Source organism: Macaca fascicularis, chromosome 1, assembly GCF_037993035.2.
Source record: "Macaca fascicularis isolate 582-1 chromosome 1, T2T-MFA8v1.1".
NCBI lineage: Eukaryota > Metazoa > Chordata > Mammalia > Primates > Cercopithecidae > Macaca > Macaca fascicularis.
The window spans coordinates 61,069,874-61,140,968 of NC_088375.1; the positions used below are offsets into that span (position 1 = coordinate 61,069,874).

Sequence of the window (71,095 nt, forward strand, 5' to 3'; positions counted from 1 at the left end):
TAAAAAGAGGGTATAACACGTTCCCTAGCTGGAATTCCCCATAGATGTTTGCCTTTGGACTGCAAACAAAACTGCTCTTTCATTCTTAATCATCAAATAAGTAATTCAGTACCATTGGGACAATTGTAGATTCAGATCTTTAGGTAGAAGACTGGAAAAATATGGGTAATATCATAACAATCTGTTTTAAGCTGATTTAACAACTTAGCTTCAATTGCATCTAAAACTCTGGTTCTTTACATCTCAACCCACCACACCTTTATGTTACTGATGACTCAAATTACCTTTTTTATATTGCATATCCATTACCATAGACTTATAATTACTTTCTATGCTTTTGTTTTTTGAATTCTATATCAGATTTAGAAGAGATTTACACACATTACAATAATACAAGATTCTATATTTATCTATATATTTACCAGAGAATTTAATATTTTCTTTTTTTTTTTTTTTTGGAATTGCATTTTATCCCTTTACCTCAACGTCAAGGACTCCCTTCAGCATTTCTTGTAGGTCAGGACTAGTGGTGATAGACTCCCTCAAATTTTATTTATCTGGGAAAGTTGTAATTTCATCTTTGTTTTTGAAGGACAGTTTTGTTGGATCTAGCATTCTTGGTTGGCAGGTTTTTTCTTCCAGCACAGGCATATCTCATTTTATTGCACTTTGTTTTATTGTGCTTCACAGATGTTACATTTTATACAAATTGAAGGTGTGTGGCAACCCTGTGTCAAGCAAATCTTTTGGCACCATTTTTCTAACAGCACATGCTTACTTTGTGTCTCTGCGTCACATTTTGATAATTCTTAAAACATTTCAAACTTTATTATTAGTAGTAGCATATCTGTTATTGTGATCTGTGATCAGTGATCTTTGATGTTACTATTGTAATTGTTTTGGGGTGCCATGAAAAGACAGCAAACTTAATTGATCCATCTTGTGTGTGTTCTAATTCCTCCACCAACTGGCTGTTCCCCATTTCTCTTTTCCTCGGGCCTCCTTATTCCCTGAGACATGAAAACATTGAAATTAGGTCAATTGATAATCTTACAATAGTAGCCTCTAAGTGTTCTAGTGAAAGGAAGAGTCATATGTCTCTTGCTTTAAATAAAATGCTAGAAATGATTAAGTTTAGTGAGGAAGACATGTCAAAGGCTGAGATGGGCTAAAAGCTGGTCCTCTTGTACCAAACAGTCAAGTTTTAAATGCAGAGAAAAATTTCTCGAAGAAAATTAAAAGTGCTACTCCAGTGAACACACAAATATGAAAGCAAAATCACTTTATTGCTGATATGGAGAAAGTTTGAGTGGTCTGAACAGATGCTCAAACCAGCCATGACATTCCCAAAGCCAAAGCCTAATTCAGAACAAGGCTAACTCTCTTCTTACTATGGAGGAAGGCTAAGAGAGGTCAGGAAGCTGCAGAAGAAGAGTTTGAAGCTAGCAGAAGTTGGTTCATGAGGTTTAGGGGAAGAAGCCATCTCCATAACATAAAAGTGCAAGGTGCAACAGCAAGTGTTGATGTAGAAGCTGCAGCAAGTTATCCAGAACATCTAGCTAAGATCATTGATGAAGGTGGCTACACTAAACAACAACTTTTCAATGTAGATAAAACAGGCTTCTATTGAAAGGAGATGCCATCTGGGACTTTCATAGTTAGAGAGGAGAAGTCAATGCCTGGCTTCAAAGCTTCAAAAGACAGGGTGACTCTCTTGTTAAGGGCTAATGCAGCTGGTGGCTTTAAGTTGAAGCCAATGCTCATTTACCATTTTGGAAATTCTAGAGTCTTTAAGAATTACGCTAAATCTGCTCCAGATGTGCTCTATAAATAGAACAACAAAGCCCGAACGACAGGACATCTACTTACAGCACAGTTTACTGAATATTTTAAGCCCACTCTTGAGACATGCTACTCAGAAAAAAAGATGCATTTCAAAATATTATTGCTCATTGACAATAAGCCTGGTCACCCAAGAGTTCCGATGGAGATGTACAAGGAGATGAATGTTCTTTTCATGCCCACTAGCACAACATCCATTCTGCAGCTCATGGATCAAGAAATAATTTCAATTTTCAAGTCTTATTATTTAAGAAATAAATTTTTTTAGGCTATAGCTGCCATAGATAATGATTCTTCTGATGAACCCGGGCAAAGTAAATGCAAATCTTCTGGAAAGGATTCACCATTCTTGATGCCATTAAGAACATTTGTGATTCATGAGAGCTTAGAATATCAACATTAACAGGAGTTTGGAAAACGTTGTTTTCAACCTCATGAATGACTGTGAGGAACTTAAGACTTCATTGGAGGAAGTGACTTCATATGTGGAAATAGCAAGATAACTGGAATTAGAAGTGGATCCTGAAGATCTAACTGAACTACTGTAAACTCATTTTAAAACCTGAATGTGGACATGAGTTCCCTATGGCTCCAGAGCTATCTTTTTGGTTGTGAAGTGAGGGTCAACCACGATTATCACTTTAAGGTGGATAATGATGAAAATGAGCACCAGCTATCTTTAATAAAGGTCAGTTTAGGGGCTGGTGCAAAGGATGAATTGCACATTTTTGAAGCAGAGGCAATGAATTATGAAGGCAGTCCAGTTAAAGTGACACTGTCACTTTGAAAATGTCTATACAGCCAATGGTTTCCTTTGGGGGCTTTGAAATCACACCAACAGTGGTCTTATGGCTGAAGTGTGATTCAGGGCCAGTGCATATTAGTGGACAACACTTAGGAGTAAGATGCGGAGTCAGAAGATGAAGAGGAGGAGGATGTGAAACTCTTAAGCATATCTGGAAAGCAGTCTGCCCCTGGAGGTGGTAGCAAGTTTCCACAGAAAAAAGTAAAACTTGCTGCTGATGCAAATGATGATGATGATGAAGATGATGATGATTATTTTGATGATAAGGAAACTGAAGAAAAAGTGCCAGTGAAGAAATCTATATGAGATACTCCAACCAAAAATGCACAGAAGTTAAATCAGAATGGAAAGGACTCAAAACCATCATCAACACCAAGATCAAAAGGAAAAGAATCCTTCAAAAAACAGAAAAAAAACTCCTAAAACACCAAAAGGGCCTAGTTCTGTAGAAGACATTAAAGCAAAAATATGGGTCCCCATTCCAAGATGGCTGAATAGGAACAGCTCTGGTCTGCAGCTCCCAGCGGGATCAATGCAGAAGATGGTGATTTCTGCGTTTTCAACTGAGGTACCTGGTTCATCTCATTGGGACTGGTTGGACAGTGGGTGCAGCCCACGGAGGGTGAACGAAAGCAGGGCGAGGCATTGCCTCACTCAGGAAGTGCAAGGGGTCAGGGGATTTCCCTTTCCTAGCTGAGGGAAGCCGTGACAGACTGTACCTGGAAAATCGGGACACTCCCGCCCAATTACTGTGCTTTTCCAATGGTCTTAGCAAATGGCACACCAGGAGATTATATCCCATGCCTGGCTCAGTGAGTCCCACACCCATGGAGCCTTGCTCACTGCTAGCACAGCATTCTGAAATTGGCCTGTGAGTCAGCAGCCTGGCAGGGGGAGGGGCATCCACCATTGCTGAGGCTTGGGTAGGTAGACAAAGTGGCCAGGGAAGCTGGTACTGGGCAGAGCCCACCACAGCTCTGCAAGGCCTGCTGCCTCTGTAGAGCCCATCCCTGGGGGCAAGGCATAGCTGAACAAAAGGCAGCAGAAACTTCTGCAGACTTAAATGTCCCTATCTGACAGCTCTGAAGAGAGCAGTGGTTCTCCCAGCATGGTGTTTGAGCTCTGAGAATGGACAGACTGCCTCCTGAAGTGGGTCCCTGACCCCCATGTAGCCTAACTGGGAGACACCTCCCTGTAGGGGCCAACTGACACCTCATACAGGAGGGTGCCCCTCTGGAATGAAGCTTCCAGGGGAAGGATCAGGCAGCAATAATTGCTGTTCTGCAATATGCTGTTCCACAGCCTCCACTGGTGATACCCAGGCAAACAGGGTCTGGAGTGGATCCCCAGCAAACTCCAACAGACCTGCAGCTGAGGGACCTGACTCTTAGAAGGAAAACTAACAAACAGAAAGGAATAGCATCAACATCAACAGAAAAGACTTCCACATCAAAACCCCATCTGTAGGTCACCAGCATCAAAGACCAAAGGTAGATAAAACCACAAAGATGGGGAGAAACCAGAGCAGAAAAGCTGAAAATTCTACAAACCAGAGCACCTCTTCTCCAAAGGATCACAGCTCCTCACCAGCAACAGAAAAAGGCTGGGTGGAGAATGACTTTGATGAGCTGACAGAAGTAGGTTTCAGAAGGTCGGCAATAACAAACTTCTCTGAGCTAAAGGGGGATATTCAGAGCCATTGGAAGGAAGCTAAAAACATTGAAAAAAGATTAGACAAATGGCTAACTAGAATAAACAGTGTAGAGAAGAGCTTAAAAGACCTGATGGAGCTGAAAACCATGGCACGAGAACTACATGATGCATGCAAAAGCTTCAATAGCCGGTTTGATCAAGTGGAAGAAAGGGTATCAGTGATTGAAGATCAAATTAATGAAATTAAGTGAGAGGAGAAGTTTAGAGAAAAAAGAGTAAAAAGAAATGAACAAAGCCTCCAAGAAACGTGGGACTATGTGAAAAGGCCAAATCTATGTTTGATCGGTGTTTCTGAAAGTGATGGGGAGAATGGAACCAAGTTGGAAAACACTCTTCAGGGTATTATCCAGGAGAACTTCCCCAACCTAGCAAGGCAAGCCAACATTCAAATTCAGGAAATACAAAGAATACCACAAAGATACTCCTCTAGAAGAGCAACCCCAAGACACAAAATTGTCAGATTCACCAAGGTTGAAATGAAGGAAAAAGTGTTAAGCACAGCCAGAGAGAAAGGTTGGGTTACCCACAAATGGAAGCCCATCAGACTAACAGCAGATCTCTTGGCAGAAACTCTACAAGCCAGAAGAGAGTGGGGGCCAATATTCAGCATTGATAAAGAAAAGAATTTTCAACCCAGAATTTCATATCCAGCCAAACTAAGTTTCATAAATGAAGGAGAAATAAAATCCTTTACGGAAAAGCAAATGCTGAGAGATTTTGTCACCACCAGGCCTGCCTTACAAGAGCTCCTGAAAGAAGCACTAAAGATAGAAAGGAACAACCAGGACCAGCGACTGCAAAAACATGCCAAATTGTAAAGACCATCCTTGTTAGCAAGAAACTGCATCAACTAACAGGCAAAATAACCAGCTAACGTCATAATGACAGGATCAGATTCACACATAAGAGTATTAACTTTAAATGTAAATGGGCTAAATGCTCCCATTAAAAGACACAGACTGGCAAACTGGATAAAGAGTCAAGACCTGTTAGTGTGCAGTATTCAGGAGACCCATCTCATGAGCAGAGACACACATAGGCTCAAAATAAAGGGATGGAGGAAGATCTACCAAGCAAATGGAAAGCAAAAAAAAAAAGCAGGGGTTGCAATCCTAGTCTCTGGTAAAACAGACTTTAAACCAACAAAGGTCAAAAGAGACAAAGAAGGCTGTTACGTAATGGTAAAGGGATCAATTCAACAAGAAGAGCTAACTATCCTAAATACATATGCACTCAATACAGGAGCACAGAGATTCATAAAGCAAGTTCTTAGAGACCTACAAAGAGACTTAGACTCCCACACAATAATAATGGGAGACTTTAACACCCCACTGTCAACATTAGACAGATCAATGAGACAGAAGGTTAACAAGGATATGCAGGACTTGAACTCAGCTCTGTACCAAGCATACCTCATAGACATCTACAGAACTCTCCACCCCAAATCAAGAGAATATACATTCTTCTCAACACCACATTGCACTTAAATGGACCACATAGTTGGAAGTAAAGCACTTCTCAGCAAATGTAAAAGAATAGAAATCACAACAAACTGTCTCTCAAACCACAGTGCAATCAAATTAGAACTTAGGATTAAGAAACTCACTCAAAACTGCACAACTAAATGGGAAATGAACAACTTGCTCCTGAATGACTACTGGGTAAATAACAAAATGAAGGCAGAAATAAAGATATTCTTTGAAACCAATGAGAACAAAGACACAACGTACCATAATCTCTGGGACACATTTAAAGCAGTGTGTAGAGGGAAATTTATAGCACTAAAAGCCAACAAGAGAAAGCAGGAAAAATCTAAAATCAATACCCTAACATCACAATTAAAAGAACTAGAGAAACAAGAGCAAACAAATTCAAAAGCTAGCAGAAGGCAAGAAATAACTAAGATCAGAGCAGAACTGAAGGAGATAGAGACACAAAAAATCCTTCAAAAAATCAATGAATCCAGGAGCTGATTTACTGAAAAGATCAACAAAATTGATAGACTGCTAGCAAGACTAATAAAGAAGAAAAGAGAGAAGAATCAAATAGATACAATAAAAAATGATAAAGGGGATACCACCACTTATCCCACAGAAATACAAACTACCATCAGAGAATACTATAAACACCTTTATGCAAATAAACTGGAAAATCTAGAAGAAGTGGATAAATTCCTGGACACATACACCCTCCCAAGACTAAACCAGGAAGAAGTTGAACCTCTGAATAGACCAATAACAGGCTCTGAAATTGAGGCAATAATTAATAGCCTACCAACCAAAAAAAGTCTAGGACTTGGACGGATTCACAGCCGAATTCTACCAGAGGAGTTGATACCATTTCTTCTGAAACTATTCCAATCAATAGAAAAAGAGGGAATCCTCCCTAACTCATTTTATGAGTCCAGCGTCATCCTGATACCAAAGCCTGGCAGAGACACAACAAAAAAAAGAGAGCTTTAGACCAATATCCCTGATCAACATTGGTGCAAAAATCCTCAATAAAACACTGGCAAACCGAATCCAGCAGCACATCAAAAAGCTTATCCACCATGATCAAGTCAGCTTCATCCCTGGGATGCAAGGCTGGTTCAACATACTCAAATCTGTAAACATAATCCACCACATAAAGAGAACCAAGGACAAAAACCACATGATTATCTCAATAGATGCAGAAAAGGCCTTTGACAAAATTCAACAGCTCTTCATGCTAAAAATTCTCAATAAACTAGGTATTGATGTAACATATCTCAAAATAATAAGAGCTATTTATGACAAACCCACAGCCAATATCATACTGAATGGGCAAAAACTGGAAGCACTCCCTTTGAAAACTGGCACAAGACAGGGATGCCCTCTCTCACCACTCCTGTTCAAGATGGTGTTGGACGTTCTGGCCAGGGCAATCAGGCAAGAGAAAGAAATAAAGGGTATTCATTTAGGAAAAGAGGAAGTCAAATTGTCCCTGTTTGCAGATGACATGATTGCATATTTAGAAAACCCCATTATCTCAGCCCAAAATCTCCTTAAGCTGATAAGCAACTTCAGCAATATCTCAGGATACAAAATCAATATGCAAAAATCACAAGCATTCCTATACACCAATAAGAGACAGCAAGCCAAGTCATGAGTGAACTCCCATTCACAATTGCTTCAAAGAGAATAAAATACCTAGGAATCCAACTTACAAGGGATGTGAAGGACCTCTTCAAGGAGAAACACAAACCACTGCTCAATGAAATAAAAGAGGACACAAACAAATGGAAGAACATTCCATGCTCATGGATAGGAAGAATCAATATAGTGAAAATGGCCATACTGCCCAAGGTAATTTATAGATTCAATGACATCCCCATCAAGCTACCAATGACTTTCTTCACAGAATTGGAAAAACCTACTTTAAAGTTCATATGGAACCAAAAAGTACCCACATTGCCAAGACAATTCTAAGCAAAAAGAACAAAGCTGGAGGCATCACACTACCTGACTTCAAACTATGCTACAAGGCTACAGTAACAAAAACAGCATGGTATTGGTACCAAAACAGAGAGATAGACCAATGGAACGGAACGGAGCCCTCAGAAATAACACCACACAGCTACAACCATCTTTGACAAACCTGACAAAAACAAGCAATGGGAAAGGATTCCCCCATTTAATAAATGGTGCTGAGAAAACTGGCTAGCCATAGGTACAAAGCTGAAACTGGATCCCTTCCTTGCTCCTTATACAAAAATTAATTCAAGATTGATTAAAGACTGCCAAGACCAGCTAGGCTGGGGAGACCCTAACCCAGTGGCACTAGAGGAATTAAAGACACACACATAGAAATATAGAGGTGTGGAGTGGGAAATCAGGGGTCCCACAGCCTTCAGAGCTGAGAGCCTTGAATAGAGATTTACCCATGTATTTATTAACAGTAAACCCATGATAAGCATTGTTTGTATAGATTATAGATTAACTAAAAGTATTCCTTACAGGAAACAAAGGGATAGGCCAAAATAAAGGGATGGGTTTGGCTAGTTATCTGCAGCAGCAGCATGTCCTTAAGGCACAGATTGCTCATGCTATTGTTTGTGGTTTAAGAATGCCTTTAAGCGATTTTCTGCCCTGGATGGGTCAAGTGTTCCTTGCCCTCATTCTGGTAAACCCACAACCTTCCAGCTTGGGTGTCATAACCATCATGAACATGTCAGAGAGCTGCAGAGATTTTGTTTATGGCCAGTTTTGGGGCCAGTTTATGGCCAGATTTTGAGGGGGTCTGTTCCCAACATGTCCCCCTTCTTTGATTTGCAAAGTGATAAAAGAAAAGGCAACTTTGTCACGGTGAGCTACTTCTTGCAGGAGTCAGGATCTGCATCTGCAGACTATACAAAGACAAACAACACAGATTAAAAGCACAATTATTATTGAAACCACAGAGCTTCCAAGTGTTTCTATCCATTTTAATGGATTACTAGCTGCTAATCTGTCTGCAGCTTCCTCAAGCACTCCAGTTCCTGGCATTAATGTCAGGTGTTCCTGGGATGTTTTAAATATTTGTTCTTTAATTTTGCAATATCCAAAAACAAGCTTGTAGAGTGTCCTTCTAGATGCTTTTTTATTCTTTCCCAAATTTGGTCTTATTAAGAGTTATTAACAGTTTCCACAAATCCTTACGTTTAGCTCCTATGAAGGGTCATATCATTTGAGGCTGAGGTGCCACTATACTGCCATGGTTCCAGATAATAGGAACTTTTGCCGTACTTATTATTTCTACCATCTGACCATTTTGTTCAGACCAGCTGAACCTAGTGTGGCCATGGCAGGCAGACTAAGAGGTGCAATTCAAGCTAAACATCCCCTTAGGGGTCCAATCAATAATGATTCCATAGGAATCGTTGAGCAGCACCTCTGCCTATTCTGCAATGCAATCTTCCTAAAGAAGTATGTTCATTTTTTCTAACTGGGTCCAATCCTGTTTACAAACAGGTTTTTGAGGGCAGTATACCTCAATTATAGGAGCAGATTTATTATGGCAAATACTGAGATCGGAAAGCATGTGTAACTGTGTCATAGGGTGATTACAGCCCGGGATTGTTGCCAGCCAAGATTGATAAATATGCCCAATAAGTATAATTCTTCTCTGTGTCAGCCCTTGTTGAAGGAATACTCACTGCAGTGGTGATCATCGCTATCATAGCTACCATTAAATTACTCATTGTGACTGGTTGTCCTGCTTTCCCTAGGTTTTCTTCCGCCATCAGTGACAGCATCTTGATCTGTCCCCAGGTGGGTGGCTGTGTTCAACAAGTGTTGCTTGTGACAGTTGGGGTCCTCATCAGCATCAATCTCGACATGGCTGCAACTGAGGGGTCCTTGCAATCCTCCTGGAATCTCTTCCTCAGCATTTGGCTCATGATAAGGTTTCAGGTGTCTTGATGGTATCCAAATCACCTGTTGATTCAGTCCTGGAAAAACACAAGCATAACCTCTACCCCAAGTTATTATTTTACCTATTTCCTAACTTTTTGTCATTGGATCTTTCCACCAAATCAGTTGTTCTGCTTCTGTCTTTGCAGTTGGTTTCTGTAGATACTGTTCAGCTGCTGATAACATCTGGCCTTTGGGCAGGCTTGAAAAATTTAAAGTTAATAATGCTAGATTCAATTGTGTATCTGCTGTCCCATAATCCCTGCTTCTCCCCTTTTTTTGTTTTTGTTGCCAGTTATTCATCTGTATGAAATGACAACTGAGCATTTTTAATTAACTGTGTGGAATGAACCACGTATGAAGAATCAGAAATCACATTAATAGGCATATTAAAAGCAGTCAATAGTTCAATTACAGCTACAAGCTCCGCTTTTCAACTGAAGTAGAGGGCGTCTGGAAAACTTTATCTTTTGATCCAGAATAAGAAGCTTTACCATTACTAGACCCATCTGTGAAACAATGAAAATGCTTAGCAGGCTGCAGGTTGTTTACTGCAGGAATTGTAAGTGCAAACCATTCTCAGTCTTGATCAGCTAAAGGGATAGTAAAGAAACAGTCTTTTACATCTATGACTAGTAAAGGCCAATTTTTTGGAATTATAGCAGGAGAAGGCAATCCTGGCTGTAATGCTCCCACAGGTTGTATAACTGAATTGATGATTCTTAAGTCAGTTAACATTCTCCATTTACCTGACTTTTTCTTAATTACGAAAACTGGAGGATTCCAAGGGGAAAATGTTGGAGCTACATGCCCATTTTCTAATTGTTCTGTAACTAATTCCTCTAAAGCCTTCAGTTTCTCTTTACTTAGCGGCCATTGTTCTATCCAAATTGGCTTATCTGTTAACCATTTTAAAGGTATAGATTCTGGAGACTTAACAATGGCCACCATCAAAAATGATATCCTAAACCTTGGCATGAACTTTGTCTCTCCCCTTGAAGCAGTTCCTTTAAACCTTGCAAATTTTTTCCTAGTCCCATACCAGGGACATACCCCATTTCATGCATCATATGTTGACTTTGAGGGCTATATAATTGTTCTGGAATTAGAACTTGTGCTCCCCATTGTTGTAATAAATCTCTCCCCCATAAATTTATAGTTACAGATGTTATAATTGGTTGAATAGTCCCAGGTTGTCTATTGGGCCCTTCACAATGCAAAATATAACTACTTTGATATACTTCAGGGGCTTTACCAACTCCAACTATGTTAAATTGAGTGGGTTGAATTGGCCATGTGGACAGCCAGTGTAGTAGAGAAATGACTTAAATGTCCACTCCTGTATCTACCAAACCTTTAAATTTCTTTCCCTGAATAGTTATTTCACAGGTAGGATGTTTATCAGTAATTTGATTCACCCAATAAGCTGCTTTACCTTGTTTATTTGTGCTTCCAAATCTTCCTGTTCATTTAATTTCACTTTTCCCCTTTCCCACATATGACACAATCAGGAGTTGTGCTGTGCGCTTTCCTGGCTCTGCTTTCCAGGGAACAGAAATAGACATAATAATGTCAATTTCCCAACTGTAATCTGAATCAATGACTCCTGTATGTATCTGTACCCCTTTTACGTTTAAACTAGACCTTCCTGGAAGTAATACTATCATCCCTGCTGGCAAGGGTCCACAGATTCCTGTTGGTGTTGGGAACAGGCCCCCCAAAATCTGCTCATAAACTGACCCCAAAACTGGCCATAAACAAAATCTCTGCAGCATTGTGACATGTTCGTGATGGCCGTAACGCCCGCTGAAGGGTTGTGGGTTTACCAGAATGAGGGCAAGGAACACCTGCACCGCCCAGGGTGGAAAACCACTTAAAGGCATTCTTAAGCCACAAACAATAGCATGAGCGATCTGTGCCTTAAGGACATGCTCCTGCTGCAGTTAACTAGCCCAACCTATTCCTTTAATTTGGCCCATCTCTTCATTTCCTATAAGGGATACTTCTAGTTGATTTAATATCTAGAGAAACAATGCTAATGACTGGCTTGCTGTTAATAAATACATGGGTAAATCTCTGTTTGGGGCTTTCAGCTCTGAAGGCTGTGAGACCCCTGATTTCCCACTTCACACCTCTATATTTCTGTGTGTGTCTCTTTAATTCCTCTAGCGCCACTGGGTTAGGGTCTCCCTGACCAAGCTAGACTCGGCATGTTGGGACCTTTTGCGGGAGTTCCCCAGGCAGAAGGCTCACAGCTTTTGTGCAGCATAAATTTACTGCAGCACTACCGGCTGTGGTGGGCGACAGATATTGTACAGGGGTGAAGGAATCGCCTGAGCCGGAAATGCCCCAGTTTGGAATGGGGCCTGACACAGGCCCCTCATGGCATTTCCCGAAATTGGGATCCCTTCTTTATCAAACTTAGAGTGACACTGGTTAGCCCAATGTTTTCCTTTTTTACATATTGGACATATTTCAGACTCAGCAGTTTTCTTTTCTCCCCTATCTGGCAGCCTGACTCTCTGATTTTTTCCACATTCTTTTTTAGTATGAATAGCTTGTTTAAATTCTTTGAGTAATTTAAAAGGAAAAGGCTCAAATGTAGCTCTAATAGTTCCCCGTTGATCTTGGGGGTGTACCCTAACAGGGAACTGACAAGCCTCTAAATCACCCTCTCGTCTAGCTTGCTGAATTCCTGCCTTCTTCAAAAGAAGACATTTATGCAGCCAATAGACACATGAAACAATGCTCATCATCACTGGTCATCAGAGAAATGTATATCAAAACCACAATGAGATACCATCTCACACCAGTTAGAATGGTAATCATTAAAAAGTCAGGAAACAACAGATGCTGGAGAGGTTGTGGAGAAATAGGAACGCTTTTACACTGTTAGTGGGAGTGTAAACTAGTTCAACCATTGTGGGAGACAGTGTGGTGATTCCTCAAGGATCTAGAACTAGAAATACCATTTGACCCAGTGATCCCATTACTGGGTATATACCCAAAAGATTAGAAATCATGCTATTATAAAGACACATGCACACGTATGTTTATTGTGGCACTATTCACAATAGCAAAGACTTGGAACCAACCAAATGTCCATCAATGATAGACTGGATTAAGAAAATGTGGCACATATACACCGTGGAATACTATGCAGCCATAAAAAGGATGAGTTCATGTCCTTTGCAGGGACATGGAGGAAGCTGGAAACCATCATTCTGAGCAAACAATCACAAGGACAGAAAACCAAACACTGTATGTTCTCACTCATAGGTGGGAATTGAGCAATGAGAACACCTGGACAAAGGGTGGGGGAACATCACACACGGGGGCCTGTTGTGGGATGGGGGGCTGGGGGAGGGATAGCATTCAGAGAAATACCTAATGTAAATGGCAAGTTAATGGGTGCAGCAAACCAACATGGCACATGTGTACCTATGTAACAAACCTGCACATTGTGCACATGTACCTTAGAACTTAAAGTATAATAATAAAAAAAAAAAGCAAAAATGCAAGCAGGTATAGAAAAAGGTGGTTCTCTTCCCAAAGTGGAAGCCAAGCTCATCAATTATGTGAAGAATTGCTTCTGGATGACTGACCAGGATGTTATTTAAGATCTCTGGCAGTGGAGGAAGTCTCTTTAAGAAAATAGTTTAAACAATTTGTTAAAAAATTTTCACCTTATTTCATTTCTGTGACAGTTGATATCTGACTATCCTTTTTATAATGTAAAGTGAGAACACTCCCTCCTGTGTTTGATAACTGTTGTCCAGATTCCATTGCCAAGAATGTGTTGTCCAAAATGCCCGTTCAGTTTTTAAAGATGGAACTCCACCCTTTGCTTGGTTTTAAGGATACTTCATCCATTCAGGTTTTTGTTTTTTTTTTAATACTGAGTTTTATTTCACGTGTATATTTTTGTATTCCCACCATTTCCATATCTGACCAATGCTATTCTATGTCCTATCATAACATTCCATACATACTTAAAACCACCACCCTGATCAGTCAGCAACCATAAACATCAGTGCAAAACTCATCAGCAAAAAGATTACAACTTGCTGAAGACTCAGACAATCATTAGCATTTTTAGCGATAAAGTATTTTAAATTAAGTTAAGGTATATACATTGATGTTTTCGACATACTGCTATGGTACACTCAATAGACTACAGTATAGTGTAAACACAACTTTTATATGCACTGGGAAACCAGAAAATTTGTGTGTCTTACTTTACTGTGATATTTGCTACATTGTGGTGATCTGGAACCAAATCTGCACTATCTTCAAGATATGCTTGTATTTTATTTTGCTTTTTATTATTCAGTTTGATATATTTTAAAATGTCTCCTGTCATTGGTTTTTGGACCTGTGTTTTATTTAGTACTGTGTTGTTTAATTTCCAAATACCTAGAAATTTTTTAGCTACATTGCTATTGGTTTCTATTTAATTATGTCACTGCATGAGAACATACTCTGTATGATTTCAGTCATTTGAAACTTATTGATTCTTATTTTATGAACCAGTACATAGTCTATTTTGATTAATGCTCCATGTGTACTTGAGGAAAAAATGGTATTCTGTAATTGTTCTATAAATGAAAACTAGGTCAGTGGGCTTATAGTATTGCTTAAGTCTTCTGTGTCATACTGATTTTCTGTTAACTTGTTTTGTTAACTACAGACAGCCAGATCCTGAAAATTTCTCCACTTATGATTGTAGCAGTTTCTATATATCTTTTTGCTTTATCTATTTTTTTATTCAGGTATTTTGAAGCTTTATTATGAGGTGTATAAACATTTAAGATTGTTAAAAGTTCTCAAAAACTTTGGCCTTTTTATTATTACAGAACATACTGTTAGGGACTAAATCTGTCCACCCCAAATTCATATATTGAAACCCTAACCCCCATTATGATGGTATCAGGAGGTGGGGTCTGCAGGATGTAATTAGGTCATGAGGGTGGAGCCTTCATGAATGGAATTAGTGCCCTTATAAAGAAGACCCCAGAACACACACCCACTCCCTTTTTGCCATGTGAGGATACTAGGAGAAGATAGCTGTCTATGAACCAGGAAGCAGGCCCTCACAAGACACTGAACCATCCTGGACTTCCCAGCCTTCAAAACTGTGACAATGATTGTTATTTAAGCCACCCAGTCTATGCTATTTTAGTTGTTATAGCCTAAGTACACTAAGACATATGCCTCTTTGTCTCTGATGAAACTCTTTGGCTTAAAGTCTATTTTATCTGGTGTTAATGTTGCTACACTGCCTTTTAACACATTTAGGATGTGCATGGTATTTCTATTTCCACTCTTTTAACCTGTCTGTGTCTTTATGCTTAATGTGTGTTTCTATCAGCAGCATATAGTTAGATCTTGATTTGTCATCCAGTCTTACAATCACTGCTTTTTATTTGGAGCATTAGTTCATTTACATTTAATATATTTACTGATATGTTTATATCTATGTTTATTTTCTTTCTTTCTCTCTCTCTTTCTTTCTTTCTTTCTTTTCTTTTCTTTTCTTTTTTTTTTTTTTTTTTTTTTGATGGAGTCTTGCTCTGTCACCCAGGCTGGAGTGCAGGGGCACCATCTCAACTCACTGCAACCTCCACCTCCCAGGTTCAAGTGATTCTCCCACCTCAGTCTCTTGAGTAGCTGGAATTGCAGGTGCCCACCCCCATGGCCTGGCTAATTTTTGTATTTTTAGTAGGGACAGGGTTTCACTATGTTGGCCAGGCTGTTCTCAAACTCCTGGCCTCAAATGATCCACACACCTCGGCCTCCTCAGGTGCTGTTATTACAAGCGTGAGCCACTGCACCCAGCCTCTATGTTTGTTTTCTATTTGTTCTCTTCTTTTGTTCTTTCTTCTTTCCACTTTCGATTGATGTGGCTATTTCTTTGTATTCCCTTTTATCTCATCTATTAACTTTTTTAGTGTCTCTTCATCTTTTAGTAGTTGCTTGAGAGATTATGATATGCATATTAAGTTACAATAGTCCATCATCAAAAAATGTTCCTCTACTTTGTGAATGGCATAAGAACCTTGTGACACTGTGTTTACATTCAACCCCTCCCACCCTTTATGGTCTTGTCATATATTTTATATTTTATTTCTGGATGTAAATCACAAAATCTAGTGTTACTATTTTTACTTTAAATGGTTGATTGTCTCATAAAGAGATATTTTAGATGGTGGCAGGTACCTGTAAACCCAGCTGCTTAGGAGGCTGAGGTGGGAAGATCACTTGAGGCCAGGAGTATTTGAGCTCACAGGGCATTAGTATTGTGCCTGTGAAGAGCCACTGCATGCCAGCCTGGGCAACATGGCGAGATCTCTTCTTTAAAAAAATAAATAAATAGACAGATATGCTAGAGATAAGGTAGTCCTTTATATTTACCAATATATTTATCCTTTATTTCTTTTTAAAGATTCATACTTGTATCAGGCATTATAGTCCTTCAGTTTGAAGAATTTTTCTTAGCAAATCTTACAGCGTAGATTTGTTTGATATAAATATTCCAATGTTTGTATGTATGAAATATCTTTATGTCATTTTTATTTTGAAGGATATTGTCACTGAATATCGAATCCTAGGTCGAGAGTTTCTGTTTTCTTTCAGAATTTTAAGATGTCATTCCATTTGTCTCCTGGCTTCCATTGTTTCTAAAGAGAACTCAGTCATTTTTCTTAAAGTGTTTCCCCTATACGAAATGTGTCTTTTTTCTCTGACTGCTTTAAGTTTTGTTCTTTATATTTTATTTTCAACAGTATAACTATTATGAGCCTATGCTTATGGTAGTTTTCTTTTCTTTTCCTTTTTCTTTTTTGTGAGACACAGTCTTGCTCTGTTGCCCAAGCTGGAGTGTAGTGGCATGATCTTGGCTCACTGCAACCTCTACCTCCCGGGTTCAAATGATTCTTGAACTGTGGTACGCCCAGCTAATTTTTGTATTTTTAGGAGTGACAGGGTTTTACCATGTTGGCCAGGCCAGTCTCGAACTCCTGGCCTCAAGTGATTCACCCACCTCGGCCTCCCAAAGTGCTGGGATTACAAGCAGGAGCCATGTGCCTGGCCCTGAGCCTATGATAGTTTTCTTTGTATTTATTTTGCTTGGGATTTGCTGAACTTCTTAGATCTATAGGTTGATGGGTTTCATCAATTTAGAAAAATTTTCAGCTATTACCTCTTCAGATATTTCTTCTGCTCATTCTGTCTCTCCTCTCTTTTGTTATGCGATGTATGTATGTAGTATGTAATGTGATACATTTGTTAGATCACTTAATAATATCCCAGACCTTGAGCACACTTTTCCATTTCTTAACAAAGATAACAAAGGTAAAAGTTTTTTCATCTTTGTAATTTAGTTTGGACTTCCATGGACCTACCTTCAAATTCACATGTTTTCAGTCTGCTGATAAGCCCATCAAATGATTTATCTCTGATACAATATTTATAATTTCTAGCATTTTTCTTTATGCTGTATTTTAAATTTTTATTTAAAAAACTTCTCAACTTTTAATTTTTTAGAGATGGGGTCTTACTCTGTCACCAAGGCTGGAGTGCAGTGATGATCATAGCTTGCTACAGCCTCAAATTCCTGGGTTCAAGCCATCCTCCTGCCTCAGCCTCCCAAGTATTTAAGTCTACAGGTGCATGCCCCCATGCCCCACTAATTTTTTTTTTATTTTTTATAGAAATGGGGGGGTCTCACTATGTTGCCCAGGCTGGTTTCGAACTCCTGGCCTCAATAATCCTCCCACATTGGCCTCCCAAAGCATTGGGATTATAGGTGTGAGCCACCAGGGCTGTGCTCTTTTTCACAGTTTTTATGCCTCCGTTGAAATTCCCCATATGTTTGTACATATTGCCTGCATTTTCTACTAGACCCTTTAACATGCTTATAATAGTTATTTCAATGTTGCCATCTCATAATTCCAACATCTTTGCCATCTTTGGGATCTGTTTCTATTGACTATTTTCTCTCCCAATGACAGGTTAATTTGCTTTCTTCTTTGATTGGCTTATAATTTTTTTATTAAATGCCAGACATTGTGTGTAAAAGAACAGTAGAGACTGAAGTAAATACGATATATACGTAGAAAAACACACATCCCTTCCTCTGTTAGGCTTTTAGAGTGGTGGACTGAGTCAATTTGATATTGAGCTCGGACTTGTCTTGTTGCAGCTTTAGTTTGATTCTGCTTACCAATGGTTTCAAATGATTTGAGGGCAGGATGAGAACCTTTCCTTCAGCAGGGAGCAGGGAGATTCTTTTCTTTTCTTTTTTTTTAGATGGAGTCTCACTCTGTCGTCCAGGCGGAAGTACAGTGGCATGATCTTAGCTCACTGCAACCTCCACCTCCCAAGTTCAAGCAATTCTCCTGCCTTAGCCTCCTGAGTAGCTGGGATTACAGGCATGCACTACCACGCCTGGCTAATTTTGTGTTTTTAATAGAGACGGGGTTTCACTATGTTGGTCAGGTTGGTCTCAAACTCCTGACCTTGTGATCCAACCGATTTGGCCTCCCAAAGTGCTGGGATTACAGACACGAGCCACCGTGCCTGGCCTCAGAAATTTCTTTATGCTGTACAGTCCAGCTGCTAGCTTTTTGAACTGTGGGAATATGCCACCTGACTCTAAAGATTGGCTGCTAGCTTTTGGATCTTCGGGAAGATTTTTTTTGCTATGCAATCCAACCCCTGACCTTCTGTGCTTTTGGGAGATCTCTCTCCTCCCTGATTCCTGGCCCTGGTGGTGGAGCACCAAGACAGTATATTCACTGAAAGACCAGTGTCTGTGAGCAGCTTGCTCAGTTCTCCTTTCCTGTTCCCACCTTGAGCAGACTCTGCGTGCCTTTCCCCAGAAAGGTCTTTCTCAGCTCTCCTGTCCTGTCCTTTCCCATCTCAGGCAGCCTCCGAGAGGGCCCTGTTTTTCAGAGGGTTTCTCTCAGTTCACGACCCTGTCCTCAGCAGGCCCTGTGTGTGTCCTCCTGAGGACAGAGTCTCTCGATCCTCTGCCCTCAGCCTTCACACCCTGGGAAGGTCTGTTGTGCAGCTTGGTGAGCAGGTGCAGACTCTCTTCGTGGCTGGGGCTCGTTGAGACCCTGGCCCATTATGCTAGCCCACACTGGTTTCTTTTCACCCTGATCAAGGGTGGCCTCCTTTCCCTCCTCTGAAAGTGGCTGTGGGACTCTTATCTCTTGGGAATGGCTTATTACTTTCTGGAATTTTAATTAACTTATTTTTGTTTTGCTTTGTTCTGTTTGCAGCCTCACTTCTGCTCTCTGATGGCTTCTAAAATCTATGCTGCTGTAGGTGTTCCAGCTGTCATGTGATGTTATAACGGGAGCCATGTTCTCGCAGGATTTTTTAAGTGGGAGCAGAACGCCCCCGGTTGTTTTTTTATTATGTTCGGGACATTGTGCTTGCAAAACTGTAGGAATAATTGACGCCTGGGATGATGTCATTTTCTTCCAGAGATTATTTTTATTTGCTTCTTCCAAGCCTAGCAAGCCTAGGAGTGCTGGCAGTTGGCAGTCTGGAGTAACGTTAATCCAGTTTTAAAAACTGAGGTTTTTCTGGGTCGCCCAGATGACTGGAAGCTGGACTGCAGCATGCAGGGAATAGATGACCTGTTCGTGGGATGCAGCTGTTTTGGGTTCCAATCCAAAGTATATGTCAGGGTGGGGTGTGGGGTGTTATCAGGGTCCCCACCTTGATGGGTTCTAGACTCCAATTTTTTTTTTTTTTTTTTTTTTGAGACAGAGTCTTGCTCTGTCACCCAGGCTGGAATGCAGTGGTGTGATCTTGGCTCACTGTAATCTCCGCCTCCCAGGTTCCAGCTGTTCTCCTGCCTCAGCCTCATGAGTAGCTGGGATTACAGGCATGTGCCACCACACCCGGCTAATTTTTGTATTTTTAGTAGAGACGGGGTTTCACCATGTTGGTCAGTCTGGTCTCCAACTCCTGACTAGTGATCCACCCGCCTCAGCCTCCTAAAGTGCTGGGATTACAGGCATGAGCCAACACGCAGGTGACACCAACTTTTATCCCCTAACCCCATGAGGCTCTCATGAGTAATGTTCAGCCTCTCAGCTGCCTTTTCTTGATTGGCAAATATCGTTAGGGCAAAAGTGGTACAAACGCAGACTCACCTGTCAGGACACTTGTTTTCTTCCAGATCTTGGCCCATGATTCTACTTTTATTTTTATTTTTATTTTTTTGAGACGGAATCTCGCTCTGTGGCCCAGGCTGGAGTGCAGTGGTGTGATCTTGGCTAACTGCAAGCTCCGCCTCCCGGGTTCACGCCATTCTCCTGCCTCAGCCTCCCAAGTAGCTGGGACTACAGGCACCCGCCACCACGCCCAGCTAATTTTCTGTAATTTTAGTAGAGACGGGGTTTCACCGTGTTAGCCAGGATGGTCTCGATCTCCTAACCTCGTGATCCACCCGCCTCGGCCTCCCACAGTGCTGGGATTACAGGCGTGAGCCACCGTGCCCGGCCTGCCCATGATTCTACACTATTCTGTCAGGCCTCCTATGCTTTCAAGCAAGCGTTCAACTCACCTCACTGTTGTTAGCAGGAGGGTTGGTCCAAATTAGCTAATTTGCTATTACCAGAAGCTGCCATCTCTGTATCTTAGTTGATTCTTTCAAAAACTCAATCTTCAACAGCTGAGAGCAGTATTTAAAATTTTCTCGTCTCTTATATGATTTGTGGTTTAGGCAACTTCTGAATTTTTGATATATTTCACATTATATCTTTTGAGGTAGCATTATTTAATGTCTTAAGGTTTATAATGGTTATAAACACATGGTGAATATTTTATGGCCTCTATTTCCCAGCCATTGCTTTTTTGCCTTAAATTTTACATTCTGTTTTTTGTGTAAATTTCATTTACTTTGTATATCTTTGCCTATATCACTATTTTGTAACCACTCAAAAACATTTTGCTTTAAGCCTGTGTTATAAAAACATTCACATTATCATTACTAGCATGATTTATCTACTGTAATTTTATGTTACACATTATATATATTTTATTCCTTTTTATTATTTTCTTGTCTTTTGCTATATTAATCCCTTTTTTCCTTACTCTTTCTCTCTAGGTTCTTGGGAATTTTCCATTCAGCTTTTATTCTACTAGTGGATGGATACCTTTTATTTATTTTTATCGTTTTATTTTTGAGACAGGTTCTTTCCCTGTTGCCCAGGCTGGAGTGCAGTGACTCAATTTTGGCTCACTGTAGCCTTGACTTCCTGGGCTTAAACCTCCAAGGAACCGGGACTACCAGCTTGGCACACACCACCTTGCCCGGCAAGTTATCTTTTTTGTAAAGATGAGGGGGGTAGAGGGTGGTTCTCAATATGTTGCCCAGGCTGGTCTTAAACTCCTGGGCTCAAGCAATCCTCCCACCTTGGCCTTCCAAAATGCTGGGATTACAGGGCTAAGCCACTGCACCTGGCTGATACCTTTATTTTTAAAATATCTTAACTTAAATTCCTTTTTTTTTTTTTTGAGACGGAGTCTCACTCTGTCGCCCAGGCTGGAGTGCAGTGGCGCAATTTCAGCTCACTGCAACCTTTGCCTCCCGGGTTCAAGTGATTCTCCTGTCTCAGCCTCCTGAGTAGCTGGGATTACAGGCGCACGCTGTCACGCCCGGCTACTTTTTTGTATTTTAGTAGAGACGGGGTTTCACGGTGTGGGGCAGGCTCGTCTCGAACTCCTGAGCTCAGGCAATCCGCCGCCTCGGCCTCCCAAAGTGCTGAGATTACAGGTTATGAACCACCGTGCTCCGCCTAAATTTCTTAACATCAACAATTAGACCATATCGACCAATATGTTCTAAGATATATGCATACTATTTTGCCACCTCTCATTTTTATAAATAGTATACTTTCTTTGATACCTCCCAGTTTTTGTCAAAGTAAATTGTGATAAAATAACCCCAATTTATAATCATGAAATATTTATTATATATAATTTTAATAATGATTAGCGTTGTTTCATATTATATTAATTATAATTATTTCGTTTATGTAGTTTCATTTGGTTTTATTGATTTTTTGCCTTTTATATTTTTTTCTGTTGAATTATTTATTTTGATTCGTTTCTTAGCTGGCAGGACTATGTCCTCAAGTACTATTTTTCAAAAAGGGTTTATGGAAGAGCTCTCCCACCCCCAATGGAGTTGGCTAACATCCTGTACCAGTTATCAATTTATTACCGTCTGGCTCCAAATCCACCCTTCACAGATGCCTGGAACGTTTCTCCCTTGCCTGCGGGCACAATGTTAAACTGTGTCAGTAGAGGGCGCTAGAGGACAGACAGAAGAAGAGACCTCTTGCGGTTTCTTTAAGCTTTCCTTCCTACTTGCTTTTGAGACTCTGAACCCCCGGGGGTTCTCAGCTCAGTTTCAGGGCACTTCCGCAGGCATCTTCACGGCTAGTTCTGTGGGTGTCCCACCTAGTTTCCCAGTGGTGAGTTCAGCCGCACCGTCTTGGGCGGATTGCTGGTGGGGCAAACGTCACCCAGCCAGTTTCCTGCGAAGTCCCACATGCGCACTCCCCCGGGGGCAGCTTCCCAGCAAGTTCTGCGTGAGTCCTAGGTGGCTTTGCCATGAGTTCAGCGCATCCCCTAAGAGCAACCTACGGGGGAATTTTGTGGGCACCCCAGCAGGAGGCTTCCAGCCCTCCAACCGTGGCCTGGGGTTCTCTTCCCCACAATGTTCCCTCTCTGTGGCCCGGTTCTCTCCAGGGACAACCCAGAGAACTTCACTTTCTCCAGTAAGGACTGAACCCAAGTCTCGGAGAGCCAGCCTTCTTCAAGTTCGTTCCTTCTTTTTGGATTCTCCCCCATCCCTGGGAGATCATCTGACATTCCTGTTTATTCCCACTACACCATTAATTTCTATCCTGACTGATTCACAACGCTGAGTTCTGAAGCAAGGGCAAGCTGTGGGGTGCTTCTTGCCGTCCCTACTCAAAACGGAAAAAGCTGGCCAGGCGTGGTGGCTCACGCCTGTAATCCCAGCACTTTGGGAGGCTGAGACAGGAGGATCGCTTGAGCCCAGGAGTTCAAGATCAGTCTGGACAACATAAGGAGACTCTGTCTCTACAAATATATATACACACACACATATATATATGTAAAATATATATAATATAAAATATATATATATATTTTAAATTAGCCAGGCATGGTGGTGCGTACCTATGGTCTCAGCTACTCAGGAGGCTGAGGCAGGAGGATCGCCTGAACCCTGGGGTGTTGAGGCTGTTGTGAGCCGTAATGGTGCCACTGCACTCCAGCCTGGGGCAGGGACTGAGACCCCGTCTCAAAAAATAAAAATAAAAAGAATGGAAAGAACCAATGAAATCTTGATGCTATTAACACCTCTGAATATTTTGCTGCTTTCTAGAATCCACACAAAACAGGAATCCCGCTTGCGGAGGACATGTTACAATGTCAGGGCAGTCAGACCAGTTGGAGAAGTGTGCTCTGTCCTATAAAAACGTGCTTCTTCCTGACTTCTACCCCATGTCGATGGGCCCATGATCTCCTCCTAGACCTCTCAGCTGAAATCAGTCCTGTCCCTGTCTTTGGTGTCCTTCATACCCTCTCTTGGCTGTCTCACTGCCACGGCCCTGGCTCAGGCCCTGGTCACCTTGCCTAGGGCAGTGGCTTCCCTGGGAATGCCATCTCCACTCAATACTCCTTCTGGTGCTTGAGTGCCCTGCTCAAGACCTCACCTCCCAGGAAGCTTCCTGAACAGCTTAACTCACTGTTTCTCCCTGTTCTGCCCTTTCCTATTATCTGTGCAAATCTGAAGGCACTTTCTGCTCTGTCATGTACCTGATCTTTCCTGCCAACCTAGACTGCTTTGATGAAAGCTGCATCAGATAGCAGAGGACAACACTTATTTGTATGGAAATGGCGTCCTCTGCTGATAGAAATATGGAATGACTGGAACTTTTCCCTAGCTGTGTACCGGCCCCTTACTGCCGAAAGCAGAGAGAACCAGTGATACCCAAGAAAACCCAACTGCCCTTCTCTCTGCCCACCCCAATCCCTAAGCATGTAAAATTCAATCCGCTGACTTACTTACCAGATTTCCACACCTCACTATTACACTAAGACGTTCCTGATGCTCCAGTCTCATGGATGATGGCAATCTCTGACATTAATTGGATATGCACTATATATGCCAGGCACTGGGCTAATTTCTTTATCTATATTATATTATTTAAGCCTCATAGCAACTTCGTAAAGCAGACGGTTGGGCCAGGTTCATTAAAAGCACAGCCTGGGACAGCCTGGACGGATAGTGCACAAATTCTCCTACTGGGGAAGAACCCTCAGAAGAAAGAAAAGGAAGGAGAGAGGGGTGGGGAAGGAGGGAGCCAGGCTGTGGTGTCAGCTGTGGCTGAGGCGTGGCCTGATTTCACGGGGAGCCCTGGAGCATGTGCTACCCCAGAGTTCATCTGGTCTTGAGGTCAGGGACTGGACTTTCCTGCCCCTGTATCAGACAAGCATCGGCTGCAAGCCCCAAGCAAGGCAGCCTCCATTCCCGGGGAAGTCTCTGCAGAGGGAATAACTGTGAACTGTTACCAGCCAAACCTCACAGCAGCCAGCGGGCATGGATGGAGGGTTGTACCAGACCAGTAAAGGGGGTTTGGTTGGGCACTAATAGCAACCATGGTACTGTTATTTCTACTGTACAAATGCAGAATTATAATCTTCCAGGTTTGTAGGTGCTTTATAGATTCTGAGTGTTTTCATATTCATTACCTCATTCAATGTTGCAGTAACCTTGAGAGGTAGTGATCATGATCCTCACTTTATGAACGAGAGTGGGAGGGTGGGAGACTTCCCCAGGATTGTCCGGTCGGTAAATATCTTCTCTGTTTGTAAATGGCATCTTCCCAGATACATAGCCAGCTGTCTTGGGTCCCAGTCCAGCCTCTTCCCTGTGACATTCACACTCTGGTCATTTACCAAGGCTCTTATAGCCCTTTTAACTCAGACTGAATCCAACACAGCCGTGAAGCTGGCAACCGTGAAGCTGAGACTAGGTACGAGGACACACCTCCTATCAGGTGGGGCCTTGCCTTGCCTGCCTGACACTTTGCTGGGCTCAGAATGCTTCTCCAAATTCCCCCATGGAAAGAGGACACCTGGGGCACTTCTCACCTGCTCCTGCTTCGACAGTTTCCCTTGGCAGTCTCCTTAGAGGTGTCCCAGCAAGCTAGAGTCTGTCAGAGGACATTGAGGGCCAGGCCAGAGAAGTTTAGAAAGAGTCCCAGGACTACCTGAGTGCTGCTTTCACCTGCCACAGGGGTAGCTATGCAGCCAGTCTTGTGGCAGAGGCTGGGGTTTCCTGGATCTTAGAAGTGTCACCTCTTCTACCCTCTCAGGACCCTGGGCTTTTGCACTCAAGCTGCCTCTGGATCTAGCAAAGGCCCGGAGCAATCTTTGGAATGGATGAGTTCGAAAAGCTGCATTAGAGTGGCTCCCCTCCTCCAACGCCACCTCATCAGAGTTCCAAGGGATGCGTCACACCTAAGAGCTGATGAGGTACAGCAGGAGCACACAGGGGACCCAGAAACCTCGCATTGTGTTGGGAAAGAGCTCACTGACTCAGGTGCGAATCCCCCACTCTATCACAGGGCATCTCAGTTAAGATGAGGTAGAAATGAGAGCAACAGAAAATTCACAACAGCAGCTATTGTGTTGTTATTGAGTGGCCCTTGCCCTCGTGGTTCAAGGTAGCACCTGCCTACCAAGCAGCAAAATAGAGGGAGGGACAAAGAAGAAGGAGCAGACAGCAGATGCACAACCTGTGTCTTAAGAAAAGTTCCCAGACACTGCTGCATGACGTGTCCACTTACTTCTCTTTGGCCAGAAGTCAGTCATGTGACCACACCTACCCACACAGGAGACTGGGAAATGCAGTCTTCATTCTGGGCAGCCATGTTTCCTGCCATAACTTTTCTTACCCTGATAAAACAGTAGCAAGTTATTGGAGACTAGCAGCTCCTACCAGACTAGATTGTGGCCTTGGGAAAGTCTCATGGCCTCTCTAGGCTTGGAGATAACGCTATCTTACCGCAAACAAGTTGTATTAACTGAAGTCTCCGATGCAAAGGATCTAGCACAGAGCCTGGAATATACTATACACAACCTCCCCTTCCCTGTTTCTGCCTCCAGATATTCTGGAATGTGTGGCAGTAGCTCGCATGCTCTCAAATGTGTCCACAGCACCTGCAACCTGTGTCTGAGTGCTTTGTCTCTGCAAACTCACAGGATCACGCTGAAACTTCTTACCAGAACTTCTGAACCAGACCTCAGGGTAGTAGAGTAACTCTCAGTGACATTTAAAGAAGAAATAATGCCACTATCACACAAACTATTTACCCCCTGGAGTCCATGCATTATCCCATTCCATTCCTGCACAACCCCAGGCCATAGGAACTATTATCCTGACTGACAGATTTGGAAACTGAGGTTCAGAGAGGTTAAGCAGCTTGCCCAAGGTGACATAGATAGTAACTGGCTGAACTAGGATCAGATCCCGTCTATTTGGCTCCAAGTCCTTGTCCTGTAATCATCATGGTACAGTAGTGAAGGATTTCCCTGTTTGAAGTGTCTACTCACTGCCCGTTGATGGAACCTATTGTTAAAAGATCTCAGGGAGGAGTGGGCCCATGAAGGAAGCCTTTTCCCAGGTGAGGAGAGTCAGCTGAGCTTTGGGGCCTGTGAGATGCTGATTACAGTTGTTACCAGGCAGGCAACCTAGGAAGATGCCTGGAGCCTGGAGACATGATGTGAGTCATAGCCTTGGACTTACCTGCACACTCCTCATATTGCCCCAGCCTCAAGGGCAGACCGCCAGGACCAGATGGGAGTGGGGACAGCCCTGGACCCTGGCCAACAGCTCTGAAAAGAAAAAGCTTCTTCGTAAGCTGCAGTAAATCCTTAGGGTTAATTGCAGCCTGAACGTTCATTTCAAAGACCTCACTTCCTGAATCCCAGGAGCATCCAGGAGAATGGGACCAAGGTGGCCCAGCCCAAAAAAAGCAAGACACGAACACTGTCTCAACCTGTACGTTCTCAAGGATAAAGAGGGCCCCTACTAGCAAGACAAATGGGTGGCCCCTATGATCCTGGAGGGGCTGAGTACAGGGGAAGGATGGCATAGGAGACTCCCACCAAGAAGGCAGTGATCCTGGGCTTGGGCGCCCACTCCCTGCCGGAGAACCCACCCTGGCCTGGCTTCAGGAGCCCTCCAACCTTCACTCTCAAGCCACTTGACCTCCACCTACATCCGGCACTGCTCCCTGGGGGAAGGCAGGGGTGTGACTTCTTGGTAGTCTCATCTGGCCTGTCTCCCCCAGGAGTGGGAGCTCCCCGAGGGGAGGGCTGTTGCAGGCCCCTTCTGGACCTCAGTTCCTGCAGTGGTCCCCCAGTTACGCTTCCCCACTAAGTGGCTGACAGAGCATTTGCCCAGCATCGCGATCCTTTAGCCCAGAACCCTCCCTGAGCAGGCCCAGGATATAGAAACGGTCCAGCGTTGGCCTTTGACCGGGGAGAACAGGGTGAGGGGGAGACCCAGGCGCGGACTCCTGCGGGGGTCTGGGTGGGCCCAGTGAGGTCAGTTCTGGTTCTCCAGTGAAGTAGACCAATTCCAGGGCGGCCCCCAACTTGCTGTGTGATCCTGGGACATTTGCTTAAACTCTCTGAGCCTCATCTTTCCTTCCACACGATAGGGAAACGATCTTACCTTTGGGAGAATGAGTTGAAGTAAATCACTCTGACCCCCTAGACGGAGAGGAAGGAGCGAGAGAATTTCTGCCATCCCACAGGACCCAGCACAGAGGAGGCGGCTCCCCCAGCTTATTAACCACAGACCGGGTGTGCGCGCCCAAGCTCACCGGCAGAGGGCGCCAGGCCTCCGCTTGGTGCTTGAGCCTCGAGGCCCAGAAAAGGTACCTGGTCCCCAGAGGTCTGAAATCGCCGATTGTGTTTATTCAAAGCCAGTCACCATTGCTCACCCGTCTGACTTCCTCTGGGTGTGTGTGGACGAGCGTGCGTGTGACCGCGTCTGTGCACCGGGGAAGGTGCTGTGGGTTTTGTGCTGAGCCAGGGGTGGGGCTTCTCCTGTCCGCCAGGTCCTGGGCTCCCGGCAGCGGCCGGCAGGGGCGGTGCCGATGCTGCAGGAGGGTCAGGAGCCACTGCCTCGTGCTCAGCCCTACGGGAGCCCCTCTGTGTGCCCTGCAGCGGGAAGGACCCACCAGGTAGACCACCTCCTTGGCCGATGACCCCTGCAACAGAGCCGTCTCTCCGGTGCTCCTGCTAGCCAAGTCAGTGTGAGGTCCGGACGGAGGAAGCCCTGCTTGTTTCTCTGTTCAGAGGAAAGGAGTCAGGGGATTGTAAAATAGGCCTTAGGTTCTTGGACAAGAAGACAAAACCAAACCAAACTTAGGTTCTTGGACAAGAAGACAAAACCAAACCAAACCAAAAGCCTGGTGAGATCACTGTCTTACCCAGACGCAGGTGATTGCTCAGGTCGGATCAGCCAGCCTGGGCTCTGATACCTGCCAGGCCAGGTGAGGCCCATGCACAGGGGAAGGGGGTTAGCATGGCCTCTGCCTGGGACTCCCAGCCTGAGGGGGCAATGCATCCTCACCCCAAGAGACAACTGTTTGCAGGATGATACTCCCCAGGATAGTCAGGCTGGTCTGGGAGGCAGCCTGTGGCCACACAGGGTGGAGAAAGCGAACTCAAATTGTGAAGTAGACAGGGCTAGCGGAGGCCCCTCCCATCTGCCCTGTCAGCATCCCCTTTTTGCTTCGCCACTTCCCAGAATCACCCTTTTCATAGACACTTACACATAGATGACCACCATGTGATCATCCTTCCCAGGCTGAGGATACAGACAGGAGCTGGCAGAGCAGGGAGGGTGCTGGGCAACTACTACAGGATCATGAACCCTGGGGAAGGCTCCAGATGGTGGTAGGTGGCCGAGGGGGCGGGGCACCAACAAAGGCTTCCAAGACCCTGAAGGAGGCGAGGCACTCTGAGTCTTAAGGAGCCAGAGGCGTCATCTTATCAGGTGACAGGAGTGAGGCCCCACGGCAATGCCTGCTGTGGAGGGGCCAGTGGGCTAGGCAGGCACCCACAGCAGCTGTGGTAACTTCGGGCAGACTAGAAGGCTGAGTTATTTTACAAACGCTTATTCTGTGAGGTTGGTAGAAAAATGAAGCTCAGAGAGGTTACGTAACTTGTCCCAGGACACACAGCCAGGACTTTTGCCTGTATATCCCAAGCTGTAGCCTGAACTGGCTCCTGAGGTAGCCTCTGCCCCTCCCACCACCCCAACTCCCTGAAGCAGAACCTCGGTTAGAGTGGCAGGGCCCGTCTTGTTTTGACAGTTCTAGAACTTGTCTTTGTTTTATTTTTCAGGTGACCAGAATTGGTTAACACCTACAGGTCTGGCTCACCCAACCAAACATACAGTAGGTGGGTGAATGGATAAACAGAACGCCACTGTGACCGCTTACAGTGAGCTCCAGTCCATTTAGAAGGCTGGTGTCAGGAACTGGCTCAAGTCATCCATTCCCTCCTGGTGATGCTGGGCAAATGCAGAACCAGAGCAAATGGAGCCAGCCTTTCTCGAAGGATTCCTCAATCTGTCAGACTGGGCTACAGAAATGCGTGACGTGCCGGGAAGTGTCAGGGAAAGTGTGGCTCAGGAGTGACCTGGATTGTAATCTTAGCTCTACCAGTTCTTAACAACATGTCCTTGGCAGGTCGCTTAAGCCCTGGCCTGTTCATCTGATACATGGAGATGATCATAGAACAATCCAGAGAGTTGCTGGGAGGAGCATACAGATGATGTGCTGTGCAATGACTAGGTCCAGGCAGATGCAACATAAACAGTAGCTCTTGCTATTACTGGGCAGCTGGGTGACTTCCCTGTCTACAGAAGGCATATTTACAATGGCCACTGTCTTCGTGCTCTTCTTCTTCACCCCGGTCAGCCCTGGGTCCTCTCACAAGCCCTTGCTATTGCTCAAGCCCTTCCCTTATCACAGTGTCTCTCCAGTCAGGCAGGTGCCAAATAATCCATTGGGCTACAATTTGATTCAGTGACATTCTTTTTTCTTTTCTTTTCTTTTTTTCTGAGATAGAGTCTAGCTCTGTCGCCCAAGCTGGAGTGCAGTGGCATGATCTTGACTCACTGCAACCTCCACCTCCTGGGACTACAGGCACACACCATCATTCGTGGCTAATTTTTGTATTTTTTGTAGAGACGAGGTCTCACTGTGTTGCCCAGGCTGGTTTCTCAAACTCCTGGGCTCAAGCGATCTACCCGCCTTGGCCTCTCAAAGTGCTGGGATTACAAGCGTGAACACCGTGCCCCGCCAACTGAGTGCCATTCTTACCCTAAGGGTGCAGAGCGCTCAACTCGAGGGAGATGTTTTCTGGTTCTTAGAGTGGATTTGAAAATACTATATCTCACTTCCCTCAGCCACATGCCTTCCCTGAGTGACACGTTTCCCAGGTGACACGTTTCCAAGTCTGGGGGACCTGGGACAACAGCCTGATACTGCCACTTGCCACAGTATGTGACCTTGGGCATGTTTTTTGCCCTTATGGAATCCCAGATTCCTTATGTGTCAATCGGGGCACATTCAGCCACAGAACTGGGAGAGGATCCCAGCGTTAAAGTGTCTAATGCCTGGCCCAGTGTGAGGAGGGACTCGGTAAATGATAATTGTCTCATAGTCATGACACTGATGCTGGGTTTTATACGTTTCAAATTTAGAGATTTTACTGAGCCCATGGGAGAGAAAGATCAACTTCACAAACAGGGCTATGGGGCAGGTTCCCCGCAGGCGTCTGAAGCAGGTTGGCTGAGTCCCTCCGCTCCTTGGCCTCAGCTCTGTCTCTGATCCTGCTAGTATGAACTGCCGGTGGAGAAGGGGGAGATGGAGGAGGACGCTCCCAGAGTGATCTGCTTCCCCCATTTCCTGCAGACTGGTTTCTTACCTGGAGACCTGAGGGACCAAGGAACTGAGGCCAGAGCTGCCCAGAGGAATCTGAAGATTTGGGGTTGGTGGGTGGAGAAGAGGGTGTGGGGTGCTGCTTGGGCCAGGAGGATGGAAGCCTTTTGGAAGAGCCTTTCTTCCCCCCAGATGGCCCCTTCCCAACCTCTACCCTGCCCACACTCTCTACACAAACCTCTGAAGGAGAGAGGCAGCCCCCAAACTGGTCTTCTTGAAGATACCCCAATTCAGGTTCACCCTCCAAGAAAGCACACTCCTAAGAAAGCCAACTCTATCCGTGCTCTGGTTGGAAGCCTGCTGTGGATGACATGAACACGAACCAGCCTTAGAACATCAGGATCCCCCAAACTGTGCTGCACACACAGCTCACGGATGTCCTTCACAGCTGCCATTTCCATCCCTGCTCATCACCATCCTGTGGGTTAGCAGAGCAAATGTTTCTATTACCATTTTACAGACCAGGGAACTGGGTCCCAGGAAGGAAGGGGCCTGCTGAGGTCACACGGCCTATCCTTCACACTAGAGTACATGGAGAACAGGACTTGTGTCTCCCAGGGTGGCCCCTGATGAGCCGAGGGCCCAGGAGGGTGTTTGGCTGACTCGAGTGCTCAGTTCAGCTGCCTGGTGAGATGTACCAAGTCCTAGTACTTTAGAAGGGTGGGAGACAGCCAGTGCCTGGAAACAGCACCCTGGCCGCCCCCAGCCAGGCCCTGACCTGCTGGATGGGGCTCAGACTCAGGAAGAGCTGCTGGAAACCCAAGTTCCCCCTTGGCTAGGAACGGAAGTGTTTGGAAGCACTTGGGGAAGAACCTGCCCTCAGTACTTACCTGTGGGAGTCTGGGGTTTCCCTCTGTTTCCTTGTCCCTCTGGGTTTTTGCGTTACTTTGTTTTTGGTTTTCTTTTTCTTTTTCTCCAGGGCTGACAATAAAAGGGGAGGCAGTGGTATGAATTTCTGAGCTGGAAATCTGGAAGGGGAACTGAGCTAGACTCTGATGTGTATCACATTAATCCTGTGTAACATTTCTCACAGATCTGCCCGTGCTGTGTCTTTGAAAATTGTCATGGCTAGCCAAGGTGGGTGGATCACCTGAGGTCAGGAGTTCAAGACCAGCCTGGCCAACATGGTGAAACCAAACCCCATCTCTACTAAAAATACAAAATTCAGCCAGGCATGGTGGCGTGTGCCTGTAATCCCAGCTACTCGGGAGGCTGAGGCAGGAGAATCGCTTGAACCTGGGAGGTGGAGTTTGCAGTGAGCCAAAATCGCATCACTGCACTCTAGCCTGGGCGACAGAGTGAGACTCTGTCTCAAAAAATAGAAAAAAAAAATTGTCATGGTTCGAACCCATACTTGGGGGCTCCATCTCTGTCTCTGACTGTCTATCTGCCTCTGCCTCCCTCTGTCTCTGCCCATTTCCTGTGTCTGTCTTTGTCTCTACGTGTGTGTGTACAAATACATATATGTGTATGTGTGTGTGTGTGTATATATACACACATATATATATATTCTGTCTTTCTCTGTTGCTATCTCTCCCCTGACCAATCTGATCTGAAGGATCACAGAGCTGGATGGGACAAGGGTCACCATCTCATCCATTCACAGCCTTTTATCAAGATGGTCTGTGAACCATTGGATGTGGGTTAGGTTTTGAAACAAACTTCCCCTTTCCGCCCCACTGGGGCATCAGTTCATGCTCAGCTTGGGTTTAACAGTCTCCAAATTTCCTCCTTGAGCCAAATTCTCACCCTTCCTGCTGCCGTTTGGACACTTGCTTTGGTGTCCTGTGGGGAGTAATGATAAGGCAGAGGTCACAGTCCTGGCCCCCACCCAGCCTTGCCTGCGGCCAGTGAAACTGGTGTTTGCCGGGGCGGTCCTGGCCAGGAGAGAGGAGGAGGGGCAGAGGCAGCTGGGCAGTGTGAGCAAGATGCCGTGGGGGCCCGGGGGAGACTGCAGCCAAGTGCTGTGTCTGAGGATATTTATAGACGGACACACAGAGAGACACGCACGCAGGGACGGAGTACGGTTTGTTTCCTGGAAACGTGGACTGTTCTCTCAGTCCTACCAGATTTCCGAGGGAGCGTCATGCTGAAATAGGGAAAACTGTGTCCGCTGTCTGGTGTCCACCCTCCACAGGAGAGATCTGATTGGCTCCACTCCCCCTTGGTAACTGCAACGACTGCCCCTGGCCTGGGGAAGCCCTTTCCAGGCATTCCTGACTGCCCTGCTCATTTCTCTGTCTCATCTCACCTCCCAGGCCTCCTCGAGCTGCTCCCGCAACAAGACACTGCACCAGTGCTTGCCCTTCTCGGGGCCTTGCCTCTGCCCCTCCTGGCCTTTGCACACACAGCTCCGTCTGCCAGGAATGCTTTTCCATCCATTCCTACCCTTCTGGCAAAGCCCTGCTCATCATCTGCCCACACGTCACCTCCTCTGAGGGGTCTTTTCTCACCTCTCCTCTGAGAGCTTAGGACTTTGCATGGTTATATCGCTGTTGTTATTTCTTTTTTTTTTTTTTTGAGACGGAGTCTCGCTCTGTCGCCCAGGCTGGAGTGCAGTGGCGCAATCTCGGCTCACTGCAAGCTCCGCCTCCCGGGTTCACGCCATTCTCCTGCCTCAGCCTCCCGAGTAGCTGGGACTACAGGCGCCCGCCCCTGCGCCTGGCTAATTTTTTCTATTTTTAGTAGAGACGGGGTTTCACCATGGTCTCGATCTCCTGACCTTGTGATCCGCCCACCTCGGCCTCCCAAAGTGCTGGGATTACAGGCGTGAGCCACCACGCCCGGCCCGCTGTTGTTATTTCTATTTACCTCTGTCTCCGCCTCCAAACCGTAAATTCCTCAAAGTCAAGGACTTTCTCTTACTCATCTTCGCATCCTCAACATGTAGACCAGTTCCTGAAGCAGAGCTGATGAGCAATGGAGAATTGTTCAATGAATAGATGAGATTTTTACAGCGTAGCTGCTAAGAGTTCAAGGTCCGTGTTCAGTGGAAGATTTGGTTTAAATACCAGCTCTATGTGAACTTAACCTGGAATTAGAAAACAAAACAAAACAAAAAACAAAAATAAATAAATAAATGCCAGAGCTCTGTCTCTTGCTAGCTGTGTGATTTTTCCAGTCACTTGGCCTCTCTAAGTGATTCCACGTCTATAAAGTGGGCTATAACAATAGAACCTTGCAAAGGCCCGGTGCAGTGACTCATGACGAATCCCAGCACTTTGGGAGGCAGAGGCGGGCGAATCACAAGATCAGGAGATTGAGACCGTCCTGCCTAACACGGTGAAACCCTATCTCTACTAAAAATATAAAAAATTAATCAGGCATGGTGGCAGACGCCTGTAGTCCCAGCTACTCGGAGGCCGAGGCAGGAGAATGGCGTGAACCCAGGAGGCGGAGGTTGCAGTGAGCCCAGATCGCGCCACTGCACTCCAGCCTGGGCGACAGAGTGAGACTCCATCTCAAAAAAAAAAAAAAGAAAAGAAAAAAGAAAAATGCAGTAGAACCTTGCTTATGTGATTAACGTAAAATTTTAACGACATTATATATTCACATAGTTACTCACATAGTGCCTGGCACACATAGGTTTTTCTCACAACCCACATTTTGTCAGCCAACCCTGTAGATTCCTTCTTTAAAATGTCCAGTCTCTTCTTACCTTCCAACTGCCAACAACCCAAACCAAACCACCACCGTTTCCCACTGACACCCAGCTCTCACTTATTTCCAGCACAGCTGTCAGAAACAGTCTCTTAAAAATATGTCACATCATCTGACTCCTCTGCCAAAATTCTCCTCGGCCGCTCCTTCTCGCTAAGAGGAAAAGCCCAGGTCCTCATCATTCTCATCATGGCCTATGACGCCCTTTAAGGTGGTGTCCCCCACCACCTCTGACTCCACCTCTTTGCTTTCTCCCCTGCTCTCCTGTCTCCAGCCGCATGCCACTCTGCCCCAGTGCCTTTCTATGTGCCATTCCTCAGCTTGGAATTCTATTCCTTCAGAATCCTCATGCCTCCCTCAAAGGCTACTTTCTCCATGAGGCCCTCCCTGGCTGTCCAATCTAAACTTTCAATCATATGCTCGCTGTTGACACCTTCTTCTTTTTTTTTTTTTTTTTTTGAGATGGAGTCTCGCTCTTGTTGCCCAGGCTGGAGTGCAGTGGTGGGATCTCAGTTCACTGCAGCCTCCGCCTCCCAGGTTCAAGCGATTCTTCTGCCTCAGCCTCCCGAGTAGCTTGGACTATAGGCATGTGCCACCATGCCCAGATACTTTTTTGCATTTTTAGTAGAGATGGGGTTTCATGATGTTGGTTAGGCTTGTCTTGAACTCCTGACCTCAAGCAATCCACCTGCTTTGGCCTTCCAAAGTGCTTCTTACAGGCATAAGCCATCACACCTGGCCTCACTATTGGCACCTTCTATCCCACTTTGCTGCTGGATTATTTCACATTAGCCTTTATCACTAATAGTATTTATCATTAATAAATACCATTAATATCTATCAATAGTAAATATCATTAATGTTTTAGGTATTTCCTTATTTACCGTCTGTCTTCCCTAGTAGCATATAAACTTCAAGGGAGCAGGGGTTTTTGCCTGTCCATGTTCGTTGCCGTATCCCTAGCATGTAGAACAGTCCGGCATGAATGAGTACTCAGTAAATACTTTGTTGAATAAGTAGATCAGATCTGGGAAGTTTTGCTAGAGTATATTTCCCTCTGTTTACAAGAATTTGGTGCCCTGAGACTGTGAAGAGGAGAGCTTATACTGATGTAAAATACGAAAACGTAGCATCCCAGAGATCTGGGTGGGGCTCGGTCACTCCTCCTTGCCCCTGGGCAGTCAGAACTGACTCAGGAGGCAGAACCCCAAAGCGTGCTTCTGCCTCAGACTGGATTTTCCCCTCCTTCCAGCCCAGCCCAGCTGCCTCCAGTAGAGGGCTTGGCTGGGAACTTCAAGCTTGTCCTTTTCTCTGGAAAGGATGAGCACTGGGCCTCCACCCTTGGAAGAGGGAGTGGCAGGTGAAGATGACCCACAGCTAAACGGCTGCTAGCTGGCTTTCATTCAGTTTTCTTGGGATTCCCACAGGGCCTTCCTAGGGAAAAAAAATCAACGCCATCCTCCTTGGACTTGGTTTTCCAAGAAAGCAATGCTCTTCGCTGGGCATGGTAGCTCACGCCTGTAATCCCGGCACTTCGGGAGGCCAAGGCAGGAGAGAATCACCTGAGCCCAGGAGTTCGAGACTAGACAGGGAATCATAGGGAGATCCCGTCTCCACACATAATTAAAATAAAATAAAATAAATTAGTGGGGCATGGGGTAGCGTGCACCTGTAGTCCTCACTACTCAGGAAGCATCCGTCTTGTCTCTCCAGATAAACTGAGCATTTGCTGACAGCACAGACCCTGTTTTATTCACCTTCGTTTGCCAGTACTTTAGAGCATGGTAGTTGCTCAGTAAGTTTTTATGGCTTTAAGGAAAAGCACATGGAACACAATTATGCTCAGGGCTTGGTGTGTGCTAGAAGCTGGAGAGGGGTTAACCAGTGAGTTTTCCTTAAAGTGAAGATCTATGATACGGGGATTAGCCATGGATGGGAGGACTACACAGCAACATGCCTTGAGGTTGGAGCCGAGCTGCCTGCCTGCGTACCGTCACTGCTGCCTCTGTAACACGAGCTGACTTACTAAGTTAACTGTGTGCTAAGTGTTGGTCTAGGCATTCCACAGAGTATCTCACTTAATTCTCATAGCATGTTGAGGTAGGGACTGTTGTTACACATATCACGTGCATATCAGGGGCTGTGCTGTTTGCGGGGGTAAAGGCTATGAAGCAGTTGGCGCAGACGCCACGCATGTATGTTGAAGGTAAAGGGAGGAGTCAGGAAGAGGGACTTCATCGACATGGAAACCTCAGCAAGTGACACATGAGGTAGCATGTGCTTTTCAGAGCAGACAAGCCTGGTGCCTTCAATCCTAACACCATTGGTATCAAGCTGCACAGGGTCTCAGAAACATCCTTCAGGATTCCCCAGTCCCTGGAAGTTCAAACTTCAAAAGCCCACCCTAGGAGTCAAGGGTCCCAGCCCTGTGAACATTTGTCTGATGTGCTGCCTATTATTGGTCCAGTCAGCCAGCTTTCTTCCCATTTGAACTAGCAGTGAAATAATTATGAAACCACCCTTACTGCCCCCCACCCCCAACCTGCCGAAGTCTTCCTAGAAAAGCATCCTGCTGTTTTTCACTGTAACTCCCATCAGGCAGAAAGCCCCGGAACGCCGGGCAGGGAAATGTTCACCCGACCCAATGAGGCCTCCCTGGGCCCTCCTTGCCCCTCTCCCCCTCCCAGTTCCCCAGCCCCATGTCTAGGAACCTCTCTGGGTCCTCTGGCACTGGTGGTGGGGCCTCTGTTCTGCTCCCAGTCCCCTCCCTCTGTCCTGAGAACACTTTCTCCAGGCTCCCAACTGTGAGTGACACATCAGATCCGGCAGCACAGGGTGCTCGTGGATGGAGGCAAGGTAGGAGGGTGACGGATGGTGACAGGATATAAGAAATTCAGAGAGCAGGAGAAATTGGAGAAGGCAGCAAGCCCACTGCCCTCCCTTCCAGCTTGGAGGCTAGATCTTTAGACGAGGTCTGTAAATAACATCACAGTGGCCTCTGGTTCTGTGTTTGAACTGTGACGTTCTACTCCCCAAATAGAACTTGACTATCTGATCCAGGCATTCCCTGGGCCTGGGGGAGCAGCAAGAACCTATCCCTCCCCTTCAGGGTACTCTAGAGCCAGGACCCAGGACGCCTCCCCAGCCCCGGCCCCCACCACCCAGCTCACACATCTACGAATCTGTGAGGTTGTACTGAAGGTATGGTTTGTGTGACCTCTGCAACACGCCCATGTCCTTGGAGCACCTGAGGTCAGAGTTTTCAACAGTTCGTAAGAGAGACAAGTAGTGCTGTGTTTTCTCCCTGAAAATAAGCAGAGATTCTGATGCCCAGGGAACACCAGAGTGGGCTCAAAGGTCACTTTCTGTGGTCAAGCTCCACAGAAATTCAACCACTCGCTCCCCTGTGTTTTGGGTCTCCCAGGAGGCCCTTAAGAGTGTGTGCACTGGGCAGTCCCTATGGGAGGGACCGAGAATAGGCAGGGTGGAGAACACAGCCAGGGCCATGCAAATGTGCAGCGAGGCGTTCTGTCCTGTTACAGTGTGTCTCCCTGCCACCCTTGGTTTTTCCCACCCTCTCAACCTTTCTGCTCCAATAATCCCTCCTCCCTCCGCAGAGCAGAGGGGTGACTGGACTGACGGGTCTGCCATCTGCTGCCTTCCCTCATGCTCCAGGTACCCTGTGCAGGAGTAATCTAAACGACTTGGGTAACCGAGATAAGATCCTTGCTGCCATTAAACATTGACAGGCCCCAGTGTGGTGAGTGCTCAGTTGCAGAGAAACTCCTGGACTAGTCCATGGGGAGGCAGGGAGACCACGGCAGCTGGGCCATTAAAAATGAATGGAAACCAACCCTTCTAAGGGGCTGTGCCTCTTAAAGTGGCAGTTCTCCTGTTGGCTGGGGAAGATGCCAGGAGGATTCAGAAAAGGCCAGCAGGCCCAGGCCCTGCCCAGTATTCAAAGTCTCAGCTATTTGTGCCCTTCACACTCTGTTAGTTGGGTGGAAAGAGAGTGGGTTCTAGAATCAGGCAGATTTGAATTTGAGTCTCAGCTTGACCCTATAGTATGGGTTTAGGCACCCTGAACCTTAGTTTGTTCATCTGTAAAATGGGCTTAATACTTACTCAAAAAGTTATAAGAATGAAGTGAAATAATACATGTAAGTTGTCTAGTATGGTGTTTGGTCTATTAGAAATAATTACTTAAGGCTAGGCACGGTGGCTCATGCCTATAATCCCAAGACTCTGGGAGGCGAGGCTTGAGCTCAGGAGTTTGCAACCAGCTTGGGCAACACGGTGAAACCCCACCTCTACAAAAAATACAAAAATTAGCCAAGTGTAGTGGTGCGTGCATGTAGTTTCAGCTACTCGGGAGGCTGAGGTGAGAGGATCACTTAAGCCTGGGAGATGGAGGCTGCAGTGAGCTGAGATCACGCCACTGCACTCCAGCCTGGGCGATATAGCCAGACGTTGTATCAAAAATAAATGAATAAATTAATAATAATAATAATAACTTACAAGTTAGTCCCCCCAGCCAGTTGCAATGGCTTACACCTATAGTCTCAGCTATTCAGGAGGCTGAGATGAGAGGATCCCTTGAGCCCAAAGTTCGAGGCTACAGTGCATTATTATTGCATCTGTGAATAGTCATTCACTCCAGCTTGGGCAACATAGTGAAACCCCATCTTAAAACAAAACAAACAAAAAATGTTAGTCCCCTTCTCCCTTGCCCCTACTTCTCCTGGAAAGGGTGAGTTTCTTCTCAGACCCAAGTCTCCTCAGGAAGACCCTTTCTGGCCTGGTGGGATCTTTTCCCTGTTCTTCTCCTTCCCACAGCTTCCAGAGACCCTGGTCTCATTGTCTGTTCCCTTGCCTGCCTTCCTCTGCTAGACTGGAAGCACCCTGAAAACAGATATCTTAGCACCATTGATTTTCCAGTACCGGGTCAATGTCGGGTGTATACCAGCTGCTTGGGGAACGTTGAATTGAACTAAACTGATAAAAGCCTTTAAAAAGATATATATGAGACCAATAAGTGGAAGGCAAATGACACAAGATGGAAGGAATGAGGGTAATTTGGCACAGAGAAGGTCATCCAGGCTGTCCAAGCTCATAGCTATCTTAGGTATGGTTAGTCCGATATCCTCACATTATAATGAAGGGGTCTGAGATCCAGAGAGGCGGTGGCTGAGCGAGAGAGTTCACCAGGCTCCTGACTTCTGGCATCATGCCGGAGAGCTGGGGCTGTGACTGACAGGCTCTGTCCCTCTCCCCTGTAAGCAGGGCAGGATGATCCTCCCAGGCCAGGTGCATGGTGGCTTACTCCCAGCTCCCCAGAGTCAGTGCAGGGTGAGCCTAAACCCAGAAAGCTCTTATGACTTTGAGGCCAGCACCACTGTCCTCGGGGCACCTGGAATTTCTTGTTAGCAGGCTGGATGTGCGCTTGACTTTGCAAATTTTGGCTCTAGCAATAGTATCACATACTTCCTTGACTCTGGGAGGTCAAGCATTAAGTGGGAGTGTTTTTGAAGAAGGAAGAGGATGAGCCACGTCTGACATGGCCAGCCCTTTCCCTGCAGTGCCTGCTCCAAATAACAAACTGATTCAACCTGTCATTAAGTCATCCTGTTATTATGGACTCTGAACTGGTCCTCCATGGAACCACTTTGCAGCTTCCTCAGTGGAATGGCCTGCAGCGAAGATGGATGGGATCCTTCTCAGTAGGACAGGAGGTGGGACAGCCATCCCAGGGTCCCAGTCAGTTTCTCTGATAAGATCTTTATAGCCTATTCTGTGGGATCATCATGAAGATTAAATAACACAATAAATGTGAAAGTTCTGGGATATAATATAGTTATAATAAATATATGGCAGGACAGGCACTGAATGAATCAAGTCAGGCACACTTTGCCCAGGTGGATTTCTTAGTTTGAAAAGGTTCTCAGACCTTCCACTTCCTAATACTCCCAAATGGCTCTCATCACCCCATTGCTGTTGATGAATGGCTCCTGTGGCTTTCATAGTCCACAGGAAGGAACTGAGCATTCTCCTCTCACTGAACCTGGAGTTTAGAGGCCAGGAGCAACATAATATATTATATATAATGTCATATATATTATATATTGATCATGCTTATTACCCTAGCACTTTGGGAGGCTGAGGTGAGTGGATGGCTGAGCCCAGGAGTTTGAGACTAGCATGGGCAACATGGTGAGACCCCTTCTCTTAAAAAGAAAAGAAAAGAAAAGAAAGAAACAAAGGTGTGAGAATCAGGGAGAGAATATCTTTTTGTAATGGTAGAGAAATTAAACTAGGAGGCCTCTTAAGTAAAGTCCTTTCTTATAATAACAATACTGAGCCCTAAGTGTTTTGTACATAGTAACTCATTAATCAAAAACAATCCTATGTGATAGATATCGTTGTAATTTCCACGTTATGGATGAGGAAACTGAAGCACAGCGAATATTAGGTAACTTGTTGAAGAAAAGATTTGAACCCAAGAGGTCTAGCACAGTGGCTGGAACCTCCGACCACCCATCCCACAGTTCTGCCTCTATTAGAAGACCACTCTGGAGAGTTTCCTGGGGGAGGAGGAACTCTTGTTACAATAATCAATAATCAATAATCAATCAAATTTCCAAGGAGATTTCTCTGGACCTTAGGAGGGAGATTCAAAGCCCTTCTCCATCCCACTTCTAGGTCTGCTTGCTAAGTCAGGGATAAAGCTACCCTGGATCTTCTGGAACTTTCTGCTCCTTGAGGCAGGAGGGCAGTTGTTTGTCTAGGACATCCCAGCTCAGAGGCTCATTGGCCGCAGAAACGTGGGTGGCATGGAGGTGGGCTGTGCCAGTCAGCTTTCAGACTGGAAGCTTCTAGGTGTGCTTGTCCTCCACCACACCTCTGCAAGGTGAGCCTGGGACTGGGAGGGACAGCCTGCTGAGGACTGAGAGCATGGGACCTTTATGACTGTCCCACTCCTTCTCTGCAAATCATTCTCTAAAAGGCTTCCCAGGGCTTGATTCTGCTGGGTTCTCTGAGCTCCTCTTGCAGGCAGCTGTCTTTTGGTTCACTATTGTATCCCAGTGAATCCAAAATTAGCTTGATTCACAAGAGAAAATGAGCACAAAACTCCTCTATAGCCAGAGAGCAATGTCTACAAAGTCCTATGTGGTAGAAATAAGGCTTTGCCCCAAGGAGCCATCTGGCTGTATGCCCTCTCCCCCCCCCCGACTTCCATTTGGCACACTTATTGTTATCCTGTGCTGTGACGGAACAGAGGTACTGGCCACGGATGCATTGCAGAGGAGCCAGCTTATACTCCCATGGTGCTAGGAAGGAGGCAGAACAGGTAAGACAAGCACACAAACCATGGAAAAAACTGGAGGAAACTTTCCACACTTCTTAAGCAATGGATGCATTTCCCTGTGGTGTAGATTGAGTAAGTAAGCCAAAGGAGACAGGATGGGGTGGATTCAGATGCCCAGGGAGGCAAGTCTTGGTTTGGGGTTTTCAGGAAGGCAGGGCCACTTGTAGAGATGGCAGCTGGTGGTGACCTGGGGTCTGTGGAGGTGGCAGGCAGAAATAGCAACTCGTGTGTCCATGGTGGCACCATTTTCAATGCACCTTCATAACCACATCTCTTTTGATCCTGACAGTCACTCTATAAGCAGTTTGCCACTGTCGTTTTTCAAATGAAAACACTGAGGCTTAGAGGGGTTTCTGAGTAGCTGTGAACTCAGGACTTCACACTCCCGATTCTTCCTTTGGCCTGCAGTTTGCCTGGCGAAGTCATAGGAGATATCTCCATGGCAGCGCATCCGCCCTTACAAAGCAGGAAACCTTGATTTCTACAGAGGCTGTTTCCTCCCAGCCTTGCGCAAGGCCCGCTGCAGAGACAAAATCATGGTGGCAAAAGTGTGAACGCCAAAGCCACACTGGTGAGAGCCAGTGGCCAGGCAGCTGCAGTCACCCCACCGAGGGTGGACAGGTGTGTCTCAGTGGCAGGCAGAGACTGGTCACCACAGGGAGGAGGAGGGAGCCTGTGGGCGGCCCAGGGGCTGCCCCTCTATGCCCAGGGGAGTGGGTGGAGGCCTGAGGGGAGCCGGCCTGTGCTGAGATTTTGGTCATCAGAGGTTGGGGTGAGGGGTTGGGGAGGTAAAGCAAGAGTCTCTTATGTTTAAACCAATCAATGAGAGGACAGCTGTTCTTTGTTTCCATGAGCTCAGCAGAAGAGGAAACGGTTTGCCTGTGTGGTGGGGGAGGAAGGGAGGGCGGGGTTGTAGGTTAGTGCTCTGGCTGTGAGGAAGTGGAACTTGTTACCCAAGGACTTCCCTTTTAGAATGTTTGCTTTCCTACCAGGAAGAGTGGCTTGGCTCTCTGCTGAGGCTCTCAGAGGTTCTCCCAGCCTTGGGAACGCTGAGTAAAACCAGTCAGCACAACGTCCCCCTGTGGAGACTGGTATTACCTTGCGTCTATGTGTGGCGACAGTGGGCATCCTTTGGCCTGCGCAGCGCAGGGCTGCTCCCCTCCTTTCCTCCTGTCCTCCCTTCTTCCCTAATCTCTCTCTCTCTCTCTCTCTCTTTCTCTCTCTCTCTCTCTCTCTCGGAGGACAGAGTCTGCTCCCTTAAATTCTACTGGGGCCTTTTTCAGGCCTCCATCCCTGGGATTTGCCGGTAGAAGAAAGGGAACCAGCGTTGACTGAGCTCCTACTATGTGCACTTCCTGGGCCTGGCACTGGGATCACAGGATGAATGAATAGGGCATATTTCCTGCCCTGAGGAGGTGTCCATAGGGGAAGTCGGAATTAAGCCACCTCCAGAATTCTGAGGTCAAGGGAACGTCAACAGAACTGTGAACAAAATGCCCAAAGCCATGAAAATCGACAGAGACTTGAAGGGGAGGAATGGGGTAGGAGCTTGTGCCGAGGATGAGAAGGGAGAATTCGCCTGGTGGAAAACTGATAGCTAGGGGCTGTTTTCAAAGTATTTTCACAAACGTTTATTCTCTTGACTCTCACAATAAATGAAGCCAGCCAGAAAGTATTCTCCCTATTTCAGTGATAAGGAAATTGAGGCTCAGAAGGGTGGAGTGGCCCAGGGCAGGGCAAAGCTGGGGTGGAAGCATTGGTCTTGTGCTTCCACACTCATTGCACTTTCTTCCAGGCCAGGCTGAGGTCAGGATGGTAGAGGAGGTGGTGGAGGTGATGAGGTACCAGAGCAACCTCGAAGAAAGGTGAGAAGCAGGGGACCACCAAAGGCAAACCTGGAACACCTGGTGACTCCGGCTAACTCTCCATGTGGTGTCCAAGAGGACTTTTCTGATACTGCTACCACTGCTAATAGTAATAAAAGTTACTATTTAATGTGTTTACTATGTGTTGGGTGCGCAAATATTGTGGAAAGAGTGAACATATGTGCAGAATGCTTAATAAACGTGATCTCTTTTTATCTTCAAAAGAACAATGCAGGCCAGGTGCGGTGGCTCATGCCTATAATTCCAGCACTTTGGGAGGCCAAGGCAGATGGATTGCTTGAGCTCAAGGAGTTGGAGACCAGCCTGGGCAACATGGCAAAACCCCGTCTCTACAAAAAATACCCAAAAAATTAGCCAGGCATGGTGTTACATGCCTGTGGTCCCAGCTACTCCAGAGGTTAAGGTGGGAGAATCATTTGAGCCCAGGAGGTCAAGGCTGCAGTGAGCTGTGATCCTGCCACTGCACTCCAGCTTGGGTGACAGAGTGAGACCCTGCCACAAAAAAAAAAAAAAAAAAAAAAAAAAAAAAAAAAAATCAATACGATTAATACTTTTACTTCTATTTTGCAAACAAGGAAATTGAGGCTCAAAGAGGTTGGGAACTTGCCAGAAGACCTACCAGCAAGTGGCACAGCTAAGCTCCCATCTGACCCCAAAGCCCACACCCATAACCACTAAGCAGTACTGTCCAGGCAGACACACAAACACTACCCCATTGTTTTTATTCTTCAGCAACTTTGGTATCATCCAGTCCCAGGACACTGGCTCCTGAGGAAGGAAGGCACCTCCAGCAGGCTTTAAAATTCCCAGGCATGAAAAACCATGTTCACCAGCCACCCTGAGGATAAGCCTCAGAGACAGGGACTGTGGCCAAGCCTCAGAGACAGGGACATTGGCCAAGGCAAACTTGCCACATCCTTGGCCAATGCCCTGCCAAGGAGGGCCACTAGCTGTTTTTCATGCCTCAAACTCCCACTCTATTGCAGCACCCAGAGCTTGGGGATGGGGTGAGTTTTCCACCCAGACAACTCTCCACCAGGGAGAGACTGGGCCAGGGGAAGCAGAGAGAGGAAGTAGGTCTTAGATAGAGGAGCGAATGTGGGTGGCTAAGCACTGTGGGTGTGAAGGGATGGTTGGGAGGCCCTGGGGACTTTCCCCGGAGGCTGAGATAGCCAATTTACTCCCCAACCCACCACAGGCAGGCACGCACACCCACAATTTCAGGCGAGACGGGGCAGGCCTCTGAGAACAGCACTCCAACAGGATTTATCTGAGTGCACAGCTGGACTCAGAAATCAGAGTGCCCCCCACAATGAAGTGCCCCCGGAAAATGAAGGCTCCATGAATGAGCCCTGAGTTCTCATTGCAGTTTCTCTTCCTTTTCTGTTTTTTTTCTTGGCCTCTGCCTGACAAGAGGCCTCCGGAAACCCTCATTTTTCAGGCTGCTTCTCCATCAGCCCCTAGGCCAGACCTTTTTATTTGACTGGTCTGAGGAAGAGATGGGGAGGCTGCTTGGCTGATGAGAAGCCAGTCCCCTTACAGCAGCACCTCTTCTGAGACTTTCTGGGGGTCTCTGGAGACACAGATGCCAGTTGTTCTTTTTGTTTGCTTGTTTCAGGACAGAAGAGATTGAGTTTCAATAGGAGATGTGATTGTATTTAAACACCCATGGGAAAATCCCTAGGCTCTGCAGTATGTCATATGCGTCTTTGACACCACCAGGCAAAATGCGCAGGCTGTGAAACACATTTGGACGTCCAAAGAGCAGATCCTCCAGAGCACAAATACCTGTGCCCACCCCAGGACAGAAGTGCTCAGGCAGGTGTCACCAGTGCAATCCCTGGCCTCCGACTTCCCCGGCTCCACGCCCCCCATTCACACAGAAGCTCAAAGACAGTCCACGACCTTGGCTGGCCACACTCAGTCCTTGGCTCTGGCCGCCTGGGCAGGGGTTAACCCAGCTAGGTGTGGCCGCTCCCTCCCGCCACCCGCCTCCTCCCTTCTGCGCCGCGTCACTTGTTTTTCTGCCGGGCTTTCCCGCCTCCCGCCGGCCGCTGACGTGGACCGGGGGCGTCACAGCCTCTACCTCGGCCGCGGGGAAGTGCTTCCCTTATATGGGCACAGACTCCGGAGGGGCCGGCAGGGCAGGGGCGCTCGTGGGGAGGGCAACAGCTGCCAGCCATCAAGGGCCAGGCTCTCCTCTCCCAAACAATGCCCAGGCCGGGGCAAAGGTGACCCGCATTTGGAAAAGGGACGCTGGCTTCCCCGTCTCCTCCCGAGAGCCAGAGCCCAGGCGGGCAGCCTTCCCAGACGCTGCTGCTCTGCATCCTCCCTCTGTGGGTTTCTCATGAAATGTGCAGAGCTAGATTGAAATGCAGATGACCAGGTGGCCTTTCATAGATGCACTCTGATAGTCTCTGAATGCTCTGCATCCCAAAGTCAACGGCCAGAACGCTGTGATGCTAGGCCAGGGTTGGGTGGTAGAAACCACGTCCTCGCTTCTGCCGTGGGGCCTTAAATTTGTCTTATAATTCCTCAGGCCCCAGCTTCCTTCTCCATAAAATATAGAGGATACTGGCCTCGAGCCTAGTAAGGACTAGATGAGTGTTCTGCTTGGTGTAAAACAGCTTTGCGAACTGTAAAGTGCTATTCAGACTTACAGATGGTCACTTGGTGCCACAGAGGAGAAACCTGTTCAGGTGCCCCCTCCAGAACCTGCCTGTCCCGGGCCACACCCGTGTGCTCTGAGAATGCCCTTCGACCCTGTTGAAAAGCTTAAGCTGTGTAAATAAAGTCATCCGGAGTCTGCCTCTTGTGTGCATTGTGGCGAGCTGTTTGGGGCCTCTATTAGTAAGCAAGTGGTGAGCGTGCTTGAGATTACCCTTCCAGCAGGGAGGGGAACTGCGGGTGAGTGGTCATTGTGCAAACGCCTCGCACTGTACTGGACACCGTGCAGCACATGACTGTCTTCTGTTGCTGCTAGTAAGAACTCTCTCCCTCCAAATCCAGCTCAGCTCAAAACTCCCAGGCCCAACAAGCTATTTCCTGCTGGCACCTTCACTCCAACTCCTTGGTTAATTGTGAATCGTGTTTGTGCAGTGCGGCTCTGCCCACATTCGCCTGTCTACTGGCAGCTTTGATCTGTGTCCTCGATGTGGACACTTCTCCCTCCTTGGGAACTCGGAGTGTCCTGCGGGCAGGAACCATTTCCCCCCAGTCAGAATGAAGAGCCCACACTCTCTATCTCTGAGGGTGGGGACTAAATCTCCTTCCTTTGATCACTCTAGGACAAAGAGGACAAAAGGTATTCAGATCATGAGGTCAAGTGATTGATTTGTGACCCATATGTAAATGGCAGTGGGCCATAGGGCCAGCCAGACATGGTAAATTTCTGCAGGATTTTCCTCCCCACTCACTGTCTTCAATGAGCCCCATGGAACCCCCTCTGAGGGAGGACTGTGCTAGGTTGCCTAGAAGTAGACTGCACAGTGGGCAGGCAGGTAACCTCCCTTTGGAGATGGTTGTCCTCATTAAACATCAGGCATTGAAGGTGACACCTAATTCCATGCTCCCGCTGGGTAAACTGTTTGTCAGCTGTGGCCAACTGCTCTTTAGGCGCTGGGCAAGATTGGTTTCATGTTTTATTTGAAGATCGATGGGTGACCCAACAGTCTTCCTCAAAATATTCCAGATTCCCCTGGAAGTGGGGATGGAGGGTGGGGAAGATATTCCTTCTCATCAATGCCTCTGGCTTTGGGATCTCAAGCCAGTTCCATTTAGGAGTAATCCTGCTGAGCCTGAGCACTCACTGTTGTGATCCGTGTCAGCCCTGTCTCTTGCTTCTTCATACGAACTCCTTACAAGGTCTGTACGTGCATCATGGGCGTTAGTGAAGATTGGGGTCTCCTGAGGGGGTTAATTTCACAAAAATGTAAACAGCTCAGAAAGGAAACATTGGGCATTTCTGTTTTTAAACTTCCCTCAGCTTCCTCTCTCACACAGGCTCTAGGCCCTCCTAACACCATTTTAAGGTTACTCAACCCCCTTTTTTTTGCTCCTCTCTCTCAGGAACAAAAATAGAGATTTCTCTTGTTTTCTTCTGCGGAGTATTTCAGCTCTAATCCCCACCCACACCTCTGAACGTGAAGAATTCAACGAGATAGGTCCAAAGCTTCTGAGTGTGTAAGTTCTTAGGCAAAGAGCCATATTTTTTTTTTTTGAGATGGAGTTTCACTCTTGTTGCCCAGGCTGGAGTGCAATGGCACGATCTCGGCTCCCTGCAACCTCCGCCTCCTGGGTTCAAGCGATTCTTCTGCTTCAGCCTCCTGAGTAGCTGGGATTACAGGCAAGCACCACCACACCCTGCTAATTTTGTAATTTTAGTAGAGACGGGGTTTCTCCATGTTGGTCAGGCTGGTCTTGAACTTCTGACCTCAGAAGATCTACCCGCCTCAGCCTCCCAAAGTGCTGGGATTACAGGTTTGAGCCACCTTGCCCCGCAGAGCCGCTGTTTTTAAGCCTGGCAGGTCAGGTTGGAGGATCATGGTGGTGGTCTTCCTGGACTTATGCAATGTTTTTATATAAGGATATTGACTTACAATAGAGTCCTCTGAATTCAAATGGTAGGAGACAGAGAGTTGTTATCTTTCTAGGAGCTTACCCATTCCCACTGAAATAATCATTCTGTTACATGTTGGGAGCTCAATCGTCTCAAAGCTCTCTTAGACATACCTTATAACCTTCCTGTCTCCATTCACCTCAAGAGTTTTTGCCATGGGTTCCACCTTGCTTCTACATAACTCTAATGCTGCACGGAGGCAGCTGAAACCACCTGGGGCCACCTGACTGTTTGACCGAGCGAGGCTCAACCCCTGACCTCAGAGAGTTCCTGAGCCAAGAGAGAAGGAAGGAAATCCTGAAATAAGGATAGAAAGAAATGTAGAGATGATATTGGTTGCTACTATCCCAGCCATTATCCTGATTACTTCTGTTGTCATTATGGGCTCTTTTATTAAAGGTAAACCCAATTGAGGAAGATACTAAATGCCAGCTGAGAACAACTTCAGATTCCTTGGCTCCAATTATTCCAATATAGGGATTCATATCATAAATTTCTTCTTGAGGAATGTGTGGATGGAGCAGGCTGCTGGGGGTGGGTTTTAACAGGCTAACTTGAATGCTTTCTTATATTTCACAATGAAAACTATATAATGCAGGTATTTCCCTTTTTACCTTGGCTTCCCGGAAGTTCAAAGATAAATTTAGGTGTCAAAGAAGTAACTGATTCAAACAAGTTTGAAACAATTTATCTTTCTCTTTCTCCCTCCTACTACCAATTCACTTCTGATCTTTAATATAATACGAATACACACATATAATTATCCTCTATGTGGTTTAATATTTTAAGCTATCTCAAATTCTTCTTGGAAGTAAGCAAAGTATAAGTGATAAGTAATAATAGTTAACATGTACTGACCACTATTATATGCCAGACACTATTCTAAGTATTGTAAACTCATTTGAATCTCCCAACAACTCTAAGAGGTAAGAATTACTATTAATCTCATTTTACAGATAAAAAATTAAGGCACAGAGAGCTTCAATAACTTGCCTAAGATAGCACAGCTAGGAAGTGTGCTATCTTTGAACCTAGCCAGTGTGGCTCCAAGGGATGTGCTCTGCCCACCACACTAGAAGGAATATGTCAGTTCAAAAATTTAATTAGCCCATCTGGGGACACCAAAATAAAAAAGCATAATTATATGCCATCAGGGCCAGTCATCATCAAAACAAGCCTGATATAAGGCCAGGTGCCTATAATCCTAGCACTTTGGGATGCCGAAGTGGGCAGATCACTCGAGGTCAGGAGTTCGAGACCAGCCTGGCCAACATGGTGAAACCCCATCTCTACTAAAAATAACAAAAATTAGCCAGGTGTGGTGGTGCACAACTGTAATCCCAGCTACTCAGGAAGCTGAGGCAGGAGAATAACTTGAATATGGGAGATGGAGGTTGCAGTGAGCCGAGACTGCACCACTGTACTCCAGCCTAAGCAACAGAGTGAGATCCTGTCACAAAAAAAAAAAAAAAAAAAGACTAATATATCATAACAAGCAGCTCAGACCACCCATTCATAATCTAAATAAAGATTCCTCTCCACTCCTCCCCAAACTTATTCTCAGTGGAAGGGATGGAAGAAGTAGGATTTAGAATCCTTTCCCACCCTTCCCTAGCCCACTACCCCCCACCACCCCAGCCTCCTTTTTAGAGACTTTCCTGACATGTCCATTGCCCTATATGTGCCTTACTTTTTTCTTCAATAATGTGGGAAGAATACTGTTTTCACTGAGTACCCACTGTGTGCTGGAGGCCAAAGTATGTGCCAGACACTGAAGTATAAATGTATAACCCAGTGTTTGCCTTCAAGAAATCACAATCTCACAAGTCTACACAATGAACTGTAACACTGGGATATGAGTATATACATATGTGTGTGTGTGTATATATATATTTATATATGTGTGCACAGAGGAGGAAGTGATTCATTCCAGTAGGGAGATGGAGTGATGGTGAATCCAGGAAGACTTCACACAGGAGACAATATAGAAGCCAGTCTTGAATAATCAGTCAGCTTTTTGATGGACAAAGAGCTGAACAGAGAGAATTTCAGGCAGAGCAAATAACATGAGTAAAGGTACAATGAGCTGGGCACTCAGCTACTCAGGAGGCGGAGGCAGGTTGATCGCTTGAGGTGAGGAGTTTGATGCTGTAGGGAGCTATGGTCATGCCTGTGAAGAAGCACTGCACTCCGGAGCCTGGGCAACATGGCAAGACCTCACTGTTAAAACTACAAAGGCACAATGGTATGAAAGTGCAAAGTATGTATTTGAGAAACACTGAGAATGGGTTAACTGAGCTTAGAGGTTGGGCCAGATTGTAAAGGCCTTGAAGGCCAAACCAAGAATTAAACTTTCAACTGTAGAGAGCCTTCAAAGCTGTTAAGCATGAAAGAGACAAGACATACCTGTAGTTTAGGAGCTCTGACAGCAGAGTGTGGACTGAGGGAAGGGCAGGAAGGGAAGCGCTTCGGGCAAAGAGACCACTTAGGGAACTGCTGAAACTATCCAAGAACATCTAACGGTTGGTGGTTTCGGTGATGCTGAGTAGAAGGTATTTCAAAAGGATGACTGACAGGACTGGGCCAGTAATTGGATATGGGATCCGCTCAGGAAGTAGGGCTCCAGGATATCTGTCACCTAATCAGGAAAATCCTCTCTTGCTAGCAGGTGATCACGTATTCCACTAGGACCCAAGGAGTTGTCAATGTGAACCATAGATGACAGATTAAGAGGCAGGGTAGGTCTCCTAGCCCAATACTCGTTTGTTACATATAAGCAAACTAAGGCTTATAGAAGTCCAACCATCTCTCCCTTTCTCCTGGTCCCTTCCTCCAAACCACATAGATGGAAAAATGCTTGACCTGCCCCAGACCTGAGTCCATGGTGCAGGAGAGAAGCACCTCAGGCCGAGAGCCAGGAGGCTGCAGGTGAGAAGCTGCAGTACCTCTTCTTTAGACTCTTTCTCATATCCTCCTTTCTGAATCTGTCTTCCTCCACCCTTCAGCCCCTGCCCCCCGGGTGGTCTCTGGCTGTCACAGCTGTGATGCCAGCTTCCTGCTTGCCCCAGACACTCAGCCCCAGGAGGCCCAGCCCCATTACGGCTCTGCCAAAACAACATCTGGGGAAGCTCCAATAGGTCCAGGGCCTCTTCTCTTGTTTTTCGTCTGGAGATAAAGGGGATTTATCCTGGGCCCCTGGGAGTGAGGATGAGGAGGGTTTACAACATGTCTGTCTTCTAAATTTGGGAAAGAGGCAATAAATTCAGCTTCAGATCTGCTTCTGTCCCAAGTCCATGTGTTCCCCTGTGAGTTTCCGGCACTTTCAGTCACACCTTCTCCTATCATAGGAGAAGGCCTAGAGGGAGAAGGTGTGGGAGGTCACATTCTTGGGGGGACCTCCAGGACAACAGACTGTTAGCAGATCATTCCCATCCTTTTGCTCCTGATACACCGAGGGAGTCGCAGAAACAAAAACACATCACTAGGGACCTTTCCAGCCAAATATTGGTCTGGCCATCTGTCCACGTCTCCCCCCTCTCCCCAGCTCCCGCCTCATCCTCTCTTCACTCTCTCTCCTGTACCCCCAGCCATCCTTCTTGTCTTCACTCTTCCCTGACCACACAGCCAGGCTGGCAAAGGAGGGTGAGAAGTCCAGATCATTCCTCTTCCCACAGACACTAGTGGGTTAGTAGGGCACAGCAGCTGAGGAGCAACCCTCAGGGGAATACATGCCTTTGGGGGAGCAGATTCCTTCCCCAGATGGGGCCTGGCATGGAGTCAGCTTTAGTTATAAGCTTGATGAATTCCTAACAGTTTCCAGCCCCTCCCTCCCAGAAGCGGTAGAGTGGGCCTGTGTGGGCCAATGCGATGCAGAGTAGTGCAGGATAAAGAGGTGAGTTAGGGGAGCACACAGCCTGCATCCAGGACCCTGGAGGCCCTGTCCCTGCAAGACACGGAGACCACTCTGCAGTCGTCAAGGCAGTGGCTGGCCTCTGAGAGCAGAAGTGGCAGTTCCCTGGAGATTGTCTTTCTCTGCCCTGTCCAGCACTCTGGGTCTCATATCTCAGTTGCCAGGCCTCTCTCCTGGAACCCTGTGTTTGGTTGCCACCTCCAAGGCCCAGCCAAGCCTAACATCCTCACTCTCCCTCTTTGGATGCTGGTCACTGTCCGAAGGGCACATGTTCTCATCCCCATTCCACTGTGGGCGTGCTCTGTGCTAGTCTGACTCTCACCACCCTCCTTTCCAAACCCTTTCATTGAGCCCCCTTTGGGCCCAGAAAAGTCCCCTATATCCTCATCCCCTCCAAGCATTTTCTCCATCTCCTGGCATTCCCTCAAACGGGCTGTGTCAAGAGAAACCTGTTTTTCTGCCTTACCCAACACCCCTCAGGATGAGGCGGCAGGGACCAATGCTTTCTTGCTCTGTGTTAGCCTTTCCCTGCCGTCATTCCTCGTGCCTTTCTCCGAAGTTCATTTACCCCACTGTCTCATCATCATGGGCCCTCTTGGCCGCTGCGAGGCTCAGGGCCTTTCTCTGTACTCTAAATTCCTGCTGCCACCTGAGGAAATATCAACTTCTATGTGAGTAGCTGAACTCATCCTGCTCCTGGGCTCCGTGTGTCTCCAAGTGACCATCTCATGCACTCAGCCTCCAGCCCTCGCCCCCAGATAGACACCTGGAATGCTAACACCAACTCCCAAACCCACAACAGTCCACCGCTGGCTCCCAGGGGAACCCAATAAATATTCCTTGAGTAAGTAAATACATGAATAAAGCCAGGGTCACATGATGGGAGTCTGGCCTAATGGAAAGGGTCCTGGACTAGGTGGGAGATCTAGGTTCTAGTCCTAGCCTCGCCACTAGTAGCTGTGTGACTTTGGACATTTTTTTTTTCATCTCACAGCTTTCTTTTCTTCATCTGAAGAATTAAAATTTTTGTGTAGATGATTTCTGAAAAGCCTGCTTCTGACAGTTGGCAATTATGAGATATGGTTTGCTGAGCATCTGTAATATTTAGGTACTATGCTAGGTGCTTCCTATAAATTACCTCTCATATACCTAATAACTAAAGGCCAGGCGAGGTGGCTCACACTTGTAATCTAGCACTTTGGGAGGCTGAGGTGGGTGGATCACGAGGTCAGGAGTTCAAGACCAGCCTGGCCAAGATGGTGAAACCCCATCTCTACTTAAAATACAAAAATTAGCCAGGCGTGGTGGCAGGTGCCTGTAATCCCAGCTACTCGGGAGCCTGAGGCAGGAGAATCACTTGAACCCGGGTGGGCAGAGGTTGCAGTGAGCTGAGATCTCGCCATTGCACTCCAACCTGGGTGACAGAGTGAGACTTCGTCTCAAAAAAAAAAAAAAATATATATATATATATATATATAATATATACACACACACGTAGTTATATAAATATATACATATACACACACATAGTGAATATCTGATTCAGTAGTTTGAGGTGGGTGGGGTCCGGAATCTCAGGGAGAGGCTGCATGAACTGAATTTTTATCAGACTTCCCGGGTGATCTGAATGGGTATCCTAAGGCCCCTTGGTACGCAGCCATTTGAATGTCAGATGAGACATTTTTAATTAGTACTACAGGCAATGGGACGCTATTGAAGGTTTTTAAAGCAGAAAAAAGAAGGGTAATACTATGGAGAGAAAGAAAGAACTAAGAAACAAGGAAGAAGAGAGAGAAGTATCTTTGATCTGTTACATGTTGAGACTGAAACACCAGAAAAATGCTCCAAAGGTGTCCACCTGTCAATTGGAAAAAAAATGAATTGGAAGCTCTGTAATAAAGGTGAAATTAGAGATGACGATTTTGAGATTTATTCTTTATGAGGAGATGTAAATTCAAATACCTCCAGAATCAAGGCAGGTAATGTAAATGAGGATTAAGTATAATTAAAAAAAAACAAAACAGCATTCATCCTTACTAAATGGCAAGTACCACTTTGTCTCAGCAGGGATGCAGTAGGTAATGGTGGAGACTGTGGTGAGCTAGAGGACATACTCCCTGTCTTAGGGGCCAGTCATTGCCAAATAGAAGTGTGGGATCAGTGTTAACAGATCTTCTGGTTTTTACAGAGAAATTCTAGATGTTTTCATTTTGACACTTCCTAATTATTAAATGTTCACAACGAATTTTTTAAGTGCTTAAACACTACACAGACAAAACCATTTGTATCTATGTTCAGCTTTGCCTTGAGGGGTTCCAATTTGTGACTTCCGAGCTGCACAGATGGGATTCAGGAGAGAGAGTTGAGTGAATTGAGAAGAAATCCAGGGGCTGCACTGTGAAGAACCATGGCCCTCCCAAGCACCCAAGCTTGCCTGGCGGTGAGCCCGGGGCTTAGAGAGACCCTGGTGCTTTTGGCCACTGGGTGTTTGGTGAGCTCCCAAGTTGGTGGCAGCAAGTGAAGCCTGCACCTGCCACGGCTATTTCTGCTCATCAGCTGGAAATCATGTGGGTAGCCTCTGAGGTCCTGATACCTCCGGGGTTAGATGCCACCTTGGGGAGGGGCCTGCAGCCTTCACTCCACCACTCCGTGTAGTCACTTTCATCCCAAACTGTGAAGATGCTCTCTACCCAGGAGTGTCTGAGTCCTGGCTGGAGTGGGCATCTTGTTTAACACATCTTGGACACTTACTTTGTATCAGGACATTCTTCTGTTGTCTAATTTAAGTGCTTTTTGTACAATTTAATCTTTTTTTGCTTCTTCTATCTTCAGAACAAGTGGTGGAATGGGTTACTCTTTAGCTTCCACACTCTTCTTCAGCCTTCAGTAGGGTCTCAAAAAGCCCCAGGCTGGGCGCGGTGGCTCACGCCTGTAATCCTAGCACTTTGGGAGGCCAAGGAGGGCAGATCACAAGGTCAGGAGTTCAAGACCCGCCTGACCAACATGATGAAACCCTATCTCTACTAAAAATACAACAACAAAAAAAAATTAGCTGGGGTGGTGGTGTGCATCTGTAATCCCAGCTACTTGGGAGGCCGGAGACAGGAGAATCGTTTGAACCCGGAAGGCAGAAGTTGCAGTGAGCCAAGACCGCACCACTGCACTCCAGCCTGGGTGACAGAGCGAGACTCTGCCTCAAAAAAACAAAAAACAACAAAGTCCCATCTCAAAAAGTGTCCTCAGGGATGTAAAACTTGTTACCTGCAGATTAGAAAGCTGTTTGCTTACTGATGTGTTAGCAAGCCTTCCTTCAGTCTAGATGGGTAGTTTTCTGCTTACCCTCAACCCTAATCATCTTTGCATTATCTATTTCTGTCCCTACTCTCAGTTCATTCTGGGGTGGAGGAAGGGGTTCAAACCAGAAATATTAAAAATAGCTACCTTCCTGTAGTTCTCATTAGCAGGTTTTAGAGACAATGTCATTTTCTCCTCTTCTTAAATTCTCTTCTGATTCTAAAGAATGACTCCCAGACTGGCTGGCCTAGAACTGACCTTGAAAGGTTCAACTTTGTGAGAAACTGATAGTGAACCCCCAAAGATGTCCTGATCGTTACCCAATGATGCTTGCAAAGAGTTGTGATATATTTAGCAGTATTTCCACCCTGATTAGGAAGTGAGGAAGAGGCAGCTGGTCTTCCCCGGGTGATGTTTCTTATCAGCTCTGGTCAGCACAGTCAAGTTGTCACCAATGAGGTCTGTTAAGAGGAAAGATCAAATTAGTATTTGCACCAGCTATACTCAGACATACTCCACCAAAATGTACACTCTATCATAACATTTCACAAGACGTCCTTCTTCAACAGATACCATTGTATGTGCTTATTAACATAGCGAACACATATCCATATTCCCTGCTACCCACACACATCAGAGCCCAAGTGCAATCTAAGTATGTATGCTCACTCAAATATATATACTAATAACTCCCTAACCACACTGACACACACACACAGACCAACAAAAAATACACTCTGCATGGTGTAGAAATGACCTGATGTTATCCTCCTAGAATATCTCAGCCCAGCCTCTGCCTGCCTCACTCAACCTCAGGTTTCTACCTGTGCTCAGAAAATTGAGGCAACCAAGCCAAGTCCCCACAGGCCCAACAGGGCTCTGGGAAAGACAGAAATTACTTACAAAGATCCAGTTGCTTCTGAGCTGGAAATGGAGAGCAGGGCTGCATGCTAACCCCACAAACAGCGCCAGCACAGAGGCCTGAGGAGTGGGACCCACTTCTGAATGGGAATATGGTCTGAAGAGAGCAAGTGGGCCACTCCTGAGTGGGTCACACAGGTGGGCCATCCAAGTAGGCGAGGTGAGCAACCAGGACTAGAGGAATCAATAGGTCTGAGGTCAAATGGGACAGAAGTTCTGGTCCAGATGAGGCATAAATGAAGTCCACCCTCACTTCTACCACCCCATTCCCCCTCTTCAGTGGGTGAAGTCACTGGTCAGCACATGTCAACATTTAAAGTTCAAAATTCAACCCAAGACCCTTGGGTGGAAGTGGAGGGAGGGAGAGAAGAATGAGGAGGAAGAGGAGGAGGAGGAAGGGCAGGAATGGAGAAAGAGAAGCAGGAAGGACAGGTGGGGAGGGAGAGGCGACCCATTCTCCTTATCTTGCTGCTCAAACAGCACCTTGATTATACCAAGGAATGGGAAGCAACAGGCAACATGCAAAGAAAAAAAGCAGGGGTGACAGCTTGACTTTTAGAGCTTCTAAGGATTCTAGTCCTAGCAATTTAAGAGCAGTTTCAGGAAATTTCAAAAACAATTGGGACTACTATAATGTATTTGTTCAGAAATTGATTGAGAACCTAAATCCAGAGTTGAGTACAATTACACCGTATGCATATGTATATTTTTAATTAATTATTTTTTATGTTTTGAGATGGATTCTCACTCTGTTGCCCAGGATGGAGTGCAGTGTCGTGATCTCGGCTCACTGCAAACTCTGCCTCCTGGGTTCAACCGATTCTGCTGCCTGAGCCTCTGGAGTAGGCTTTACCAGCGCCCGCCACCACACCCAGCTAATTTATTATTATTATTATTATTATTATTATTACTTATTTTTAGCAGAGACTGGGTTTCGCCATGTTGGCCAGGCTGGTCTCAAACTCCTGTCCTCAAATGATCAGTCTGCCTCAGCCTCCCAAAGTCCTGGGATTACAGGCATGAGCTACCACACCCGGCTACGCTGTATATTGACTTGGGAACTTTGAATGTGAGATAAATTAAGCTTCCTCTCCCTAGGCTTGTGTATAGAAAGAAAAGAGGAGAGTCTGGGCACAATGGCTCACACCTGTAATCCCAGCACTTTGGGAAGCCGAGGTGGGTGGATCACGAGGTCAAGAGATCGAGATCATCCTGGCCAATATGATAAAACCCCACCTCTACTAAAAATACAAAAATAGCTGGGCATGGTGGCACATGCTTGTAGTCCCAGCTACTTGGGAGGCTAAGGCAGGAGAATTGCTTGAACCCGGGAGGCGGAGGTTGCAGTGAGCTGAGATCAGGCCACTGCACTCCAGCCTGATGACAGAGCGAGATCCCATCTAAAAAAAAAAAAAAAAAGAAAAAAAAAGAAAAAGAAAAGAGGAGAAAGCGGGGGCACTGCCTTCTGGTATTTATGGATCATCTCTGCCCTACACAAAGTTCACAAACTAATCACCAATGAGGAGGCCAAGACACACCCCGGGTAACGGTGGAGACAAAGGGTTCCAGCCTCCCGGCTCCTGTCCCATTCACTACATCATCTGCAATGACAGCTCTGTAGGACGGCGGCCCATGCAACAGCAGCAGAAGGGCACCACAGTCTAATGAAAAGGTCCCATACTTGAAGTCAGAAAATTTGGTCCCAGTCCTGGTTCTCTTGAGAATTCACTGTGTGGCCTGGTGAGTGACAGAAAAATCTACATAAGGACAGAATTCTATTTTCTAAAGCAAAAAACAGGTGAGGGGCTACCACAATATTTTTTTCAGCAGTGCAGTTGCAAGAGATGTTAGGCATCTCCTACGACTCACCCCTGTCACAGACATACCCAGGAAGATGGTTGGTGTTTTCAGATTTAGGTGCTGAATGACCCTATATAGCTGTCTATATCTTGACCTATTTCCCTGACTTCCTTAGTGGTTGACCTTGGTCAGTTCTGGCCTTGCTGACACCTGGTCTGTATGGTTTGGTATATCTTTAAGTTAACTTGTTTCCAGGGTCAGCCCTGTTTCCTGTAACAAATAATTCTTTCCCCTCAGTGAGGAGAAGTAATGGCCTCATCTGGCCTGATCCAGCGTTTGGGGAGAAGCCAGTGAAAGAGGCCGTCTAAGAGATACGTTTAATGCCAAAATATTAGAATTTGGGGTCGTTTTGATTTGTTATATGAAGCAGTAGAGCAGCATATTTGAATTCTGAATTGTCCCAGAAATGTGGGACATGTGAGCATAGTAACCTGTTTTCAAGTAACTTGCAAACTGTGGTTGAGTCTCTAAAAAGATCACTAACAATGCCAAATGATAGATTGTGAATGCCCAGTGAATGGTATGGATGACTAACTCAGCCTCGAGAGAATGGTCAGCATAGGCTTTCAAGGTGGAAGACCAATATTACACTGTACCTTCAGCAGTGTGAGAGATTGAGGTGGGGGTGGGGCGTGGTAGAGACAATGATGTATGCAGGAGATAAGGACATAAGCCACGGAGCAGCAAGGTCATGCATGTTCAGGCATGCATGGAATGGGGACCACGTTACAGGGCAGAGATGGGGATCATGGGCAAACTGTTGAGGGATCCAGGCTGTAGATTCGCTGTGATACTTAGAGGGCAGTGAGAAGAGTGACCCTGGAACACAAAGTAGCAGAAACCTAAAAAGGTAGATGGGGCTAAATTATGAAGGGTCTTAAACATTAGGCAAAGGAGTCTGGACTGGAATTAGTAGACCAATCTGGGAGGGGATGTTTCGGAATGACCTGATCAAGAGAAGAGCTAGGGAATTAAGTATTTTACCAAGGGAACTCCACTAACAGTGGGAAGGGTGGCCTGGGGATGGGACTGGATGGAATCCACTGCAACCATCTAGACAGAAAGAAGCAACCGATTTGGGGACTGGATCTGGGGAGCAAAGTACAAGGAGAGGCTGACCTTTCTGTACAGAGTGACTGGGAAATGATGGTATGGCTGACAGAAATGGAGATCAAGAGGGAGCTAGCTTTGGAGAAGACAATGGGCTTCCGCTCACATTGAGGTGGTGGCTGGACATCTGAGGGAGAGGACAGAGCTGGTGGGAACAGAAGCAGGATGGAAAGACAGGAGGACAGACTGTGCAGATGAGAAAAGTCACTGTAAAACAGTAAACATCAAGGCAGACTACATGCATAGGACCTCTCCAAGGAAAGGCAGCCTAGAGAAAAGGGAGGAGGACTGAGGAGACATAGTGTGGGGAACGGGGCAGGAAGGGATCCAGGGCCAGCACAGCCAGGCAGTGGGGTGGAGAAGCCTGGGGCATAAGGAAAAAGGACAGGGACACTGCTTCCAGAAGGTGGTCAGAGGGCTCAGAGTTCAAGGAAAATAGGAATTTACAGAGGCCATTGGGTTTGAGTCACCTTACAAACACTGGGCATCTGTATGCCAGACCCTGGGCCAGGCTTCGGGGTGTTGGGTAGAAGTTATCCCCATTCGGAAGGCATCCACCGAGTACCTGTGATGGTGGCGGTCCCTGAGTGTGGAAGAGGGAGACTGAGGCCGGATTCTTTCTCGAGAAGGTCCAATCCACAATAAGGAAGGAAGACGGCTGGGGAAGGAGGGAGTGGACGGAAAAATATGTACAGTTGAGAGCAGACTACTAATTCAAAAAAATTAGCACTTAAGGAAAGTGAGAACTAGAAAAATAAGTTAAGAAGACAAAAGTCTTGCAACACACCCCCTACCCCTATCCACCATAAAACTTAGACTTGAATGTTTCTCAGCAAGAGAAAAGGCATTGCTGCAGAACGGAACTTGTTGTGGGAGGTGGGATTACTACGGAAATAAGCAGAAGACAGCCTCCCTTTCCAAAGAGCCAAGAGGAACCCATTTCATCTAGTTAAGAGACGAGGCAAAGAGGTAAAATGGTGACAACACGTCCTGGTGAGTGGTTCTGACCGTGTATGGTTGGAAAATGCTGTGGGAATCCGAAAGGGGAACCACCTGGGAACGGTTCTGGGAAGCCTTCTGGTGGTGTCACCGAAGGCTTCTCGGAGGAGGTGGCCTCTAACCCGAGCCTTAAAAATGGGAGGAGAGGCGAGGCCGGGGCCTGCCCGGCGCGGAGTACTCGGGAGCCTCCTCCCCGAGCCTCGCTTTCTCCTCTCGTCTCGCTCAGCTCAGCCGGGCGCAGGTTCCTAGCACTGACGTCAGCGAGCGATGACCTCAGCGCCGCCAAGGCTGCGAGGGCGGGGGCTGGGGTGGCGGGGGCGGGGAAGAGCGCCGGAGCGCGGGGCGGGGCGGGGCGGGCCCGAGCCCCGCCCCCATCCGTTGGCCGCGGCCAATGAGCGCCGCCACCGGTTGTCCCCACCTCCCTGGACCTCCTGAAAAAGGGGGCCCGGGGAAAGTCCGGGCAGAGCCCGAGCAGCGGCCAGGGCAGCGCTGGCTTGTGGACCCGTACTTCCCACCCGAGACCTCTCACTGAGCCCGAGCCGCGCGCGACATGAGCCACGGGAAGGGAACCGACATGCTCCCGGAGATCGCCGCCGCCGTAGGCTTCCTCTCCAGCCTCCTGAGGACCCGGGGCTGCGTGAGCGAGCAGCGGCTTAAGGTCTTCAGCGGGGCGCTCCAGGAGGCACTCACAGGTGAGCGCGTGCCGAGGGGCCTGGCGCCACCGGGGGTCGGCCCCCTTCCTGCCAGGGCCGTCTTTCCTTTACTCCTGCGGCAGGGTCACCCACAGGAGCAGCTTTGGGACTCGGTGGCCCTCCTCCGACCCCCGGGGCGGCCCGCAGTCCCCAGTTTCCTGGGTCTTCCTCCCCAACCCTGTGCTCGGGTCTCGGCCCGTGGCTGTTCTGATGGGGCGCGCCCCTCCACGCTCTCGGAGGCGCAAACCCTGGTCCTGGAGTGCCAGCCCGAGTCCCCAGCTTATGTCCCGGTCTCATTACGGGCTCGTCTCCCTCGCTGGACCCTCGAGATCTTAAGACCCTCGATGGATGTTGTTGCGGGCCGCCCGGTCGGCCGAGGGGTCCCGATGAGGGAAGAAGGTGCAGTCGAGCCTTTTCAACAACTCGGAGTCCCAGTGCCGTTCTTCCTGCCGGTCGGGGTGCGCTGTGCCTGGGGCAGTCCACTGGTTGCTGACTCGCTTCAAGTTGGAATTTGGGCCCCCTTTGTGTTCTCTTTGGTTCCCCTTAGCCATCTGCCACCTATTGTGGTAGGGAGGAGAGCCTGGTAGCTGGTGACCCTGCCCTGCTGGCCTTCGAGTTGGGAGGTGAAGAGATAAGCAGCCCGCTCGCTGGCTGGGGAGAGACCTCTCTCCCAGCTGTTTCTAGCTGGTTGCTGTCAGTTTGGGGAAGCGATAGCCATCTCGGAACGCACCCACACAGACCCTGCCTTCTGAGAAAAACAGATGTTTCATCAAAACAACCCAGTTTTCACTCCCTTGGGCACTGCTAAGGAAGGTTCCCTGACTCTTCTGAAGGAAGCAGAGGGAACACAGGGTGGGAGGCCCAATTACTTGCTGTGGACCCAACAATGTTGGCAGCCTTCCTGGCCCTGAAACTTCAGCTCACAGGTCTCCAGAGGCCCTGCCTGGACATGCCAGCCCCAGTCACACCCTTCCCTCCTGAAACTGGGGGTGTGCCAAAAGCAATACACTGGCCACTGGAGAGTACCCCAGAGCTCTGGAATCCCCTCCCAACATACACACACACACACACACACACACACACGTTCTGGAAGCAGGAAAGCAGATCTCTCCCGCTTCCATAAAATTTTCTCTGCTAAGTGGCAAGAGGGTCCTGGAACTCAGAGGAATCCACCTCCCTTACTTAAAGGGCCCCTTCCTCTCCTGTTCCTTGACCCTCCTCCCTGCTCTGTGGTAGTATCCATGGCCCAGCTGCTCTAACCAGGGCATCTCCCCCCGTCCTGTCTCCACAGAGCACTACAAACACCACTGGTTTCCTGAAAAGCCGTCCAAGGGCTCGGGCTACCGCTGCATTCGCATCAACCACAAGATGGACCCCATCATCAGCAGGGTGGCCAGCCAGATCGGACTCAGCCAGCCCCAGCTGCACCAGCTGCTGCCCAGCGAGCTGACCCTGTGGGTGGACCCCTATGAGGTGTCCTACCGCATTGGGGAGGACGGCTCCATCTGCGTCTTGTACGAGGAGGCCCCAGTGGCCGCCTCCTGTGGGCTCCTCACCTGCAAGAACCAAGTGCTGCTGGGCCGGAGCAGCCCCTCCAAGAACTACGTGATGGCGGTCTCCAGCTAGACCCCTCCGCCCCCGCCCTGGGCGCCGCCGTGCTCATGCTGCCGTGACAACAGGCCACCACATACCTCAACCTGGGGAACTGTATTTTTAAATGAAGAGCTATTTATATATATATTATTTTTTTTTTTTAAGAAAAGAGGAGGAAAAAAACCAAAAGATTTTTTTTAAGAAAAAAAATCCTTCAAGGGAGCTGCTTGGAAGTGGCCTCCCCAGGTGCCTTTGGAGAGAACTGTTGTGTGTGCTTGAGTCTGTGAGCCAGTGTCTGCCTATAGGAGGGGGAGCTGTTAGGGGGTAGACCTAGCCAAGGTGAAGTGGGAGACGTTTGGCTAGCGCCCCAGGAAGATGGGAGAGGGAGCGAGCAAGATTAGCAACTGTGAACAGAGAGGTTGGGATTTGCCCTGGGGGAGGAAGAGAGGCCAAGTTCAGAACTCTCTGTCTCCCCCAGCCAGACACCTGCATCCCTGGCTCCTCTATTACTCAGGGGCATTCATGCCTAGACTTAAATAATACTATGTTATCTTTTTTTTTTCCTTTTTCTTTTTAATTATACTTTATATTTCTTTTAATTTTCTAATGAGGTCCTGGGCAGAGAGTGAAAAGGCCTCTCCTGATTCCTACTGTCCTAAGCAGCTTTTCTTGAAATCATGACTTGTTTCTAATTCTACCCTCAGGGGCCTATAGATGTTGCTCTCCAGCCAGGAATCTAAAGCTTTGGGGGTTTTTGTTTTGTTTTGTTTTGTTTCTGAGGGGGGAGGAGGGAACTGGAAGTTACTGGGGTTAGGATGGGAGGGAACTCTGCACAAAACCTTTGCTTTGCTAGTGCTGCTTTGTGTGTATGTGTGGCAAATAATTTGGGGGTGATTTGCAATGGAATTTTGGGACCCAAAGAGTATCCACTGGGGATGTTTTTTGGCCAAACTCTTCTTTTTGGAACCACATGGAAGTCTTGTTGCTGCTGCCATGATCCCTTTGAGAGGTGGCTCAAAAGCTACAGGGAACTCCAGGTCCTCTATTACTGCCTTCTTTTCAAAAGCACAACTCTCCTCTCACCCTCTCCTCCCTCTTCCCTTCCAGTCGGGCCGTGGAGCTACCCTATTTTCTAGGACAAGAGTTCTCAGTCACTGTGCAATATGCCCCCTGGGTCCCAGGAGGGTCTGGAGGAAAACTGGCTCTCGGAACCTCCTGATGCCCTGGTGGGCTTAGGGAACCATCTCTCCTGCTCTCCTTGGGATGATGGCTGGCTGGTCAGCCTTGCATGTATTCCTTGGCTGAATGGGAGAGTGCCCCATGTTCTGCAAGACTACTTGGTATTCTTGCAGGGCCGACACTAAATAAAAGCCAAACCTTGGGCACTGTTTTTTCTCCCTGGTGCTCAGAGCATCTGTGGGAAAGGTTGCTGTCTCTCTCAGTACAATCCAAATTTGTCGTAGACTTGTGCAATATTTACTGTTGTGGGTTGGAGAAAAGTGGAAAGCTACACTGGGAAGAAACTCCCTTCCTTCAATTTCTCAGTGACATGGATGAGGGGTCCTCAAAAGACCTCAAGTTTCCCAAACCGAATCACCTGAAGAAGGACAGGGCTAGGGCATTTGGCCAGGATGGCCACCCTCCTGCTGTTGCCCCTTAGTGAGGAATCTTCCCCCACTTCCTCTACCCCCAGGTTCCCCTCCCCACAGCCAGTCCCCTTTCCTGGATTTCTTAACTGCTCAATTTTGACTCAAAGGTGCTATTTACCAAACACTCTCCCTACCCATTCCTGCCAGCTCTGCCTCCTTTTCAACTCTCCACATTTTGTATTGCCTTCCCAGACCCTGCTTCCAGTCTTTATTGCTTTAAAGTTCACTTTGGGCCCACAGACCCAAGAGCTAATTTTCTGGCTTGTGGGTTGAAACAAAGCTGTGAATCACTGCAGGCTGTGTTCTTGCATCTTGTCTGCAAACAGGTCCCTGCCTTTTTAGAAGCAGCCCCATGGTCTCATGCTTAATCTTGTCTCTCTTCTCTTCTTGATGATGTTCACTTTAAAAACAACGAAACCCCCGAGCTGGACTGTTGAGCAGACCTGTCTCTCCTATTAAGTAAAAATAAATAATAGTAGCATGTTTGTAAGCTATTCTGACAGAAAAGACAAAGGTTACTAATTGTATGATAGTGTTTTTATATGGAAGAATGTACAGCTTATGGACAAATGTACACCTTTTTGTTACTTTAATAAAAATGTAGCAGGATAAACTTGTGTGGCGTAGAGAAGATAAAATTCTCACATTGTACATTTGCGTTTCCCTTTCAGATCCAAATCCTTTCTTTGCGTTTAATAGTATTTCTCCTCAGTTGCACTCAATCTACAGCATGTGGGTGGCATAAAAGAAAAATCTGGTTGTATGGCTGGGCCATTTCCAAGCATCCCCTCTTCCCTGGAAAGTAGCTCGTTACTTCCCTGTTTTTGTTGTTTTTTTTGTTTTTTTTTTGTGTGTGTGTGTGTGTGTGTGTGTGTTTATTTTTTGTTTTTGTTTTGTTTTTGAGACAGGGTCTCGTTCTGTCGCTCAGGCTGGAGTGCAGTGGTGCAATCTCAGCTCATTGCAACCTCTGCCTCCTGGGCTCAGATAATTCTCCCACCTCTGCCTCTTGAGTAGCTGAGACTGCAGGCATGTGCCACCACACCTGGCTGATTTTTGTAATTTTTGTAGGGACGGGGTTTTGCCATGTTGCCCAGGCTGGTCTCAAACTCCTGAGCTCAAGTGGTCCCCCTGCCTTCGCCTCCCAAAGTGCTGGGATTACAGGCGTGAGCCACCATGCCCAGCCTACTTCCACCTTTAATGAGGATTCTAATTTCCCTGTGAAGATGCTAGAAGTAACAGGGTTCTAGTCTGAACATTCCCTAGTCTAGTCAGATCTCCATCTTATGCATCTTGTTTTTTTGTTTTTGACAGTCCTTCATTTCATTCATTCATTCAGTCAGTCATTCATTTAGCAAGCATGTATTGTCAGTAAGTGCTAGGCACTGAACATATTAAAAATGATTAAGACAGAGCCTGTCTCAATAATCAGGGTTTGGTAAGCAGCAGGTAATGAACTCCTTCCCAGGCTAAGGCAGGATTGTTGGCAATTCCCAGTAAAGGTGCTCTTGTCATCTCTGGGGCTGCCATTTGCTACCCACCATACTTGTCTTGTTAGACAAGAGCAGCTAGTCCTCAGGATCTATGCACTGGAGCTGAATGCCAATGCTGCAGGTTAGCCAAAGAGCAGCTACTTCTGACAGCAAACACTGGAGTGAGAGCCAAAAGTTTGTGACCAATTTATAACTCCCTTTGGCTACATGCAAGGAAATAACAGTTTTTATCCTCCCTGACTTTTGAGTTCTTTCCATGAGATTTTTGACACAAGCCGAGTTTCCCACTGAGGGCAAGTACATTCCCGACCTGGTCTAGTTTTTTCTTGGCTGTAGGTGAGCTGTATTTATTTATTTATTTGTTTATTTATTTATTTGAGATGGAGTCTCGCTCGCTCTTGTCGCCTAGGCTGGAGTGCAGTGGTATGATCTTGGCTCACTGCAACCTCCGCCTTCCGGGTTCAAGCGATTGTCCTGCCTCAGCCTCTGGAGTAGCTGGGATTACAGGTGCCCGCCACCATGCCTGGCTAATTTTTGTACTTTTAGTATAAGAGACAGGGTTTCACCATGTTAGCCAGGATGGTCTCGAACTCCTGATCTGAGGTGATCCGCCCGCCTTGGCCTCCCAAAGTGCTGGGATTACAGATGTGAGTCACTGCACCGGGCAGTGACCTGTATTTAAACTAAATTTTACACATGTTGCTTCATATAAAATGACAACTCCCCCAACTTCATTTCATACCTCCATGACCTTTATCAACAAGCATATAGTTTTCTCTAGGTGTGCTATGTTGGAGGTAGCCCAGGGAGACTGTGTGTGCTATGCCTGTATTGAGTGAGGAGGGTAGGGGAGCCAGGGATGGGGTTAGGGGAGGCCAGGTCATTTGTATCATAAATAGAATTTGGTTAAATTCATTGTATCAAGGGGTTGTTAATTGAAAGGAGTAGTCCCACTTTTATTTGTAGCTTCTGAAATAAATGTCTTAGACACTTGCTTGAAAGGACCTACTTTTTTGGATGTAAGGACAGGGTTAGTGTTGAGAGATTTTTGCCCACCCTCTTTTGAGCGTTTGCTACAAAGTCAGCATCTATCTTCCTGATTCCTAAAAAGCCTTGCTCATGAAGAATATTTCCTTGTTTAGTGGAAAGCCTGAAATTCAGGGAAGGTTGGAGACTGAGAGGACCCTTCACCCACTTCTGTCTCTTCAAGTCAGGGGAGCCACAGCACGGCAGATTCGCCTTGGGGCCAGTCTCGGCTCTTGCTAAACTAGTAGTTCCTCAATTTACGTGAGAGCATTCTGTGATCAAGCAATGTGTTTTCTTTTTAGATATGAACCAATTTCAGTAAAACTGGAGCACACCCCTTGGCTACCTGGGGGTACAGGGGCTCTGGCCTGAAATTGCTTGAAGAGTTGCAGTTCGTGGCTTTCATGTGTTCAGGGACTAGGCACTGGTTGGTCTGTTCTGCTTCCATCTTCTCCACTTGGTAAGCAGTGCCAGCTTGGGAGACCTGTGGTCAGTCAGCTGTTTTTGAATGATAATGCACCTCCCCAGAGAGTGCAGACAAGGCTCTGCACACTGCAGATTAAGAGCCCATCCTGGATCCTGATAAGGAGTTCTGGGTGGGGGAGTCCTTGGTGCTGCAACAAACAAGTCCCAGGAGGAAGAAACCCACTTCTGTAGGCCTGACTCCTGTAAGGAGCCTTTGGTAAGGAAGGTGAGGACTCCGGTGTCCTGGCCCAACAAAGATTGGTGCAACAGAAAGAGTTCTGGACTGGGAGGAAGAATGTATGGGTTGTGGTCCTGGTACTTCCTACTTAGCTGTGTGAGTTTGGACAAGTTCCTCAGCTTTTCTGTCTAAAAAATTAGGGGGTTGGCTGGGTGCAGTGGCTCATGCCTGTAATCCCAGCAGTTTGGGAGGCCGAGGCGGATGGATCACTTGAGGCCAAGAGTTCAAGACCAGCCTGGCCAACATGGCGAAACCCCATCTCTACTCTAAATACAAAAATTCGTCAGGTGTGGTGGCGTGTGCCTGTAGTTCCAGCTACTCAGGAGGCTGAGGCAGGAGAATCACTTGAACCTGGGAGGCAGAGGTTGCAGTAGCCGAGATTGAGTCACTGCACTCCAGCCTGGGCGACAAAGCAAGACTCTATCTCAAAAAAAAAAAAAAAAAAAAAAAAAAAAGCTGGGAGCAGTGGCTTACGCTTGTATTCACAGCATTTTGGGAGGCCAAGGCAGGCGAATCACAAGGTCAAGAGTTCGAGACCAGCCTGGCCAATATGGTGAAACCCCGTCTCTACTAAAAATACAAAAAGTTAGCTGAGTATAGTGGCAGGCACCTGTAATTCCAGCTACTTGGGAGGCTGAGGCAGGAGAATTGCTTGAACCTGGGAGGCCGAGGTTGCAGTGAGCCGAGATTGCACCACTGTACTCAATCCAGCCTGGGCAACAGAGTCATATTCCGTCTAAAAAAAAAAAAAATTAGAGCTTTGGATTAAATGACCTATGTTCTTTTCTTTGGCTATTTATTTATTTATTTCTTGAGACAAGGTTTCACTCTGTTGCCCAGGCTGGAGTACAGTGGTATGATCACAGCTCACTGCATCCTCCATCTTCTAGTCTCAGGTGATACCCCTGCCTCAGCTTCCCGAGTAGCTGGGACTACAGGTGTGGGCTAATTTTTTGTTATTTTTTTTAGAGATGGGGTCTTGCTATATTGCCCGGGCCAGTCTCAAACTCCTGGCCTCGAGCAATCCTCCTGTCTCAGCTTCCCAAACTGCTGGGATTACGGTTCTCACCCAGTCTTTTTCAGCTTTTGATTCTAAATCATCCCTTCCCGTTATACTGCCAATCACTGGGGGGCAAATTAGCATCATTATTGTCATTACTATCAGTTAGTTGAACTGAAAGGTAATTTGGGCTGCGAAGTACAGTAATTAATAACTTTTTGCTTGGGTCAGACTCTTGCCTGATAAGGTTTCAGTTTGCAAACACCGTGAAGCAGTACTACAAAGAGGTTAGGAGCTCAGGCTCTGATGTTAGGCTGCCTAGGGAGGTTTAATCTCAGCTGTACCACCCACCTATTCACTGTGCAACCTGGTGGCTAGTGACTTCAACCAGGCCTCAATTTCCCCGAATATAACCCACTTCAAAATGTTGTTACGAAGATTAAATGAGATCCATAAGCTACTTATAATTGTCCTGGCACATTTAAGTACTCAACGAAAAGAGAATACTTGTTCTTTCTTTTTTTTTTTTTGAAACAGAGTTTCATTCTTGTTGCCCAGGCTGGAGTGCAATGGAATGATCTCCAGTCACTGCAACCTCTGCCACCTTGGTTCCAGAGATTCTCCTGCCTCACATGGGCAATGACTTCATGACTAAAACACCAAAAGCAATGGCAACAAAAGCCAAACTTGACAAATGGGATCTAATTAAACTAAAGAGCTTCTGCACAGTGAAAGAAATTACCATCAGAGTGAACAGGCAACCTACAGAATGGGAGAAGAGTTTTGCAATCTACCCATCTGACAAAGGGCTAATATCCAGAATCTACAAAGAACTTAAACAAATTTGCAAGAAAAAATCAACCCCATTAAAAAGCGGGCAAAGGATATGAACAGACACTTCTCAAAAGAAGACATTTATGCAGCCAACAGACACATGAAAAAATGCTCATCATCACTGGTCATCAGAGACATGCAAACCAAAACCACAATGAGATACCATCTCACGAATGGTGATCATTAAAAAGTCAGGAAACAACAGATGCTGGAGAGGATGTGGAGAAGTAGGAATGCTTTTACACTATTGGTGGGAGTGTAAATTAGTTCAACCATTGTGGAAGACAATGTGGCGATTCCTCAAGGATCTAGAACTAGAAATACCATTTGACCCAGCCATCCCATTACTGGGTATATATCCAAAGGATTATAAATCCTGCTACTATAAAGACACATGCACACGTATGTTTATTGCAGCACTGTTCACAATAGCAAAGACTTGGAACCAACCTAAATGTCCATCAATGATAGACTGGATTAAGAAAATGTGGCACATATACATCATGGAATACTATGCAGCCATAAAAAAGGATGAATTCATGTCCTTTGCAGAGACATGGATGAAGCTGGAAACCATCATTCTCAGCAAACTTGTTTTTTTGGACAGAAAATCAAACACCGCATGTTCTCACTCATAGGTGGGAATTGAACAACGAGATCACTTGGACACAGGGTGGGGAACAACACACACTGGGGCCTGTCGGGCGGTGGGGGACTGGGGGAGGGATAGCATTTAGGAGAAATACCTAATGTAAAAGATGAGTTGATGGGTGCAGCAAACCAACGTGGCACATGTATACCTATGTAACAAACCTGCACGTTGTGCACATGTACCCTAGAACTTAAAGTATAATAATAAAAAACCTAAAAAAAAAAAAAAAGAAAAAAAAGAAAATAGATTTTCCTGCCTCAGCCTCCTGAATAGCTGGGATTACAGGTGCTGCAACTATGCCCAGCTAATTTTTATATTTTAAGTAGAGATGGGGTTTCACCATGTTGGCCAGGCTGGAATCCAACTCCTGACCTCAAGTAATCCACCCACCTCAGCCTCCCAAGGTGCTAGGATTACAGGTATGAGCCACCATGCCCAGCCTGAGAATAGTTGCTCTAAATAGAAATTCACATCTTCTTAAAGATTCTGAAGAGGGTTCTAAAATGAAAGGTACTAAAATGAAGAAGAACACTCTGGCATACTGCTAACTAGAAGGAAATCATTATTAAAATCATAGCACCTACTAGTACCTTCAAGAATGGCTACAGCTGACTGGGTGCGGTGGCTCACGCCTGTAATCCTAGCACTTTGGGAGACTGAGGCTGACGGCTCACGAGGTCAGGAGGTCGAGACCAGCCTGACCAACACTGTAAAACCCCGTCTCTACTGAAAATACAAAAATTAGCTGGATGGTGGCACGCACCTGTAATCCCAGCTACTCAGGAGGCTGAAGCAGGAGAATCACTTGGACCTGGGAGGCGGAGGCTGCAGTGAGCTGAGACCGCCCCAGTGCACTCCAGCCTGGACGACAGAGCGAGACTCCGTCTCAAAAAAAAAAAAAAAAAAAAAAAAAAGAATGGCTACAGATAACACCATCCGAGGAGCAGCCTGTGGCCTCTTCCCTACAAAGAT

At 46.6% G+C, this 71,095-nt stretch overlaps 1 protein-coding gene and 4 long non-coding RNA genes across 5 annotated transcripts; 1 reads left to right on the forward strand and 4 right to left on the reverse strand.

Moving 5' to 3' along the window:
- Positions 1–436: 436 nt before the first annotated feature.
- LOC141409732 (uncharacterized) lies at positions 437–27,897 on the reverse strand. The gene is made up of 2 exons (XR_012431693.1): positions 27,575–27,897; positions 437–9,809 (listed from the first exon to the last, which is right to left on the reverse strand). It is a non-coding gene; the product is annotated as an uncharacterized lncRNA (long non-coding RNA).
- A 2,704-nt stretch (positions 27,898–30,601) lies between these two features.
- LOC141409731 (uncharacterized) lies at positions 30,602–34,106 on the reverse strand. Its single transcript, XR_012431690.1, has 2 exons — positions 33,672–34,106; positions 30,602–31,781 (listed from the first exon to the last, which is right to left on the reverse strand). It is a non-coding gene; the product is annotated as an uncharacterized lncRNA (long non-coding RNA).
- A 13,294-nt stretch (positions 34,107–47,400) lies between these two features.
- Positions 47,401–50,943, reverse strand: LOC135968554 (uncharacterized). The gene is made up of 2 exons (XR_010583430.1): positions 50,797–50,943; positions 47,401–47,678 (listed from the first exon to the last, which is right to left on the reverse strand). It is a non-coding gene; the product is annotated as an uncharacterized lncRNA (long non-coding RNA).
- A 3,271-nt stretch (positions 50,944–54,214) lies between these two features.
- On the reverse strand, positions 54,215–56,689 carry LOC141409734 (uncharacterized). The gene is made up of 2 exons (XR_012431698.1): positions 56,498–56,689; positions 54,215–56,055 (listed from the first exon to the last, which is right to left on the reverse strand). It is a non-coding gene; the product is annotated as an uncharacterized lncRNA (long non-coding RNA).
- A 4,257-nt stretch (positions 56,690–60,946) lies between these two features.
- Positions 60,947–65,031, forward strand: BTG2 (BTG anti-proliferation factor 2). Its single transcript, XM_005540488.3, has 2 exons — positions 60,947–61,176; positions 62,468–65,031. The coding sequence occupies exons 1-2, from the start codon at positions 61,035–61,037 to the stop codon at positions 62,800–62,802; spliced, it is 477 nt and encodes a 158-aa protein (XP_005540545.1). The 5' UTR covers positions 60,947–61,034; the 3' UTR covers positions 62,803–65,031.
- The last annotated feature ends 6,064 nt before the right edge of the window (positions 65,032–71,095 follow it).

Bases quoted from the DNA above. Each gene is read 5' to 3' on its own strand.
- BTG2 (XM_005540488.3), top strand. From the start codon at position 61,035: ATGAGCCACGGGAAGGGAACCGACATGCTCCCGGAGATCGCCGCCGCC. The intron at 61,177-62,467 runs GTGAGCGCGTGC...CTGTCTCCACAG, and splicing joins GCTCCAGGAGGCACTCACAG to AGCACTACAAACACCACTGG.